Source organism: Gossypium hirsutum, chromosome A04 (assembly GCF_007990345.1).
Source record: "Gossypium hirsutum isolate 1008001.06 chromosome A04, Gossypium_hirsutum_v2.1, whole genome shotgun sequence".
Taxonomy (NCBI): Eukaryota; Viridiplantae; Streptophyta; class Magnoliopsida; order Malvales; family Malvaceae; genus Gossypium; species Gossypium hirsutum.
Window position 1 is genome coordinate 41,929,614 of NC_053427.1, and position 72,089 is coordinate 42,001,702.

Sequence of the window (72,089 nt, forward strand, 5' to 3'; positions counted from 1 at the left end):
AGAATTACTGGTAGTCTCATATGAAATCTATCGTAATGGGTTCTCATTCTTAGTTTGAAATTATACTAGGTTGTAATAAACATGAAAAATCCTGATACTCAACTTACATTTACTAAAATATTAAACTTCTTGGTACAACTCAGATATTTCTAGTTACATTCCCTTCTATCAGTGTCTTTGGTTTCAAATCATTATACATTTTGTTACCACTCAGAAAAATCGAATAAATGCAGTGATGATTTTTCTGTGGAATATCTCTTTTAACCTTAGGATCATTAGGTACTCATACCCAATTTTAGAAATACAGACTTTCATTATTATCAATATTGAAATCGATGGTTTGACCATTTTGAAGCTGCTTTCTTTTTAGTTAACAAAAATTTGGACCATTTCTTTGAATCTCATGAATTCTTTGATGAAATAATAGTTTAACTCACAACTCGAAAACAATAGAATCATCCTGATTCAAACTCAACTTAGTATTCATCATCCTTAATACATCTAAAGTTTTTTGACTCAAGGCACTCACAACAACAGTAACTTTACCCGAGTGATAATCAACCATAGATCATAATCTTTCAATTAGTCTAGACATTTGCGCTATCTCAGATTCAATTTTAGAACTTCTGCTAATATAGCGTTCAACTATTCCAAACTCTACTTGTATTTATTCGATCAAACAAAACTGTCATTTTTTCATAACAACTTCATCAATGATAGAGCTATCAACGAAAGGCCTATACAAATCATCTGTAGTAAAGAATAAATCCCAGAGAACTATGCACTTATGTAATATTTCCTAGAGATTTCCTAGTTCACAATTGTTACGAGTTCATTTGAAATAACTCAGTTATCTTCAATTGTTATTAAAAGGTTTAGAAAACCTACCTCTAGAAATCTGAATTCACATTTACTAATCTTCATAAATAATTATTTCTCTCGTAATATCTTAACATTGTTTTTCGATGCTGATCATGTTCAATTTCATTATTCGCAAACTTGTATATCTTCAATTACATAGCAACAACTTCGATTAGATACAACTAGAAACTTCTGCCTATTAAATATATAAAGTGTTGAGCAATTGATAATTCAAGCGGTGTTATCAAAATATCACATTGTTGAAATCAAGTCTGGAAAGAAATCTTCTATACATCTGACTCATAACTCGGATCTAACAACAACCTGATCGAAAGTCAATACTCGAAAATAAAATAGTTCTCTTAACTAAATAAATAAGTCAACTATATAAGATAACAAATATTGGTTCTTCATGTTGTCTCTGACCTGCTATCTATAATCATTATACGATTCTCATAATCTTGTCTTTTTTTCATAAACATAGTATCGTTTTCTCAGATTACACACTCAGTTGAACACTTTTTTTTAACAAATAACTACTCAAAAATGCCTACAATTCTTATAATTCTCATTATACTATTCTATACAGAACAATAAAGATCAAAATGATTTCGAATATCATACCAGTTACAAACTCATATTCTCATACGGGTGACAATCTACATAATTCTTCTAGAAATATATCAATAAATTCTCTAATCATATAAACGTATTAAATCCTCGATTCTAACATTCTGATATCTAGGATACAAATAAAATACATTTTCCAATCTCTTTTCCTAATCATTTCATGGATTGTTAACGCTATCATGCTATCGTTCACACAGTCAATTTTGTCAATCTCAATATTTATCTATTTCTCTTTTTGACACTTAAGTACCATCTGTTTCTGTCTATAGTCAATCACAGCATCATATAAAATCAATCAATTCATACTAAATATCACATCGAACTCATCGAATGTCAAACAATTTCGCAACCACAAATTCCCAGTGAAATATGTTTCTAGCACAAACATACTGATCTAACATATTTTTTATTCTAGTATCACAATTAATCAACTCTACTAGCATAATCTCTTCAATTGTTAAATCAATTCATAATTAAGAATGCATTACTCAAGAATTAATCACGATATGTATAAAAATAGTAGATGAAGAAAATATACCAATAATATCATTAGGAATAGTGGCCTCTTATCTGACTTAATTGATATAATTTTGAGAAGTTGCACAAGTTTTAGGTCTTACTGATATATTTGTCTCATGCTCAACCAATTAATTAATCAAAAATTGTTGATCATTTACCGTATTAATATTTTGAGGATAGGGGAGTGTCAAAGAAGACACGATCGGGGGTAGAAGTTGTCAAGCCGCAAAATTGACTTGCAAAAATTCTAAGACTACTGATTCATTATACTGAACAACACATTTTCATATCATTTTCTAACATTTACAGAACTAGAAAACATTGAATCGCTTCTCATTCAAAAGCCAGAACATTACTATCATTTCATCAGGTACAACATAATTGACTCAGTCAATAATGTGAACCTATAAGAAAAACATAGTTAGATCAGATTAGAAGCATCACACAAAATTACAAGTTATTGTGGCATGTATTTCTAGACTCAATACATGTTATGTTCAGTCCTAAAATCAACTAACTTGTAGCTTTGATACTAATAAATATAACACCCTATACCCTGTCTGATCGCCCGACTTGAATTATAAGATGATACAACTATAAAACACTAATACTATTCACCAATAAATCAAATATAGACAAAAATATCATTTCATATTAAATTAAAATATTTTCCATGTTATTCAATCATAACTGGACCTAAATCGAGCTTATGGAACATTTTAAACAAACCAGGAACAATTCTAAATTAAATCGAAACTTTTACAAAAATATAGGAAAATAGTGAAAATAGGGGTAACACGATCGTATGGGCAGGCCATGTGACAAGGCAGAGACTGTGTGGTGTAAAGACATGGGTGTGTGGCCAAACTATGTAGTAGAGCTTAGACTATATGAAAAGATACACACGACCGTGTAACAGTCCGGTTTTAGCTAAATTAGAAAAATGGTTTCAAGACCACAAATTTGAGGTTGTAAAATTATTTTAATATTATTTTTGATGTTTATAGCATATGAATTTATGTGTGTGAAAATTTCGTGAGCTAATTTTATCGTTTAATTGCTCAATTTGAGGAAAAGGACTTAATCGCGTAAAATGCAAAAGTTGCATTCTCTATATTAAAAGTGCCAAATTGTTATGGCTTATTAAATGGGAGGTCCTTATGTTGTAAGTAGACCATGATTATTGAGAATTTATATAAATGGCCTTATATTTGATGATTAAATAGTTTAAGGACCAAGGGTAAAATGGTAAATTAGTTAATAAGTTAATATTAATTAAAAACAACACAAAATGGTGGCCATTATTCATCCTTCTTCCACTAAAAATCAAAATAAAAAAAATCTTGGAGAACATTTTAGGGTTCGGCCATTTGTTTTCTTGATTGATGTATGTTTTGAGCTCGATTTTTTATGATTTTTATGTTTTTGTGATCATTGCTTTGAGTACTAGCTAGCCCATACCCTAATTTTTTAAATTGTTGATGAATTTGTGAGTTGCCATTGATGAATGCCTGAGCTTTGGGATGTCTGATGATGAATAATGAAAGCTTGGTGCTTGATATACATGATTTGTAAAGTGATTTTGAGTAAAAATGCATATTAGGGATTAAATTAAGAAAAGTGTAACTTGAGGGGTTAGATTGTAAAATAAATGAAAGTTTTGGCCTGCTAGGGGTCCTTACGAAATTCTACTAGGCTTTGTTGTAACTAAATTTTGTGTAATTTGTGTTTTTGTGAAATAGGGACTAAATTGAATAAATGTAGAACTTTAGGGGCTAAAGTAAAAAAATTCCTAAATATTTGTTTGTGGATGAAATTGAATGAATTGGTGATTAAATGCGTTAATTTTGAATACATATAGATTAAGAAAGAAAGAACTCAGGTTTAGATTGAGGATTGAGTAATCGATCTGATTCGTCAATTCTGAGTACGAGGTAAGTTCATACATGATAAACTTTGTTAGAATTATGTTTTTAATGCTTTGATAATGCATAAATTATATATTTGCGATTACAACTATGTACGACGACAAGTCTACTATGTTTGGCACTTAGTGTGCGTTTCAAGATAGCTTCGGCTATAAATAGCACTTAGTGTGTGAATTGGAATAGCTTCGGCTATATGTGGCACTAAGTATGCGATACTAAGATGGCTTTGGCTTAATTTGATGGCACTAAGTATGCGCGATCGTTATAGCTTCAGCTAATCATTGATGCACTAAGTGTGCGAATTCTTAGAGCACTGAAAGACTTCCGAATGAATTAATGTATTGAACAAAGAGTGAGAATGAAATAAATAATTACGGGAAAGCTCAGGTAAGTACGATACCTATGTGATAGTTGATACTATGTGTATGAGGCTTGATGAATTTATATATACATGATAAATGGTTATGGATTGGTATTGAATGTTGATATGAGAATCACTAAGTGTTTATTAATTTGTGATTTGTACATTATTGTTAAGTATATTTAGTACGAACATACTAAGCTCTGAAGCTTACTATGTGTGTCATTTGTCTATATTTTATAGATCATCGAAGCTAGCTTAGATTCGGGGATCGTCAGGAAACATCATCACACTATCGAATCAACTTGTTGGTACTTTTGAATCTTGTATATATATGGTATATGGCATGTATAGGCTAGTGTAATTTTAAGTATGTTTTGAGTTGTAAATTTAGTCATGAGATGTGGCTTGTAAATGTTGTTGTTTATGAAGATGAATTTGGCTTGATTGATATGTTGTCAAGTAAAAGTATGTGATGTATATAATTTCTTCTATGTTGGCTTATTTTGGTATGTTGGCATTAGTCGTTGATATAGTTTAATGATGTGTTTTGTGATATGAAATATATGTTAATGTGATGAATTTTGGTATAACAATTTGATAGGTTTTAAATGTCGAATTAAGTAGTTGAATTGGTTGATGAAAGATGGCATGACATGAGTATGAATTGGCATGATTTTGATTGCTTAAAGATGTATTGAAATGGTGCTATTTTGGTTGCTTTGTGTGCTTGAGAGTAGGGTGGCAAATTGGCTTTCCAAATGGCCTATTTTTATCCACACGGGTAGAGACACGAGAAAGTTCAAGTATGTACGATACCTATGTGATAGTTGATACTATGTGTATGAAGCTTGATGAATTTATATATACATGATAAATGGTTATGGATTGGAATTGAATGTTGATATGAGAATTACTAAGTGTTTATTAATTTGTGATTTGTATATTATTGTTGAGTATATTTAGTACGAACTTACTAAGCTGTGAAGCTTACTATGTGTGTTATTTGTATACGTTTTATAGATCATCGAAGCTAGCTTGGATTTGGGGATCGTCAGGAAACGTCATCATACTATCGAATGAACTTGTTGGTACTTTTGAAGCTTGTATATATATGGTATATGGCATATATAGGCTAGTATCGTTTTAAGTATGTTTTGAGTTGTGAGTTTATTCATGAGATGTGGCTTGTAAATGTTGTTGTTTGTGAAGATGAATTTGGCTTAATTAATATGTTGTCAAGTAATAAGTATGTGATGTATATAATGCCTTCTATGTTGGCTTATTTTGGTTTGTTGGCATTAGTTGTTGATATAGTTTAATGGTATGTTTTGTGATACGAAATATATGTTAATGTGATGAATTTTGGTATAATAATTTGATAGGTTTTGAATGTGGAATTAAGTAGTTGAATTGGTTGATGATAGATGCCATGACATGAGTATGAATTGGCATGATTTTTATTGCTTAAAGATATATTGAAATGGTGCTATTTTGGTTGCTTTGTGTGCTTGGGAGTAGGGTGGAAAATTGGCTTTACAAATGTCCTATTTTTATCTACACGAGTAGAGACACGGGTGTGTGTCTCAGCTGTGTGCGACACACGGTCATGTTACACGGCCGTGTGTCCCCTGGGGTAGCCTTACGAATTTAAATCAGCCTGAAGCACAATTTAGACACACGGGCGTGTCTGGTGATCATGTGAGACACACAGCCTTGGCATATAGGCGTGTATGGCCATTTCAAAGGGTACACGGGCTAGACACACGGGCATATGGTAGGCTGTGTGACCCAAGTCAGTAACCCCTCCAGTTTTCCCACGGCCAAGGCACATGGGCGTGTCTTCGACCGTGTGGTGCAAGTCAATATGTATACTCTGTTTTCAAACGGCCTAGGACACGGGTTTGTTCGATAGTCGTGTGAGGCACACGGCCTGCTTACATGGGCATGTGACCTATGATTTCATGAAATTATTCTAAGTGTTTGAAAATTTTTATATGTGATCGGTTTAGTCCCGAACCACTTTTAAGCATGTTTTAAGGTCTGGTAGAACCTTATAAGGGACAATATGATTGAGATGAATGAATTTTGATTATGATTACTTAAATATATTTGAATGATGTGTATTATCCAGTAATGCCTCATACCCTATTCCGACGACGGATACAAACTAGGGGTGTTACAGACCGTGTCTCCAGACCATGTAAGTAATTAATGTTGTGTAGAGCTAAAGTTCCAAAATTTAAACAGAGCATACAATCGTGATATAAATCGTGCGGGGCACACGGCAGTGTGGTAGACCGTGCATAGGCTTTGTATACCTCAAACACCTTCAAACTCAAACAATGTCATCCATCTTTTCTTAGAAATCAAGCTATACCTTTTACATCTATTTATACCAATTCAAAAACTCACTAAAACATGTCAGAATATTAAATCTAACCCTAACCAATAAGCCTTCAATGGCACCACATTACAATCATGAAACAACAACCGTCTAAATCATTCAAATAATTCATTCTAGCATAAAAAAATAATAACAATATTCCTATCCAAAACTTGCTATCACATAAACACTTATAGTACCATTCAGACTTGACTTATAATAACATATTACCAAATATGCATTAGGCATTACATACATCATAATTGTATATAAGTTCATTCACAACCCAAGTACCAAAACATGATCAATACTTTCAAAGTAAAGATCCTATATACATGCCACAAGAAACAACACTTTCAAACTTCAAAATCTACCGAGTCAAAAGATGACAGATGTGAGCTCCTGCTGATTCGACCTACACGTTAGAGTATCCAAAAATCTACAAAACATAATAAAAAAAGTAAGTATTTAAAATACTTAGTAAGCTCACACATTTCAATTCAATAACCTACCTTGCTCATTTATTAGCTAAATACAAATTGGTATTAAAAATATTATCCCTATCATGACATAGTTCAACAATTTTGGGTCAATAAATAATGAGCATTCAGGTATTCAATGTTTGTATTTCATCCACATTAGTGTTACAAAATTCAATCTGTATAACCTTTGATTTATCAATGGAACTTTGTAAAAAGAACTCAATACATGGTGTGGGTAACATTAATGCTCGTCCAAGCTAATCGTATACAAAAATATATGTTTCAGGTTACCCGTTTGACCTAAACTATTGACAATAAAAAATAGTCTGGCCATGGCCATAAATACATGTAAGGTTACCAGTCTAGGCTAAACCTTTAAAACGACAACAGATTACCAGTCTAGGCTAAATCTGTGTCACATGTACATCTGAGTCCGTAACAAATGCTGGAGCTCGGTCCAGTCGGGAATCAATCTGGAACCTCGTATATGAGACTTTTACTCGGTCCATTGAAATTGTCTCAGAATTATATTCATAACCACTTAGTCGATTCCAATTTAAACAGTTGATATTGTAAATAATTAACAACATTTAATAATAAATTGTAACCATAGAAATACTATGAACTTACATGACAAAATGGTAACTCTTTAGATACCAGGGATTCTACAGTTTTTTTTCTTTTTCACCTAAGTCAACAGTTTGATCAATTTGAAGGATGAAGCTTGGACAAACTAGGGGGTTTTTCTCCTTTTACAATCAACCTTTAGAGTAAAAGATGAAAGAATGTTTGTTTCATTTCATTTCATTTTTTAACTTATATACTATAAGAAACTTATTACTTAATTACAATTAGTTTAATAAATCACTACTTATTAACATTAACCTTAATTAACTCAATTGCTGGATGATAGTTGGCTATCACCACCGTTTGACCATTTATCAATGGTCTAATTACTCATTTGGTCTTCTAATTAATTAAAATTCCATAACGATTAATTTTTATCACTTTTACAATTTAATCCTTGTACCTTAATTAATCATCCAATCACTAAAATTTTTGGACCAAAATTCAATTCACCTATGATACGACTCCACTTGATTTACAGAAACAACGTCTCAACACCTCATTTTCCAAAGCCAGTTGACTTTGGAATCGAATCACTTGAACCTAACTAATTATCCAATTAAATAAAAATTATCAAATAATAAAAATAATTCACTATATCATAATTCTTGACTAGCAAATATTAAATAATAATATTTACGGACTCACTTATTGAAATTTTGGTCCTGGAAGCACTATTTCCAACAATAATGAAAAATTGGTTGTTACTAATTGGCTCATTGGAATGAAACTGTGATGGTGATTTATAGGTTTCATAAAGGAACACCGTGACGGCGATAAGGTCTTACACCTCAAAAGAGGTTTAATGAGTAAGACCATAGCTCAGCTATGACAACCAATATAGTCCATCAGGGCAATAAACACGAGGTTGTCAACTAGAACAGTAAACACTGAAAGTCTTCCAGGACATTAAACATAGGGATTATAGGTGTAAGACCATAGCTTGACCATGGCAACTAGTATAGTTCGTTAGGACGTTAAACATGGGTTCTGACTGGGCAAGTTTATAGTTCAGCCATTGTGCCAGGTGATTATCGCAAAAAAAATTTAGGTTCTGAAGATGACATGATAAGGTAAGAGAGATTGAAGCATGACCTATTTGGAGAGTAACATGAACGAACGAGTGCGACACATCTAATAACAGAGGTAAAGGGGATAGCCCAAGGGCCTGCAAAAATTTTAAAGATAAGAAAGATGAGTAAAAACATTTGAGAATACAAGTAAAAAAATTGTTAAAGGCGAGAAAGCTCGTTGAGGTTAATTTGAAGATAATGAACACTTAACGGCCTGAATTGTAGAGTTTACCAAAAACCTACAGAAGGAAAGAATGTTTGATCAGGACTATATAACTCTAGATAGACCGAATAGGGCTAACAAGAGAAGAGTTCACCAAGGACTACCTTCAGCGGACAATCCAACTAGAGTAGTGTAGGGTAAGGATCAATAGGAATTACCTATTAAGCCAAAATTTTCAAAAGATTTGTAACAAGGTGATTTAGTAGCATAGGGTGAAATCATAAAATACAAATCCATCAAGATGATAGGGCATCTATTCAGTTGGCATTTAACATGTCCTGGATTGAAAGTTGACTCTATTGTATGACAGACTAGAGTAAGGATCCGAAATCTAGGGGACACAAGTGGAAGATAGCCAGAGTTAGGTAATGAACTTTATATCCAAGTGTGTAAATACTTGCGAGAGTTAAGCTTCTTAAGGAGTAAAGGAAATTGGGATGAGGCGAGATCAGGCCCGTATCATAGAGAACCATTATCGTAAAGATAGAGAATAAGTCTGCCAGTGGTAAGCTACGGGAAAAGGGGAAGGCATCGACCACGCTGGAGAAATATGTGGAATGCCAAGGATGAACAAGTAGTTGAAATCTTTTCTTAAGATTTTGTTTTTTTCAATACTCTGAAATTTCACTAGAATGCCATCTTATAGAAATCTTAGTAAATTCATTTGAACTTACAAAATTATTTCTTATTGCAAGAAAAAGGTTTGACTCGAGGATCGAGTGGGGGGACCAAGCTAGAAAATGCTAGTTTGTGGGAGGGGTGTGGACGTCGTCCATGTATATAGAAGGGCTCCCTTAAAGGCCACGTCTTGGGGATCGAGTCAAATGTTTCGATCTTTATTTTAAGTTTTAGTGTTGTAAATCTTACTAAGAGTTTGAGGCCAAAATTTTAAAAGAAATATATTTTTTCTCTATAATTTGGTGTGTAACTTAATAGCTTGTGTAAATTAATTATAGTAGAATAAATGTCGTCGTTAAGTTTATTGCGTCCTTGTATCACTGTAACATCCCAAATTAGGGCCTAGTCAAAATAGTGGTTTTGAGACCACAAATTTGAAGTAGAAATAATTATTTTATGATTCTCACGAGGTCTATGATATGATTTCATGCTTGTGTGAAGGTTTCATGAAGAAATTCTATTGATAAAGTGTCCAATTTGATATTTAAGACTAGATTGCAAAAGTTGCAAAATGTGAGTTGTAGAAGCTTTAGGCATGAAATTGCCATGGATTATTAATTAGAGGCCCTTAAATAGTAATTTTCCCAATTTTTATAATTATGGACGAAAATGGGCATGAATAGGAAAAAATTGAAAGAAAGGCCCTAAGGGCATTTTTGGCATTTGGTTAATAAAAGAATAAAAAAGGGAAAAATAAGTCAAAATTTTGTTCATCTTCTTCATGTGTGTGCCGAAAATTTGAAGAACCATAGCTAGGGTTTTTCCTTCAACTTTCAAGCTTGATTGTAAGTACTCCCTAGCCTTGTTTTTAATGTTCTTTATGTTTTTGAGATCCTTGAAGCATGATCTACCTATTTCTAGCCTTATTTGAGTTAGGGATCATGTTTAAGAAGTGACCCATATGTTACATGCATGCATTTTGATGTTTAATGGAGGAATATGAAAGTTTGATGTATGATAAACATCTTTTACTAAGTGGTTTTTCATGAAAACACAAAAAAATGACCTTTTTGTAAAAGGTCTAAAATGAGTGGTAAGCTGTATGATTTAATAAGAAATGTGGGTTGCTATGAGTATGTAATAGGTGCGACAGGCTTGAGTAACAAAGAAAATGAACACATTTCATTTTACGAGCCTAGGGACTAATTTGTAAATATGTAAAAGTTTAGGGGTAAAACTATAATTTTGCCAAAATATAGTTTTTGTAACATCTTAAATTAGGGTCTAGTCAAAATAGTAGTTTCGAGACCACAAATCTAAAGTAGAAATAATTATTTTATGATTCTCATGAGGTCTATGATTTGATTGCATGCTTGTATGAAGGTTTCATGAAGAAATTCTGTTGTTAAAGTGTCCAATTTGATATTTAGGACTACATTGAAAAAGTTTCAAAATGTGAGTTCTAGAAGCTTTAGGCATGAAATTTCCATGGATTATTAATTAGAGGCCCTTAAATAGTAATTTGCCCAATTTCTATAATTATGGAGAAATGTAACATCCCGAATTAGGGCCTAGTAAGAATAGTGGTTTTGGGGCCACAAATCCACATTAAAATAATTATTTTATGATCATTATGAGGTTTAGGATATGAAAATAAGCATGTTGTAAAGTTTCATGAAGAATTTCTATGTGTAAGGTGTCCAATTGGAAATTAAGGACCAAATTGAATAAATTGCAAAACTTAGATTCTAGAAGCAATTTGCATGAAATTGATTTGGAATATTAATTAGAGGTCCTTAAAGAGTAATTTTCCCAATTTCTAAGTTTTTGGACAAAAATGGGCATGCATGAAAATATTGGAAAGTTTAGTAAGGAAGGGCATTTTGGTCATTTGGTTAATTAATGAAATAAAAAGGGAAAATCAAGCAAAAATTCACTCATTTTCTTCTCCATGCTGCCAAATTTGAAGGAGTCTCCATAGCTAGGGTTTTACAACATTTAGTAAGTGTTCCCTGTGTAACACTTCCATGCCCGAAACCGTCACCGGAGTCAAGCTTGAGGTGTTACTAAACTTATCTTACCTTTTAAACAACTTTAAACCACTTATTTTAATTTTCGGAATAAACTGTTTTTCTGTGTCATGGTTGCTTAAAAATTCATTTCTCCAGTTTCAAAACTCAAAATTAAGATCCGTAAATTTTTCCTGAAACTAGACTCATATATCTATCAACTAATTTTTTTCTAGAATTTTTAACTTAGCCAATTAGTATAGTTTATTAGTTAAAGTTACCCCTATTTCAGAATTCGACTGCACTGGCCTCTACTTACTACGAACCATTTTCTCTCTGTACAAAAATCATATGACTATACCGTTTGTTTCTTTTAAAACTAGATTCAATAAGGATTCTAACCATATAAAGTACACCACCTAATTATGTTTTTAAAATTTATGGTGAATTTATAAAGTTGGAATAGGGGATCCAGAAATTGCTCTGGCCCTATTTCACCAAAACTCAGATAACCTATAAAATACAAAACCTTTACCTGTTTTGCTTATTCCATATGAAAATAGACACAACGAATTTAATATATTATTCACCATCAACCCATGTCTCTACAATTTCTTATGAGTTTTCAAAATCCCATTATTTCTGATACTTGAATCTGTTTTTAAGTTACTTTCACATTTTTCATAGTTTTCGTGTGATAGTTACTACTTAATCATACAACTATTAAACATGTATATCATCAGACACTCTATTAGCTAATCACTAGTAAGTATTTACACATCATTCATTGATCATATCATATCAAAAGAAACCAAGTTCCTAAACATGCCATACACAAAATGAAATGTCTAACTATACCAATGTGATTTCTTCGATAGTGTGATCGGGTCTCCGACGTTTCCTTCAATCCCTAAGTGGCTTGATAAAAACTATAAAGAAAAGAAAATAAAGAGAGTAAGCACTAGGCTTAGTAAGCTTACAAGCAAATAAATTACAACATTCAACATAATGAATAATTATACAGAATGTCACCTAGCCTCATAAACTTTCTTTACTTCTCATTTTCTACCTTCTTCTTTACTCACTTACCTTCTTTCTTACCTGACCTTTCACTATTCATAAATATAATCTACCTTCCCTTTGGCTGATAATTCACTGTAATTTAACGTGTACAATGACCCGTTGAACCACTCAGAATACTAAGGATACTAGGGTCGTTCTTGTCTATCAATATCCTGCCAATGCCATGTCTTCGACATGGACTTACATGAATTATTCTTGTCTCCAATGCCATATATATATAATATGGGATTACATGGCTCATTCCTGTCTCCAAAGCCATATAACTGATATGGACTTACATGGCTCATTTCTGTCCTGTCCTGTCCTGTCAACCCCAATATCCTAACATTCCTAAGGTTCAAACGGGGCTGCCTAATGCTTTTTCTCTGTCACTTCGCCTTTAATTCGACTTTAAATATTCAAAGAAAATAAGTATATAAATGCTGGAAATTGACAATAATAATGTAAAATAAAAGAATATTGCATTTATTTACTGTAAACTTACCTCGATACAAAATATGACTAAACTTTACAATTTAGTCCTTTACTTTTTCTTTTCCCCGATCTACTCCCGAATTTCGCTCTTCTTGATCTATAATAGAAAATTTAACTTATTTAATATTCACATTTATCAAAACAGTTCTTGACCCAAACTTTGGCAAAATTACATTTTTGCCCCTAAACTTTCACATGTTTGCACTTTTGCCCCAAGGCTCGTAATTTAAAATTCATCCTATTTTCTTATGTTTTATGACATGCTGATCATTTTTATCTTCTATGACAACATCAAATTCACACTCTAACATGTACTTATGACTATTAGGTATTTTTACCGATTAAGCCCTTTTACTCGTTTTCACTTAAAACCGAGTAGCACAAGTTGTCTAACATAATTTAAAACCTCATATTCTATCATAAAACATCAAAATAAACACTTTTCACCTATAAGTATTTTTCCAAATATGAACCCTAACTTAAATTATTGCTAGCATAAGCTTTATCGAGCTACCGGGACTCCGAAAACGTAAAGAACATTAAAAACGGGGCTTGGAATCACTTACTATGGAGCTTGAAAGCTTGAAACAAACCCTAGCTATGAATAACCCTTGAAATTTCGTGCTAATGAAGAAGATGATGAATTTTGTGTTATTTTTCCCCTTTTATTTCATTTAATATCCAAATGACCAAAATGCCCTTCCTTGTTAAACTTTCAAAAATTCCATCCATGTCCTATTTTTTCCATGAACTTAGAAATTGGTCAAATTGTTATTTAAACCCTCCTAATTAATATTCCAAATCAATTTCATACTAAAAACTTCTAGAATGCAAGTTTTGCAAATTATTCGATTTAGTCCCTAATCTCAACTTAAGCACTTTATGCATAGAATTTCATCACGAAATTTTCACACAATCATGCAATCATATCATGACCCTCAAAATAATAATAAAATAAATTTTTCTACCTCAGATTTGTGGTTTCACAACCACTGTTCCGTTTAGGCCCTATTTCGGGATGTTACACCCTAGACCCATTTTTAATGTTCTTCGTATTTTTGAAACCCTTGTAACGTGCTTTATCCATTTCTACCCATATTTCAAGTTAGGGTTCATGTTAGAAATTTGACCCATGCATGAGATGGTTGTTCTTTGATGATTTATGGAGGGTTATGAATGTTAGATGTTAGATAAACATCTTTTGCTAGGTGATTTTTCATGAAAACACCAAAAAGGGACCTAAATGAAAAAGGTATAAAATGTAGGGTAGAAATGTGAAATAGAGGAAAATGTGGGCTAGTATAAGCTTATAATACATTCAGCTAGGCTTGAGTAGCCAAGGAATTACATGCATTTCATTATACGAGGCTTATGACTAAATTGTAAATATTATGAAAGGTTAGGGGCAAAATGGTCATTTTGCCAGAGGGTGAGTTTTAGGCCTAAAATGAATAATGTGACGTATTAATAATCTAATTTTATTGATATAAACCCCGAGGAAACAATTCCAGAGGTCAACTGTGGAAAACGAAAGGTTTGGGAATAACTAAAATTCGAAACCGAAGCTATTACCAAGTAAGTTCGTATAACCTGAAGTAAACTCTTAATATACTTAAACATGTGTGTTCTTGAATGTATGAAAATTTAGATATTCATTGCATGACAATTTATGAATGTGCTTATGTAAAGGAAAAATGATAAATGTCTTGAAATACAAAAGGAAATTCAATGGATAAATTATGGCTTACATGACATGGGATCCTACATGTGTTGCAGAAAAGGATTTAGCCTAGATGGGTAATCTGACAATCTCAAAATAGAAAGGATCTGGCCCAAACAGGTGTTCCTTGAGTGATCGAGCCTCCCAAAGAATATGGGTGCATTAAGCATTTATCCTGGACGGGTAATCCGATTGAGGACTGAATTCAGCCTAGACTGGCAATTCAGATCCGAGCTCATGAGAGCAATTGTTGTAGAAAGGGATTTAGCCTAGACTGGTAATCCGGCCGTAAGATATAAGGTTCACGAGAATGTGTGCTAGAGATGATCACTTGTATAACTTGACGGTAATTGGGCTATCCATCAAGATTTTTGAGAAATTCAACGAGAATAACAGGAGAAATAGAAATGAAAACATTGAATTGATGGGCTCATCTAAGACTAATGAAATGATGTATTGTTATGAGACTAACTTGATGATTGAGTGCATATGATAGGGAAACTATTTCATGCTTGTTGGAATTAGCGCTTAATATGGTTGTATGCTAATTAACCGGTAAGTTTATTTTTCAATTATCCAGGCTTACTAAGCATATAAATGCTTACCCCCTTCTCTTTTCCCTACCTTACAGAGCTCGTGGACTCGTGAAGATTGGAAGACGGTTGGAGAATCAACACACTATCGAATTGTCCTGCTTTGGTATATAGATACTTCCATTTTGTTTAATGGCATGTATAGGATTTTTGGTTAGTTTGTTATATGTGTCATTTGGCTAGCCAATGTAATGGCCTAATGGTATACTTATTCTTTTGTATATGGCCATGAGATATGTCTCATATTTATGTAGGTAGTAAACCTACCAATGATGCATGTCTATGTTTAAATGTTTCATGAGATATGATGATGGGGTTTATCATGATTGGATGATTGAAATGGAAACTAATAATTTAAGAGTGGATATAGCATATAATTGTATATGGTTATAACACGACCTAAGTGTAAAAAGTAAAATGTGCTATGTTAATCCCTAATACAGAAAGGATAACTTAGCATGTACTAAACCGATAGGATGAGGTTAACATGCAATGAGTCATGTCAAGGTTGTTTAAGAGTATAATTAGGCCATGTTAAATATCATTGCAGTCTATAAGTGTGTATGGATGATAGAGGGTGACTAAAGGCTTGGAAAATAGCCTTAAAAAGGTCCGCACGGGTACACACACGGGCATGTGTCTAGGCCGTGTGTGACACACGGTCAGCCACATGGGAGTGTTGCTGGACCGTGTGTCCCCTGTACTTAAAATTTTAGGTCAGTTTGCATGGTAGTAAACACACAGGTAGAGACACAACCATGTGTCTCAACCGTCTAGAGAACACGGCCTAGCAGACGGGCATGTGCCTTAGCCGTGTGCCTCAAAATGAATGATGATGTCATAAATAGAATGTCCAGATTTTTGGACACGAGTGTGTCTAGGCCGTGTGAGGACACGGGCCAGGAACACGGGCTTATGCTTGGCCATGTGAAAACCCCTGTAGGTTCGAATTGAAAAATAAATCCAAATAATTCAACACGGGTGAGGGACACGGGCGTGTCCCTAAGAACACGGGCATGTGCTTCGCCTCCACACGGGTGTGTGAGGCATAACCCCAGTAATTTCTCTAAAATTTTCTAAAATTCTCATTTTAGTCCCGGATTACTTTTACTGTATGTTTTGGACCTTATAGGTCCACAATCGGGACACTATGATGTTGTCTAGTCAGTTTTAAATTAGAATGAAATTTTATAACCTGTATTTTCAGAAAGTGTCCAAGTATATGTCTGGTAACGCCTCGTACTTTGTCCCAATCTCGGGTACGGGTAAGGGGTGTTACAACAAAAATGGGCATGAATAGAAAAAATTTGAAAGAAATACCATTAGGGCATTTTTTCATTTGGTTAATAAAAGAATGAAATGGGAAAAATAAGTCAAAATTGTGTTCATCTTCTTCATGTGTGTGCCGAAGATTTGAAGAGCCATAACTAGGGTTTTTCCTTCAACTTTCAAGCTGGATTGTAAGTACTCCCTAGCCCCGTTTTTAATGTTCTTTATGTTTTTGATATCCTTGAAGCATGATCTACCTATTTCTAGACTTATTTTGGTGACATGCATGAATTTTGATGTTTAATGGAGGAATATGAAAGTTTAATGTACGATAAACATCTTTTACTATGTGGTTTTTCATGAAAACACCTAAAAATGACCTTTTTGTAAAAGGTGTAAAATGAGTGGTAAGATGTATGATTTAATGAGAAATGTGGGATGCTATGAGTGTGTCATAGGTTTAGCTAGGCTTGAGTAATGAAGAAAATGAACACATTTTATTTTATGAGCCTAATGACTAATTTACAAATATGTAAAAGTTTAGGGGCAAAACTATAATTTTGCCAAAATATAGTTTTTAGTCTGATTTGAATAATTTGATGATTAAATGAGCTTAATTTTCTATTATTGATAAAGAAAAACGGAGTCCAAACCTAGACTAGGGAAAGAACAAGATTTTAGACTAAATCGAATTAATTGTCCATATTTTGTACCAAGGCAAGTTCATGTGTAAATAAGGTAATGATATATCATGTTTTAATATTTTATTAATGTATGAGTCTCTATGATTAATTATTATGACATGTGTATGAACGATGTTATAGCCTACGAGCATGACATTGTGAATGAGTTCGACGAATATGTGATATTTAGAAAAATCTCGTCTGAACCTTAAGAATAATTTAGGATACAATGTGACATGTCATAGGAACTGTGTGATTATGAGCTCATGAAGTTATATGTATATGTGATTATGTGAATCCGGGTGCTAGTCTTATACGTTCTACCAATGGTTGGGTAGCCCGGCATGTGTTGCAGGTACCTGTCAGCTTGTGTGAGCAGCCCGAGTAGTTACGTCCTGACTGCCAGCTTGTGTGAGTAGGCCCGTGATTAGCTCGAGAGCGAGCAATATGTGATTGTGATATGAGATAGCATGTAGCTACGTTTGAAGCACTATGTGCAAGTCTTCCGTGTATCCAATAGTATTCCGAGTGTTCAATGGGTAAACCTGTGTGTTATTCGACAAGTAAGCCAATGATGAGGAAATATGACAATGTGTTACGAGTTGGTACAGATATGTATGAAAAACTCATATAAATAAGCTCGGTATGTGATGAACTTTTGGTAAGATTGGAAATGTGTAAGTTATGTCTATAAATTTAAGTTATGCCTATGAACTCATGATGACACATATGTAAACTATGTTATGTCAATGGTATTCATATATATATGATTATGTTGCTATTTATTTGCTTGTGAACTTACTAAGCTTTATTCTTACTCCATTTCCTTTCCATTTCCTTATAGTGTTGCCAAGTTAGCTCGAGAATCGGAGGACATTGGAGCTCGATTCACACTATCAAATTAATATTTTGGGTATAGTGAATTTAAGTATTTTGAGTATGGCATGTGCAAGGACTTGGTCTTTCTGTTACATGTCATATTGGTTTAGTCAAATGTTTGGCTTGTAATGGTTTGATGATTCATTTTGTATATGAGTCATATTAATTATGGGGATGTAATCCTATTCATATATGCATTCATGTGCTAAGCTCACTCTTGATATGGTTAAATTCATTTAGCATGGATTAATTGTGGATGTGACCATAGATGTTTGGTGATGGAGTTATGAGTAAATGGCATGAATGTGTAAAATGGAAGTAAATTTGATGTTTTAGCATGTGAATTTGGTAAGCTTGGCCTAAATGGAGTATGAAGCCTTAAGCTAGTATAAATTGATAAGAAGTTGACATATGATAAACCATAATTTATACATATTTCTATCCCATGCTTATCACATTTTATGGATGATTTTTCCTTAAAATTGATGAATTCGATGCTCCTGATGCCTTAATTTCATGTTTTATACTTAGGTGAGCATATGAGAGTGAAAGGAACAAGAAACGGGCCAAAAACGGAGAAAATGGCCCAGCGTACGAAATCAACACGGCCTGGACGTCCTCACACGGGCAGACCACACGGTCGTGTCAATTTGGCAGAATCAAAGCACAACTAACACGGGTGGACCACACACCCGTGCCTATTGAACAATCTTGACCACTGCCTGAAGTAATCACACACGGGCTTGTCCCTGCCGAGCCCAAGTTTAGTCCAATTCGGAAAAGGCCAATTTTGAGGGTTCTTAGGCATTCCAAAGCCTATAAATACACCCTAGATCGCGCGATCTTGTGTGATAAGTTTTAAATATTTATAATTAATCGCTCTTGAAACTAACTATTATTGTGATGCAGGCAAGTGTACCTATCGAACAATAGTATAGTTTTAGCAAGACTGGATTGTCGAACTGAAAGGAACTAAAAGTACTAGTAATGACTATCTTTTTATTATCTAGCCTAAGAATAAGAGGGTTTTGTTTTCACTAACTAATTAACTAATCTAAGAATTCATAGAGAATGGAATTGTGGGATTACTTTTGGAAAACGATTGAATTAAGACAATACCTAAGGAAAAATCCACCTAGACTGTACCTATTATTCTGTCTTCGAATTAGACGATTTATTCATTTAACTTGTCCCGTAGAGATCCCTAAGTTATGTTATTATCCCTATTCAAGACTAATAACATCTAATCCCTAGATTGAATAATTGATACTTTTCTCAAATTAACACCCTAGGGTTGCATTAACTCGATCTATGGATTCCCTTATTAGGTTTCACCCTAATCCGGCAAAATCTTGTCACCCTATGTTTAGGCGCATAAACAACTCCGCTTAATTATGAAAAATGTACTCTTAGACAAGGTCTATTCCTCCTCTAAATAAAATCTTATCTTGAATCAGTATCCTGGGATATCAAAACAAGAATTAAGAACACATAATTAAGAACAAGTTAAATATTTATCATACAATTCAAAAAATAATAACAAGATTCATCTTAGGTTTCATTCCCCTTAGGTATTTAGGGGATTTAGTTCATAACTAAAAAGGAAAACATCTCAGAAGAATAACAAATACAAAACATAAAGAAAACCCAACACTCCTGAAGGGAAATTGAAGGGAGATCTTCAGTCTTGATGGTGACTCCAGCTTCTAAGATGGATCAATCGGCCTCCTTCGAGTAGTTCCTTCCTTCCTCTCCATGTGTCCCCTTTAGTTTCCTCCTCTAGGGTGTATTTATAGGCTTTAGAATGCCTAGAAACCCTTAAAATTGGCCTTTTCTGAATTGGACTCAACTTGGGCTTGATAGGGACACGCCCGCGTGACACACCCGTGTGAGTTGTGCTTCGAATCTGGCAAATTGACACGGCCGTGTGGTCTACCCGTGTGAGGAGGTCCAGGCCGTGCAGAATTCATACTTTGGCCCATTTTTCTCTACTTTTGGCTCGTTTCTCGTTCCTTTCACTCTCCTATGCTCTCCTAAGTATAAAACATTAAATTAAAGCATTAGGAGCAACGAATTCACCAATTCTAATCGGAAACCATCCATAAAATGCGTTAAACATGGGGTAAAAATATGTATAAATTACGGTTTATCAAATACCCCCACACTTAAGCATTTGCTTGTCTTCAAGCAAAATTCTCAACTCATAATCAAAATAAATTCTTCTCAATTTATAATTTCTATTGATAATATCTCAAAATAATCCATAGGTAATTATACATTGAGAATTCAACTAAAAGAACATAAAAGTTTCAACATTCCTAGTTGAGTATTTAATCATGCAAACATAGGTGTCTCCCCTCATCTTAAGTAATTACCTTTGATTCAGAATATCACAGAGTTTCACATCCTTACTAAAGATTCACTCAAATCACTCGAAGTGTTTAAGGACAATAATTGAAGCACTCAATAGTCAATAATGAAAAATTATTACCATAAGCTTGCATGAAAATCAAATCTCCACCACCATAAATTGAGATGATACATCAATCAAAAGGTATTTAGAGGGTTGTAATGAGGCTCGATTAGGGGGTATGGTCACAGGCTGAAAGAAAAGGTTAGAATCGAGATTGACTTGAAAAATTCGCCTAACTAGAAAAATGGCTAGTCATCAATTGCGTACAACAGAGCTTTTCTTATAATATGGGATTTTAACTTCTTTAGCTCAGAAGATTACTACTATTAAGATGTATACACATTTTTTTTAAGAACAAGTTCAATACAAAGTAGAATAAAACTTAGCTAAGCAACTATTTCAATTCCAATCTCGACAAAAAAATTGGGGATCAAATTAATTTAAGGGATTTCAACAATAATGGGATAAGGGTTAATATTAAGGGTAATACAAGAAATGGCTTGTTAGCTGAACGAGGTTTGCTAAGGGTTAATCGTGGAGGTAGGCTTTTCATGGCATGAGTGGGTTAATCCTAAGTGCCTTAATCTTTTTGACATATCAAATCAAATCGTGTGGTCTTGACATGCATAATCAAGCAAGTTCTAGAATAACAGTTCAGTACTGACGCACTCAAAGCAATAATAAAAGTGAGCATGAAAGAATTAATAGATGCTCAAAAATCTCACAAAAAATATGGCTTTTTGATGTTTAGAACTTGTGAATTCCAACTCAAAGTAATACCTAAACTTTGGGGAAACAACCTAAGATTTTAAATTCTTAAAAATCAACTTATGATGTTTGATTCTCTAATGTCTTCAAGTTTAAACAATCAATGCATAAATGCCTATGTTTTAATTCAAGATATATTAATCAAAATCCTAAATCAATCAAAATTTATCCTAAATATGATATGAGAGCTTTTCAAGAGAACAAGGCAGTCATTCAGGGATTTTTCTGATAATGAAATAAATACCCCCTACAATTAAGATGTACATTGCCCTCAATGTACAAAGATAGAAATCGTAAGATAGGGGGAGAAGTGAAACTTCCTGTATCATGAATTCCTCGAACAGTGGTAGAGGTTCATTAGTCCATAAGTCCTGCGCCAAAAGAATATTATATCTAGTGGTAGCTATGGTCGTGGTCGATCAGGACATGGTAGTCGTGGAGAACCTTCCCTGATGGAGTTTTTAGTTCCTATGTGATGATGAGCTTAGGAGCTCTATATAACTGTGATAAAATAATGAACTTTTTAAGGGATATTAGGAAGAATAATTACTCATAAAGAAATAACTGAAATTGATGATTAAAAAATAAAATTCTAAAGTCTAATAAAAAATAAAAAGTAGTTTTAATAAAAATTAAAAAGATAAAATAATAAATAAATGTTTTTAAACATCTTCATCGCTGCATGGTTCGTGAGGTGGGACTGGAAATGAGATGTGGAGGTGTTGATAAATATGCTATAGAGTAGTATCAATGTTATCAAATTGTTGAAAACACTGCAGCTCGAATTGAGTGAGGCGCTCAAAAATGTTGGCATATGAAGCCGCCGCATGAACTTGGCAAGAGGGTAGTGGTGGCTGATACGGTGGGTCCTCGTGCTGTGGAGGGACATCATTAGGAATGTCCTCGTAGGCCTCCTCCTCGGTAGATTGGGCGAGACAATATTGACGAGGGTAGGTTCCTCGGCGATTTTCGATTATCCTTATGCTAAGCATGCTCGAGATGCCTTGTGGAGACATCTGGTCAATGATGGTCAAGGATGATTCTTGGGCCGCGGTTTCAAGGAGCCCGAAGTGTCAAGCCAACCGAGTCACGTAGGGGCCAATGGAGATGACCCCCTTCCTATGCCGCTCCATCTGGTGCTGAATCGCAAGGGAGATGAAATAGGCAAGGTCGATGATGTGCCCGTGCGACTTACACCATAAAAAGTAGGAGTCATGAGTGTTGACGACGCCAGTGCTCTCTCACCTTCCTGTAATCTTGTGAGCCAAAATGGCGTGTAGATATCTCAGGGATGGTGGGAGAACTGATACCTTGGAGCGACTAGGATTGTAGGAGGCAGCCAGGGGCCAAAGTGTGCAACACTTTGAGGGAGAGAAGTGTATGTGGAAAGTGAGAGCATGTAGTTCATTCTCCTCCTTGAACTCCTCCGTATATAAGCCCAGTGGAGCACCTAACTCCGGGAAGCTTAGCTTCTGCCTAGGGGAAATTGGATCGTGATGGGATCATCGTAGTTCATCATTACGGTCTAAAAATGGAAGGTGGAGCATAGTTCCATCGTGATCTCGAGATACGTCGGCCTGATGATCCCAAAGAAAAGCTCCCAAGGTTCGGTGGTTAAGAGGGCCCAAATTGCATCAGCCAACTGAACTTATTCTACGACAGCCCAGTCGATGCAGCGGCGCGCAATTAAAGGTCAGGCCTGAAGTATCTGGTAAAGTTCTTCTTGGGGCCCACGGGGGAACTGCAGGAGAGGGTGACGAATTTCTGCGGTTGGACCCGTGGAAGATGACGCTCCCTTCCTTTTCTTTGAAGCAGGTACGGCGGTTTTCTTTCCTTATGAAGACAACATGGTACCTGCAATCAAAATCATTAATTCATCTTGAGGAATGATCAAAGTAAACTGAAGACAAATTTTAAATAACAATCATAATTTTAGCAACGACTAAGACTAACAAGTTAACCAAAGCAATCAATTGTACGGCATAAAAATGGCAGCAGATTTCATGGAATGCAACATGTTTGACGGATGAAAAATGTTAACACTAAAGGCATGAGTATGTCTATTATTCTAACCATAAATATTTACTTTTAGCTAATCAAATGGAGTAGAGAAATCATATAATGAGTAAGGATTTGAACATGAAAGGATGATAACTTGTTCTATAAATGAAATTTGAGTGATAGAAAGATGAAAATAATATGAAAAACGCATAGTACTATGATAAGTAACATGAAAAATGAGTGCAATTAAAGGAAAAAAAGTAAACAATGGCTAGAAAAGGGAGAATGAGAGGCAAAAATAGAGTTGGAGGCGGCGCACGGACGTGGCGGAGAAGGCGTGTGGACTTGCAGCGACTAGGGTTTGGGTTTTTGGGTGAAGAAGACAATGAATAGTGCAGCCTGTTTATAGATTTTGGGGCACACGGCCATGGAACACGCCCGTGTTCCCCAATTTTTGCCCGTGTGATTTGCGAATTTTGAATTTGGGCGCGTCTAGAGTTTAGTCCACGCCCGTGTTCCTTGGGCGTGTGGGTGCACACGGCTGTGCGTCTGGCATTGTTCGCTTCTCCCACGTCCGTGTTAATTTAACAGGTTCACCCACGGTTCTTCCATACGGGCGTGTCCCACGCCCGTGTTGTTTTGGCAAGTTCGACCACTGCCATGTCGCACAGTCGTGGCATTTTATCGTAGCCTGTGTTTGCGAGAATTGTTACCCTATTTTCACACGGCCCTAAGCACGCCCTGTGCTTGGCCGTGTCTCTGTGGAAAACCTGTATTCAAGAGCTCCGTTAGTAAGGTAGGTGTTGAAGACTAGATTTTAAAGAAGTTAATACTGTTAGTGCTTGGGTTGCCTCCCGAGAAGCGCTTATTTATAGTCTAAGCTCGACTTACCTCTCCATTGAATGGTCATGGTGGTTCAAGGAGTTTATACTCCTCATTCCTGTTATCATTCTCATCAACATAAGGTTTTAGACGGGTGTTGTTTACCTTAAAAGTGTTGAACTTGGGATAACTTACCTCGACTGTACCGAATGGGAGAATGCCAAGTACCATAAGAGGGATTTCTTCCTTCGGTGTGGTAGTGACAATGTAAGGATCTGCGGCATCTAATAAGATTTTATCTCTAACCTTAAGTTGACGTGGGAAGGTGTTGAGCTTGTTTTGGCGTAGTTCTGGTTTATCATGCGTTCTTGGTTTACGCGTTCGCCATTCATTTAGCTCCTCGATTTGTAGCCTTCATTCTTCATGAATAGGTCCTCTACCATTGCTTGAGAATGGCTCATGTACTTTCTCTAGACTCATTTCGTGCAAAGTAGGTTGTACCATATTGTCAGTTTTAGTAGAATGGGTTAAACGATCACCTTCATCTTCCGATGCGTTGCCAGAATTGCAAGCTTGAAGGGTGATTGTTTCATCTCCCACACGGAGTGTGAGTTCACCTATGCCAACATCAATGATTATTTTAGCAGTTGCTAAAAAGGGCCTTCCTAGAAATATAAATTTATCGATTTTAACTAGCACATCTTCAATAATACCCCTAGGAAATCTTATAGTTTTATTTGCTAATTGAATGCTCATCCTAGTCTGTTTGGGTTTCCCAAGACCTAATTGTTTGAACATTTTGTAGGGCATGATGTTAATACTAGCCCCTAAATCAGCTAATGCATTATTAACATCTAAACTACCAATTAAGCAAGGAATTGTAAAACTCCCTGGATCTTTTAATTTGTTCGGTAGCTTATTTTGCAAAATAGCTGAGCAAACTGCATTTAGCTCCACATGTGACACCTCGTCCAACTTCCGCTTATTTCCTAAAAGCTTATTTTAAAATTTCATTGCGTTTGGCATCTGTGATAGAGCTTCAATAAACGGTAAGTTAATGTGTAATTTTTTTAAGAGTTTAAGGAATTTACCAAAATTTTCATCTAAGCGGTCTTTCCTTGTCGCGTTGGGGTATGACACACGAGGTTTATATTCAACATTCACTGATTTGTTTTTATTATGACCTACCTCACCTTGGCCTTTGCTTACCATAGTTTCTTGCCTCGGTTCTGGCTCAGGCTCAACGAATCCTTCTTCATCTTGAACATTAATTGTGTCGAGTTGTTCCCTTGGGTTGGGTTCAGTATTACTTGGCAAGCTACCTTGTGGTAGTTCAAAGATTAGTTTGGAAAGCTGGCCTATCTAAGTTTTGAGCCCTTGGATTGATACTTGTTGATTTTTAAATGCTGCCTCGGTATTCTGGAAATGATTTTCTGACACCGATATAAACTTTGAGAGCATCTCTTCAAGGTTTGGCTTTTTTCCTATTGGTAGGGTGGTTGTTGGTAGCCTGGAAGTGGTCTCTGATTTCCTTGGCCTCCCCATGAGAAATTTGTAAGTGTTACTATATGGATTGTTTTGAGATCGAGAATTATTACCCATGTAATTTAACTACTCGTTATCCATGTTGTGGCCATAAGCCTGGAATTCCCAATTGCTTGATCCACCTCCACTTGCTTCGCAGTACATTACTGGGTGAACCTATAAAGAACTAAGAAAATCATCAATTTTCTTATTCAAGAGTTCTACCTGATTAGAGAGCATGGTGACCGAATTGACGTTATAAACACTGGTTGTTTTCGTTGGTTTTGTCCTCATGACTTGCCACTGATAGTTATTCAGTGACATCTCCTCTATAAACTCATAAGCATCTTCAGGTGTTTTATTATTGATGGTTCCGCCAGTATCTATGTCAACCATTTACCGAGTCAAAGGATTTAGGCCATTATGGAACATTTGAACCTGAAGCCAAAGTGGTAACCCATGGTGAGGGCACCTTAATGAAAAAGGGAATATTTTAGTAAAAAGTTTTTGGTCATTTGTTCCCAAGTAGTAATTGACCCTCGTGGTAACGAGTTCAACCACTGTTTAGCTTTGTTCCTCAATAAAAAAGGGAATAACCGAAGACGAACGACATCATTAGAAACACCATTAATTTTAAATGTATCGCATAGTTCCAAAAAGTTTGCTAAGTGAGTGTTGGGATCCTTATCCTGCAAGCCATCAAACTGAACAAATTGCTGTATCATTTGAATAGTATTAGGTTTTAGTTCAAAAGTATTTGCAGCTACAGCAGGTCTAACTATGCTCAATTCAGTTCCTGTTAAAGAAGGTTTAGCATAATCATACATAGTGCGTGGAGCAGGATTTTGATTAACCGCAATTACAGGAGGTAGCTGATTGTCTTGATTTCAGCCATCTCTTTGGTCGAGGGTTGAGTATCGTCCTCTTGCTCGTTCTTTATGTATCTTAAGCTTCACCTTATTCCTCTTTGGTTTCTGCGAATTGTGCGATCGATTTCTTCGTCAAAAAGTAGTGGTCTTGACGGGTTTCTAGTAGTTATAAAGTATAAAAACTTGCTAAGAGAAATAAAAAGTAAATTAATAAATAATAATAATATTAAAAATTAAATTGAAAGAAAAATAAATGGCTAAAGTAATAAAAATTGAGCGTTCCTAATATCTTAGCTCCCCAGCAACGGTGCCAAAAACTTGATTGCGCGATCTTGTGCGATAAGTTTTAAATATTTATTATTAATCATTCTTGAAACTAACTATTTTCACGATGCAAGCAAGTGTACCTATCGAACAGTAGTATAGTTTTAGCAAGACTAGATTGTCGAACCCAAAGGAACTAAAAGTACTAGTAATGACTGTCTTTTTATTATCTAGCCTTAGAATAAGGTGGTTTTGTTTTCACTAACTAATTAACTAATCTAAGAATTCACAGAGAATGGAATTAGGGGTTTACTTTTGTAAGACGATTGAATTAAGACAATACCTAAGAAAAAATCCACCTAGACTGTACTTCTTATTGTGGCTTCGAATCGAACGATTTATTCATTTAACTTGTTTCGTAGTGATCCCTAAGTTATGTTATTATCCCTATTCAAGACTAATAACATCTAATCTCTAGATTGAATAATTTAGCCTTTTCTCTAATTAACACCTTAGGGTTGCATTCACTCAATCTATGGATCCCCTTATTATGTTTCACCCTAATCTGGCAAAATCTTGTCACCCTATGTCTAGGCGCGCAAACAACTCTACTTAATTGTGAAAAATGTACTCTTAGACAGGGTCTATTCCTCCTCTAAATAAGAGCTTATCTTGAATCAGTATCTTAGGATATAAAAACAAGAATTAAGAACACATAATTAAGAACAAGTTAAATATTTATCATACAATTTAGAAAATAATAGCAAGATTCGTCTTAGGTTTCATTCCCCTTAGGTATTTAGGGGATTTAGTTCATAACTAAAAAGGCAAACATCTCAGAAGAATAACGAATACAAAACATAAAGAAAACCCAAAACTCCTGAAGGGAAATTGAGGGGAGATCTTCAGTCTTGATGGTGACTCCGGTGTCTGAGATGGATCAATCGGTCTCCTTCGAGTAATTCATTCCTTCCTCTCCGTGTGTCCCTTTTACTTTCCTCCTCTAGGGTGTATTTATAGGCTTGATAATTTCGAGAAACCCTTAAACTTGGCCTTTTCTGAATTGGACTTAGCTTGGGCTCGGTAGGGGCACACCCGTGTGACACGCCTGTGTGAGTCGTGTTTCGAATCTGCCAAATTGACACGACTGTGTAGTCTGCCCGTGTGAGGAGGTCCAGGCCGTGCGATACGACCGTGTGAAAACAGGGAAAAAATTTCTTCCCTAACACGGGATGCGATAAGTAGCCAAAACCGTGCGACATGGCCGTGGGTGAAACTGCCAAAATAACATGGGCGTGCAATACGCCCGTGCTTTCAAACTGTGGTTAAACCTATTAATTTAACACGGGCGTGCGCCTTCTTACACGAGCGTGGGAGAAGCGAACGAAGACGAACACGGTCGTGCAACATGGCCATGTACACCAATGCGCCCAATTTTGAAAAATACGAAATGCAGGGGCTGAGCTTAGAGCACACGGGTGTGCCCCACGACCGTGTGCCCCAATTTCTCTATAAACACCTATTATTTATTTTATTCTATTTTTATCTCTATATTTTGAAATTATTCTTTTATTTTATTTTATTTCCTTTTAATACTATTTCATCATGAGTTTTTACAATTTCTATTTTCGGCTATTTCATTACGAGTAATTATGCTTCAGTATACCTCTTAAGGAATTCTTGATTTGCTTACAGTCAGAAAGAGATCCAAAGCTCACTATTCTCAGGAACTTGAAACTCCACTGGGAAAGGACTTATGGACTAATGAACCTCTACCACCGCCGGAGTATCCTCCTCCACCCTCACGCTGATGATTCTCCAAACTCTAGTTCAAGGAAATTCATTCATCACTCAGGAAGTTTCACTTCTCTCCCTATCTTATTTTTATATTATTTTCTATAATCTATCTTTGTACATTAAGGGCAATGTACATCTTAAGTGTGAGGGTATTCGTTTTTATATCAGAAAAATCCTTGAATTTTGTTTATTTCTCATGCGATTTTCTCATATCATTATTAGAATGAATTCCAATTAGTCTATAATGTTTATTGATATATCTTGAATTAAAACATAGGCATTTATGCATTGATTGTTTAAACATTAAGACAATAGGGAATCAAGCGTGATAAGTTGATTTTTGAAGAATTAAAAAACTTTTAGGTTGTTCCCCCAAGTTTAGGTATTATTTTGAGTTGGAATTCACAAGTTTAAACATCAAAAAGCAATAATTTTTGTGAGATCTTGAGCCTTCAAGAGCATCTATTAATTCTTTCATGCTCACTTTTATTTTGAGTGCGTCAGTATTGAATTGTTATTCTAGAACTCGCTTGATTATGCATGTCAAGACCAAACCATTTGATTTGATATGTCAAAATGATAAAGGCACTTAGGTTTAACCCACTCTCTCCATAAAAGCCTACCTTCACAATTAATCCTTAGTGAACCCCCTTGAGCCTAACAACCCATTCATTGATTTACCCTCGATATTAACCCATAACTCATTATTGTTGAAACCCTCTAAATTAATTTGATCCCTATTTTTGTTGAGATTTGAGTTGGAATAATTACTTAGCTATGTTTTATTCTATTTTGTAATTATTTGTTCTTAAAAAAAATACATGTATACATATTTTTAGTAGTGATCTTCTGAGCTAAAGAAGTTGAATTCCATATTCTGAGAAAAAAGCTCTGTTGTACGCAATTGATGACTAGTCATTTTTCTAGTTAGGCAATTTTTCAATTCAATATCTATTCTAACCCTTTCTTTCAGTTTGTGACCTCACCTCTAACAAAGCCACGTTACAACCCTCTAAAGACCTTTTGATTGATGTTTTATCTCAATTTATAGTGGTGGAGATTTGATTTTCATGCAAGCCTATGGTAATGACTTTTCATTATTGACTATTGAGTGCTTCATTTATTGTCCTTAAACACCTCGAGTGATTTGAGTGAATCTTTAGTGAGGATGTGAAACTCTGTGATATTTTGAATCAGAGGTAATTACTTAGACAAGGGGAGACACCTATGTTTTCATTATAAAGTACTCAACTTGGAATGTTTGAAACTTTGATATTCTTTCAGTTAAATTTTCAATGTATTATTACCTATGGATTATTTTGAGATATTATCGATAGAAATTAAAAGTTGAGAAGAATTTATTTTGATTATGAGTTGAGGATTTTGCTTGAGGACAACAAAATGCTTAAGTGTGGGGGTATTTGATAAATTGTAATTTATACATATTTCTATCCCATGCTTAGCACCTTTATGGATGATTTTTCCTTAAAATTGGTGAATTCGATGCTCCTAATGCCTTAATTTCAAGTTTTATACTTAGGTGAGCATAGGAGAGTGAAAGGAACAAGAAATGGGCCAAAAATAGAGAAAATGGGCCAATGTATGAAATCAACACAGCCTGGACCTCCTCACATGGGCAGACCACACGGCCGTGTCAATTTGGCAGAATTGAAAGCACGACTCACACGGGTGTACCACACGCCCGTGCCTATTGAACAAGCTTGACCATGGCCTGAAGTAATCCCACACGAGTGTACCCCTGCCGAGCCCAAGTTTAGTCCAATTCAGAAAAGGCCAATTTTGAGGGTTCTTAGGCATTCCAAAGCATATAAATACACCCCATAGGAGGAGGAAAAAGGGACACAGAGGGGAGGAAGCAGGGAACTACTCAAGGAAAGCCGATTTATCCATCTCAGAAGCCGGATTCATCATCAAGACTAAAGATCTCCCCTCAATTTCCCTTCAGGAGTTTTGGGTCTTTCTTTTTGTTTTGTATTCATTATTCTTCTAAGATGTTTACCTTTTTAGTTATGAACTAAAACCCTTAAATACCTAAAGGGAATGAAACCTAAGATAGATCTTGTTATTATTATCTGAATTGTATGATAAATATTTGACTTGTTCTTAATTATGTGTTCTTAATTCTTGTTTTGATATTCTAGGATATTGACTCAAGTTAAGCTCTTATTCAGAGGAGGAATAGACCCTGTCTAAGAGTTCATTTGTCATAATTAAGCGGAGTTGGTTGCACACCTAGAGATAGGGTGACAAGATTTTGTCAGATTAGGGTGAAACCTAATAAGGGGATCCATAGATCGAGTTAATGCAACCCTAGGGAGTTAATTAGAAAGAGATTTCAATTATTCAACCTAGGGTTAGACGTTGTTAGTCTCGAGAGAGATAATAATATAACTTACAGATTTCTACGGATCAAGTCAAATGAATAAATCGTCTGACTCAGAGTCAAATAACAAGTAAAGTCTAGGTGCATTTTTCCTTAGGTATTGTCTTAATTCAATCATTTTTCCAAAAGTAATTCCCCAATTCTATTCTCTGTGAATTCTTAGTTTAATTAATTAGTTAGTTAAAACAAACCCCATTATTCTTAGGCTAGATAATAAAAAGATAGTCATTACTAGTACTTTTAGTTCCTTTGGGTTCGATAATTCAGTCTTGTTAAAACTATACTACTGTTCGATAGGTACACTTGCTTTCATCGTGATAATAGTTAGTTTCAATAACGATTCATTATAAATATTTAAAACTTGTCACGAATATCACATATCAACATACATGAGTCATGTTTATGAATATGTAAGTGCTCATTTATGCCATGTAAGATGTCATCGAGATGAGAGTGTGTGCATGTGTTATTGAGGGTGACAAAGGCTTGGAAGATAGCCTCAAAGTTGTCCACATGGGTAGACACACGAGCATGTGTCTAGACCGTATGTGACACACAGTCTACCCCATGGGCATGTGATTCGGCCGTGTGTCCCCTGCACCCTATTAAATGAACAAAGTACTCAGTAGTAAACACAAGGGCATAGACATAGCCGTGTGTCTCAGCCATGTGAAGGACACGACTGTAGGACATGTGCGTGTGTCCAGGCCATGTGAAGCCTGCACTTAATTTTTGGAATTTAATTCACCACACGGCCTAAGCACACGGACGTATAGGACATGTGACTTGGTCTGTCACCCTAATTGTGTTGATGACGTCATAAACAGAGAGTTACAAGAGCTGAGGACACGGGCGTGTGTGACCACACAATCTACCCACACGGGCGTGTGACCCTATTTCATGAAAATTCTTCTAAGTTTTCTAAAGTTCTCGGTTTAGTCCTAAATCACTCTTGATGTATGTTTTGGGCCTCTTAGGCCCATATAAGGGACAACAAGCATATGTATGAATGTATTTAATTTGAACAAAATTTTATTACCTGGTATTGTATGTTTATTTACGTTTAAGTCCTGTAATGCCTTGAACCCTATCCCAACGTTGGATACGTGTAAAGGGTGTTCTATTTAGTGGTATAAGAGCTACGGTTTAGTCGATTCTTGGAATAACATAGCATATGTGCGAGTCTAGCTATACATGCCATAAGTAACTTATGATATGTGACAACTCCTGACCTTTTTAAATTGTGATTTCATATAGTAATGGATCTCAATCGAGCTAAAGCTGATGATGTAGAAAGTAATGCATCGAATCCTGCTCAAGGGGCAGCGCTAGTTGAGAGTAGACCCGTGATTGTGAGTAAGGGAGGAGGAGATGAGGCTAGGGAAGCCTTTCTCTATATGATGGATGCTTGGTATACGGAGTTCGTTCGAACGAACCCGAACGCTCAACCCCCTCTACCCCACCTATTGCTCAACCTATCCCTGTAGCACCCTAAGGTATGGACTTCATGAGATTAAATAGACCTCTAGTTGATAAGATTTGAAAACAATGAGCTTAAGAGTTCCAAGCCAGTAAAGATGATGACCCTGAGAGGGTAGAATTCTGGCTCGAGAATACCATTAAGGTGTTTGAAGAGTTATCATGCACACCTGATGAATGCATGAAATGTGTGGTGTCCCTATTGAGAGACTCGACTTATCAGTGGTGGAACACCCTTGTGTCAGTGGTACCGAGGGAGAGAATTAATTGGGAATTTTTCCAAGAAGAATTCCCTAAGAAGTACATTACTTAAAGGTTTATTGATCAGAAGAGAAAGGAAATCCTCTAGTTAAAATAGGGCCGAATGACAGTAATGAAATATAAGCGTGAGTTTGTGACACTGAGCAAATATGCTCGAGAATGTGTATCGACTGAGGCCATCATGTGCAAAAGATTTGAAGATGGGTTAAACGAAGACATTCGATTGTTGGTGGGTGTCCTTGAATTGAGAGAATTTGGTGTGCTCGTAGAGAGAGCTTGTAAGGCATAGGAATTCGCTAAAGAGAAGAGAAAAGCTGAGTTAGAGTCTCGAGATTCGAAGAAGTGACTAATGGGTAAATCATTTTAGTCCTCAACTAAAAAACCGAGAGAGTTTGGGTTTTCAAATAGAAATAATGGGAAACAGTATTGGGGTCATAAGGCTCAAACTACTTCAATAACGAGTGTGGGTAATGCTCGACCTAATAGACCTGAGTGCCAACATTTTGGCAGACGTCACCCTGGTGAATGCTAGATGAATAGCCGGGCATGTTTCAAGTGTGGTTCACATGATCATTTTATCAAGGATTGTCCTGAGACGGTTGAAAAGGAAAAATTTTAGAGTGCAAAATCGGGCAATGCTATTTCTAGAGGGAGACCACAAAAGAATCTGGGAAATGCACAAAAGAATCTAGGAAATGGAGAGAGTAGTAAGAGTGCACCTAGAGATCTAGCTAGGAGACCCAAGGGTAGAGCACCTACAAGGACTTACGCCATTCGCGCTTGTGAAGAGGCTTCATCCCCTGATGTGATTACGGGTACTTTTTCTCTCTATGATACTTCTGTTGTTGCTTTGATTGATCCGGGATCAACCCATTCGTATGTTTGTGTGAAACTGGTGTCTAACATGAATATGCCCGTTGAGTCTACAGAATTTGCGATATAAGTGTCAAACCCTTTAGGCAAGCATTTGATAGCTGAAAAAGTATGTAAGAATTGCCTTTTAATGATTAGAGGTTATTATTTTCTGGTTAATCTCATGCTTTTGCTGTTTGATGAATTTGATATAATACTTGGTATTGAGTAGTTAATTGTGCATGATGTAGTAGTAAATTGTGGAAGGAAAATCATTGAATTGAAATATGAAAGTGGTGACATTATTTGGGTTGAACCAGATGAATTGGATAGCTTGCCTGTAGTGATTTCGTCTATGACTGCTCAAAAATGTATAAGAAACGGTTATGAAGCCTATCTTGCCTTTCTGTTGAAAACAAAAGAGTGTGAGTTGAAATTTGAATCAGTTCCGATAGTATGTGAGTATCCAGATGTGTTTCTAGAAGAGTTGTTAAGATTGCCTCCTATTAGGGAAGTTGAGTTTGGTATTGAGTTAGTTCCTGGTACTGCACCTATTTCGATCGCTTCGTATAGAATGGCTCCGACGGAGTTAAAGGAGTTGAAAGCTCAGTTACAAGAGTTAATGGATAAAGGTTTTGTGAGACCTAGTTTTTCTCCGTGGGGAGCACCGGTATTATTTGTGAAGAAGAAGGATGTTTCAATGATATTGTGTATAGACTACCAATAGCTCAATAAGGTAACCATAAAGAATAAGTTTCCCTTACCAAGAATCGATGATTTGTTTGATCAATTGAAGGGAGCTACAGTGTTTTCAAAGATATACTTGAGGTCTGGTTACTACCAGTTGAGAGTTAAGGAGTTGATATGTCGAAAACTGCATTTCAGACGAGGTATGGTCACTATGAATTTTTGGTTATGCCTTTTGGTTTAATGAATGTGCCTGTTGTATTTATGGATTTAATGAACCATATTTTTCGACCATACTTGCATAAATTTGTGGTTGTTTTTATTGATGATACTCTGATTTATTCTCGTGATGAGACCGAGCATGCCGAGCACTTGAGAACGATTTTACAAACTTTGAGAGACAAGCAGTTGTATGCTAAGTTCAGTAAAAGTGAATTTTGGCTTCGAGAAGTCGGGTTTTTGTGCCACATTGTTTTAGGTGATGGTATTAGAGTTGACCCCGAGTAAGATTTTGACTATTGTTGAATGGAAACCACCGAGGAATGTAACTGAGGTCAGAAGCTTTCTATGTTTGGCCAGTTATTACAGACGGTTTTTGAAAGGATTCTCCATGATTGTTACCCAGAAGACGAGGTTGTTATAGAAAGATGTCAAGTTCGAATGAACGGAAAAATTTCAGCAGAGTTTTTAGAAACTAAAGGTATTGTTGATCGAGGCACCAATTTTAGTGCAACTTGAATCGAAAAAAGAATTTTTGGTTTATATTGACGCGATTTTGAATGGATTGGGTTGTATACTTATGCAAGAAGGTAAGGTGATAGCTTATGCCTCAAGGCAGCTGAAGCCACATGAGAAAAATTATCTGACACATGATTTGGAGCTAACTACCATTGTGTTTGCGTTGAAGATTTGGAGACACCACTTGTATGGCGAGAAATGTCGAGTATTCACTAACCATAAAAGTCTAAAGTACTTAATGATTCAAAAGGATTTGGACCTACAACAATGAAGGTGGCTAGAGTTGATAAAAGATTACGAGCTAGTGATTGACTACCACCCAAGAAAGGCGAACGTTGTCGCCAATGCTTTGAGTAGGAAGTCATTATTTGCTTTGAGGGTTATGCACACTCAGTTGGCCTTATAAGATGATGGTTCGATTCTAGCCGAGTTGAGAGCTAGACAGATGTTTCTCCAAGAGATTTATAAAGCTCAGAAAGGTCACAACGAGTTGTAAGACAAGAGAACTCAGTGTGAGTCGGGAATTGAATTAGATTTTCAGATTAGTTTTGATAGTTGCTTGATGTTCCTAGATAGGATTTGTGTTCCTAAGAATACCGAGTTCACTCAGAAGATTTTGCTCGAGGCCCATGGTGGTTGTTTGTCTATGCATTCGCGTAGTACGAAAATGTACAATGACTTGAAGGAACTGTATTGGTGGTCGAGCATGAAAAGAGATATTTTCAAGTTCATTTCGAGATGCCTGATTTGTCAACAAGTGAAAGCTGAACACCAAGTGCCTTTAGGCTTACTTCAACCTTTGATGGTTCTCGAGTGGAAATGGAACCATAATTCTGTGGATTTCGTGATGGGTTTGCCTTTGACACTGAGAAAGAAAGATGCTATATGGGTTGTTGTAGATCGATGGACTAAGTCGGCTCACTTTATATCGGTAAGTATCGACTACTCACTTGGTAAGTTAGCCGAGTTGTATATTTCTGAAGTAGTGAGGTTGCACAAAGTACCTTTGTCGATTATATCAGATAGAGATGTAACATCCCTAACCTCTAACCGTCCCCGGAATAGGATAAGAGGCATTACCGGAATCACAACTTAGATCCAAACAACCACAGAACAAAAATCATCTCAATTAAATAAAATATAGATCATACATATTTAACACAAACTTTAAACAATCATACGAGGTCTAAATATTACATTCAAGACTAATACGATAACATCAGGAAGTTTCAGAACTTAGAAATAATTCAACTTTTAAAAGGTCACATGCCCGTGTGAACAAGCCGTGTGCCTCACAAGGCCTAAGACACACCCGTGTGTCTAAGCCGTGGCGAAACAAGGCATAGATACTGACTTGATCACACGGCCACAAGACACGCCCGTTTTCCTTGGCCGTGGTTGAGCTTAACTTGGGCCACACGACTAACCACACGCCCGTGTGCCTTGGCCGTGCTTTAGCCTGACTTACAATTGTAGGGTACCCCAGGGGACACACGGTCGTGCAACATAGCCGTGTGTCCCACACGACTGAGACACCCCCCATGACTCTACCCGTGTGGACAAAAATAGGCCATTTGATTAGCCAAATTGCCACCGCAATTTAGGTCAACCTACAAACAAAGGAAACAAGCCTATTTGCTCAACCATTTTAGCCAATATCTATACCAAATCATACATAAATCATGCTAAAACATTACCAATCATTTCCATTCTCCATTCATCACTCAATTCATACCAAAACTTAAACTAACATCATACCTAACCAAATGATCGATACATCATTCAAACATATGCTATGAACTTACCAAACTTGCCATTTTTACCATCTCTTTTAACCAACCAAAACATACCAAATTGAACATTGGCATCACATATTATATACCATTATCAAACTATAATTTCGAACATAAGCTAGCCAAATCACATGGCTAAATATATACATCACAAAACATAATCCCACAACTACTAGCCTATACATGCCATACTTCAAAATATACAATTTTAAAATACCAAAATGAGGTTCGATAGTGTGGTGACGATCCTTGACGATCCCCGAGCTTGCAGTAGCTTCGATATCTATAAAACAATGCAAACACACACAAAGTAAGCTTTCAAAAGCTTAGTAAGCTCATACCAAAAATCATCAATACATAAGTACTTACAAATTTTTAAATCATCTATCAAATCTATACCAACATAATCCATATGTTCATACCAAATTAATGAGCTTCACTCACTTAGTATCATCTACCACATAGGTACCTTAGATACCTGAATATTCCCGACCTTATTCACTCTCACCTTTCTTTTAAATATTTTAAGACTTTCCATAAATTATTCGTGCTGTGAACATCTGCACACTTAGTGTTGTAATAGTTAGCTGAAGCTAGAACGAATCCGCACACTTAGTGCCATCTCAATTAACCGAAACCATACCAGCGTCACACACTTAGAGCCTTGTATAGCCGAAGCTAATTTAAATTGCACACTTAGTGCCAAATACCATTGGTTTATCATCGTATTTATCCAACCAAATATATATACAATCTATAAATAATCAAATAGCAAAATATACTTATAACATTATGTTTAACGTATGAACTTACCTTGTAATCGAAATTGTCGACTCAGTCTGTTTACTCTACAATCTTCGACTTCCCTCGGTCTAAATTTGAATTCCTCTTTTCTTGATCTATACATATTCAAAATTAACCCTTTTATTCACGAATCATTCAAAACAATCTATATATACATATTTAGGGCATTTTACAAAATAGCCCTCACATTTTCACATTTCGACACTTTAGTCCCTAAATCACCAAATCACAAAATACACATAATTTGCTTATACTCAAGCTTGGCTGAATTTTCCTATCTCTTATACAATTCCATACATTTCATTTATTTCACATTTTAGTCCCTCAAAATAACATTTTTACAATTTAGCCCAAATTACTCAATTTCATCAAAATTTCAAAGACAAAACACGTAAACCCAACATCAAGGTTTTATAATTCACCAACTAACATCACAAAGCTCATAGCTTCATGAATGGTACATTTCAAAATTATCATCAAACTTAGAAATTGAGGCATAGGTTTGATTGTATTCGAAGCAACGATTACAAAAATGTAGAAATTATCAAAAACCAAGCAAAACACATACCCGAATTAAGCTTCCAATGTGCCGAATGTTAAAACACAAAACCTAGCTTTTCTTTCTTCAATTCCGGCATGAACAAGATGAATATGGCTTCATTTTATGCTTTGTTTTATTTAACTAATAATTAATAAACAAATACTCATTTTACCCTTTATTTAAACATGTAAAAATCCCTTGAAATAAGGCCATATATGTCCATTAACTAAGTAAAGGGCATAATAACCACATAAGGACCTCTCAATTATAAAGCCAAGTCAAATAGGCACTTTTAACATATAGCATACTAATCGCGTGATTTCATGATAGGTTTTAAATATTTATAATTACTCATTCTTAAGCTAACTATTATTTCGATGTAGGCAAGTGTACCTATCGAAGAGTAGTATAGTTTTAGCAAGACTGGATTGTCGAACCCAAAAGAACTAAAAGTACTAGTAATGACTGTCTTTTTATTATCTAGCCTAAGGATAAAGAGGTTTTGTCTTAATTAACTAATTATCTAAACTAAGAACGCACAGAGAAAAGAATTGGGGAATTGCTTTTGGGAAAAATCGATTGACTTAAGACAATACCTAAGGAAAAACTCCACCTAGACTTTACTTGTTATTCTGGCTCCGAATTGAACGATTTATTTATTAAACTTATTTTGTAGAGATCCCTAAGTTATGTTATTATCCCTATTCAAGACTAGTAATGTTAATCCCTAGATCGAATAACCGAGACTTTTCTCTAATTAACACTCCAGGGTTGCATTAACTTGATCTATGGATCCCCTTATTAGGTTTCACCCTAATCCGACAAAATCTTGTCACCCTATGTTTAGGCGCGCAATCAACTCCTTTTAATTATGATAAATGTACTCTTAGACAGGGTCTATTCCTCCAATGAATAAGAGCATGTCTTGAATCAGTATCCTGAGATATCAAAACTAGAATTAAGATCACATAATTAAGAACAAGTTAAATATTTATCATACGATTCAAAAAATAATAACAAGATTCGTCTTAAGTTTCATTCCCCTTAGGTATTTAGGGGTTTTAGTTCATAACTAAATAAGAAAACATCTCAGAAGAATAAAGAATACAAAACATAAAGAAAACCCAAAACTCCTGAAAGGAAATTGAGGAGAGATTTTTAGTCTTGATGATGAATCTAGATTCTGAGATGGATCAATCGGCTTCCTTGGAGTAATTCCTTACTCCCTATTCTCTGTGTCCCTTTTCTCCCTTCTCTAGGGTGTATTTATAGGCTTTGGAATGCCTAGAAGCCCTCAAAATTAGCCTTTTCTGAATTGGACTCAACTTGGGCTCGGCAGGGACACACTCGTGGCTCAAACCCGTGTTCGATTACTTCAGGCCGTGCTTGAGCCTGGCAAATTGACACGGCCGTGTGCTCTGCCCATGTGAGGAGGTCCAGGCAATGTTGATTTCATACTTTGGCCCATTTTCTCCTTTTTTTGGCCCGTTTCTCATTCCTTTCGCTCTCCTATGCTCTCCGAAGTATAAAACATGAAATTAAAGCATTAGGAGCATCGAATTCACCAAGTATAATGAGAAATCATCCATAAGATGCATTAAACATAGGGTAAAAATATGTACAATTTATGGTTTATCAAATACCCCCACACTTAAGCATTTGCTTGTCCTCAAGCAAAATTCTCAACTCATAATCAAAATAAATTCTTCTCAACTTATAATTCCTATTGATAATATCTCAAATTAATCTATAAGCAATCATACATTGAGAATTTCAACTAAAAGAACATAAAATTTTAAACATTCCAAGTTGAGCATTTTAATCTTGCAAACAGAGGTGTCTCCCCTCATTTAAGTAATTACCCTTGATTTAGAATATCACAGAGTTTCACATCCTCACTAAAGATTCACTCAAATCACTCGAGGTGTTTAAGGACAATAAATGAAGCACTCAATAATCAATAATGAAAAGTCATTACCATAGGCTTGCATGAAAATCAGATTTCCACCATTATAATTTATGATGATGCATCAATCAAAAGGTCTTTAGAGGGTTGTAGTGAGGCTTGGTTAGGGGGTGTGGTCACAAGCTGAAAGAAAGAGTTAGAATTGAGATTGAATTGAAAAATTGCCTAACTAGAAAAAAAGTTAATCTTCACTTGCGTACAACAGAGCTTCTTCTCAGAATATAAAATTACATATATGTATACATAGTTTTTTTTAAAGAACAAGTTAAATAATCATAGACTAACTTATTACAAACAAGATATAGCTAAGCAATTTCTTCAACTCAAATCTCGTCAAAAATAGGAATCAAATTAATGTAGGGGACTTCAACAATAGTGGGTTAAGGGTTAATATTGAGGTTAATACAAGGAGTGGCTTGTTAGGCTCAAATGGGTTTACTAAGGGTTAATCGTGGAGGTAGGCTTTTCATGGCATAAATGGGTTAGTCCTAAGTGCCTTAATCATTTTGATATATCACATCAAATGGTGTGGTCTAAACATGCATAATCAAGCAAGTTCTAGAATAACAGTTCAATACTGATGCACCCAAAGCAATAATAAAAGTGAGCATGAAAGGATTAATAGATGCTCAAAAGGCTCAAAAATCTCACAAAAATTATGGCTTTTTGATGTTAAGACTTGTGAATTCCAATTCAAAGTAATACCTAAACTTGGGGAAACAACCTATAATTTTAAATTCTTAAAAAACAACTTATCATGCTTGATTCTCTAATGTCTTAAAGTTTAAACAATCAATGCATAAATCCCTGAGTATTAATTCAAGATATATCAATCAAAATCATAGATCAATTAAAATTTATCCTAAATATGATATGAGAGCCTACACTTAAGATGTACATTGCCCTCAATGTACAAAGATAGGTATTATAGAATAAATATAAGATAGGGAGACAAGTGAAACTTCCTGTATGATGAATTCCTCGAACTAGAGTTTTGGAGAGTAATCGGTTTGAGAGTGGAGAAGGATACTCGGGCAGTCGTAGAGGTTCATTAGTCCATAAGTCCTGCGCCAAAAGAAAATTATATCTAGTGGTAGCTATGGTTGTGGTCGATCAGGACATGGCAGTCGTGGAGAAGCTTTCCCGGTAGAGTTTTAGTTCCTATGTGACGATGAGCTTAAGAGCTTTATATAACTGTGATAAAATCAGGAACTTTTTAGGGGATATTAGGAAGAATAATTACTCATAAAGAAAAACCGAAATTGATAATTAAAAATAAAATTCTAAAATCTGCTAAAAATAAAAATAAAAATAAAAGTAGTTTTAATAAAAATTAAAAACATAAAATAATAAATAAATGTTTTTAAGCATCTTCATCACTAGATGGTTCGCGAGGTGGGACTGGCGATGAGATGTGGAGGTGCTGACAAATCTGCTGTAGAGTAGTATCAATGTTGTCAAATCATTGACAACACTGTTGCTCGAATTGAGTGAGGCGCCCAGAGATGTCAGTGTATGAAGCCGCCGCATGAACTGGACGAGAGGGTCGTGGTGGCTGAGTCTGTAGGCCCCCGTGCTGTGAGGGGACATCATTAGGAATGTCCTCGTAGGCCTCCTCTTCGATAGACTGGGAGAGACGACACTGGGGAGGGTAGGTTCCTCGGTGCCTCTCGATCATCCTCATGCTAAGCATGCTCGAGATGCCTTGTGGGGACATCTGGCTGATGAGGGTGAGGTTTGATTCTTGCGCCGCGGTGTTGAGGAGCTCGAAGTGTCGCGTCAGTAGAGTCATATAGGGGCCAATGGAGATGACCCACTTCTGGTGCTGCTCCGTCTGGTGATGAATCACATGGGCGATGAAATAAGCAAGGTCGATGACGTGCCCTTGCGACATACACCATAAGAAGTAGGCGTCGTGGGTGTTGACGACGCCAGTGCTCTCTTGCCTCCCTATAATTGTGTGAGCTAAAATAGCATGAAAGTACCTCAGGGATGGTGGGAGAACTGATGCCTTGGAGCGGCTAGGATTGTAGGAGGCTGCGCCAGGGGCCAAAGTGTGCTAGCACTTCAAGGGAGAGAAATGTATGTGGCGACTGAGAGCATGTAGTTCATTCTCTTCCTTGAACTCCTCCGTATATAAGCCTAGGGCAACACCAAACTCTGGGATGCTTAGCTGGCGGATTAATCTGCCTAGGTGAAATTAAACTGTGCTGGGATCATCGTAGTTTGTCATTACAGTCTGAACATGGAATGTTGAGCATAGTTCCATTGTGAGCTTAACGTATGTTGGCTCGATAATCCTAAAGAATAGCTCCCAAGGGTCGGTGGTTAGGAGGACTCGAATCGAATCAGCCAACTGAACCTGTTCTACAGCATCCCAGTCGATGCAACGACCCGTAATTAAAGGTCGGGCCCAAAGTATAAAGAATAATAATAATAGGTAAAAGAATTCAAAAAAATAAAAGGCATGAATTTGGAACTAACTATTTCAGCCAATACTATTAATATGAAGCAAACTCAACCACAATAACAATGAGAATGAGAATAGAAATGTAATAGGAATGATGTCTTCCTAATCTCAATTTAACACGGAATGTATGATAACTAACTTAGGAAAGCAAATTAAGTGATATATGTAACACCCTTCACCCGTATCCCTCGCTAGAACAGGGTTTGAGGTGCTACCAGATTTAAACTCAACCATTTATATAAAACCAGGCCGTAAAAAAAATTTTGATCAATTTTAAACTTTTCGTACACGCATATATTATCCTATAGTCGGGCTTACAAGGCCCCAAAACATTCATGAGCCATTATTAAATATTTACCAATATCTTAGTCTTGTATCATTTACTTACTCAACAATAAATCACAATTCAAATTCTAAATATACATACTATAAATCACATCACAGGAGATAATAACATACAAGCATATGAATAATCAAACTACCTTAAAAACAAGCCAAATTCTTTGGCTTAATCATAATATTACAAACTCAACTTTACAACCCTATACATGCTATAGACTCAAAACACTAAGATTTACTTACGCTGATAGCGTAGACTCGACAATGTGATGATATCTCTGAGGGCCTCCAACTTGAGCTAACCTGGCAACCCTAGGGAATATGGGAAAGAAAAAGGGAGTAAGCTTTACGCTTAGTAAGTTTATAAGAAAACAATAAGCAACTCATTAACAAGTTTTATCAATGTTTACAACATAATCACAAATTCACTACAATTTGTCTTCCTGAGCAACAGTCACTAAATTATTTATAACTAGAGCTACAAAACTCCAAATCAATTTCCGTTAATTTTCCCTGAAAATAGACTCATATATTTTCCATACATAGAATTTTCAGGATTTTTGGTTTGGCCAATCAATAACAGATTTTCCTTAAAGTTTCCCCTGTTTCACTGTTTGACTAATTTGACCACTCTTCACTACGAATCAAATTTCTCATTGTACAGAATTCAAAATATGTTTTTGTTGATTTCATTTGAAACTAGACTCATTTATGGAGTCTAAGCATATAAATCTTATCTTATAACCATTTTTTTACAAATTATAATGATTTTCTAGAAAACAGAACAGGGGATCCTGAAGTCATTTGACTCTGTCCCACGCCACTTCAAATATCTCATTATCAGAAATTATTTTTCTTACACGGTTTCTTTTATAAGAAATTAGACTCATTAAGATTTAATTACATAATTTATTCAGCTTCTAACTCAACTCCCACAATTTATGGTGATTTTCCAAAATCACATTACTGCTGCTGCCCCAAGCAGATTTATTACAAATTTACTCTTTCACACATTCTTTGCATTCACATTATTTAAACATGTATATCACGAATCATTTTCATCACATATCTATAACTTCACTTAAGCATAATCTCAATACAATACATCATGCTCAATGATTCACACACAACCATTCAAATTAACAATTATAAGATGGTTCCGCACGTAGCCCACCCTTATCGATAATTTACGATGGTTTTACCCTTACTCACATATATGACATAGGCATTTAAATACTTTATTGTCAACTTTAATTCAACTGAATTCAACCATTGTACCATTTCATAACCACAGTTACTTTCGTCATTCATGTCTAAATGGTATTTCACATAATTCATATAACCTTTCACCATAACCGAATACACACATACACATATGACATCTTCACCTATGCTTCTCATTTCACATTCATGATTCAATTCCAATCGATCTAACATGCATAAGTATATATCACATACCTGGCCAACTTAATGTATTGAACGAATTCAATTGTCGATTTAACACAAGGTCTCATAGTCTTAGACTTTTATCAAATCACTGGCATTTAGCCTGCTAGGTTTTAAACCCGAATTCATCACCGGCACGAAGCCTGCTAGACTTTAAGTCTGAACTCATTCACCGGCATTTTGCCTGCTAGGCTTGAAGCCCGATATCATTTCACCGGCATTATAACCTGCTAGGCCTGACGCCCGATATTATCTCACCGGCATTATAGCCTGCTAGGCCTGAAGCCCGATATTATCTTACGGCATTATAGCCTGCTAGGCCTGAAGCCCGATAATATTATTCACCAGCTTAAAGCTTGCTAGGCCGAGGCCCAAATATCACATTTCGATAAACAATTCACCTGTTCTTTCATACTTTCATAACTTCTACTTCAATTATGTATAACTGAAATACATATCTATGAACAAAGATTTTCATCCTTTCAACCACATAGGGTTTAATTTCCACATTGGAACACATATCTTAGTACATCATTTAATAGTATCAAAGTCAACTAGATATGCTAGTCACATACGGCTCATAACTTTAATTTAATATTCATTCAACACAAAGAACATATGTATATATATACACAATCAAACATCTTCTTAATTATGATTATTCAACTCTTAAGCATATAACATGATCAAACACAAACACTTAAGAACTCTCCTTGGATTTAATCGAATAATTATGGATTGACTAATCGACTAGTTTCACTTTCCCTTTTATCAAAAATTGGCTCATTATGCTCTTGATCTTGGATTAAACAATTTTAACTTATTGTTAATCAACTAATCAAGCATTGTGTTATGAGTATATTCGGCTTTCAAACATATTAAACATAGTAATAATCATGCACATTATAATCAAAGTGCAATTAATCCCATACACAAAAATATACGACACTTCATTTCCATCTACTTATATACATGTATCACATAAGACCATTTCATACTTTCTATCACCTAAATAAACAACAAATTTTCCAATTAATTTCTTAAGTCCACATTCGGCATCTATATCCACAATAACACATTAGCCGATTACTATAAATCATCTAATTCAACTTTCAATAATCTCACTTTGCAAACAATACTCATTTCATTCACCAAAATGTCATTCGGTAATTATTCAAACAGAATTATCATTTAAACATTTTTCACCTAAATCACACATACATATCATGCTAGCACATAACACCAATACCCGAATAACATTTTAAACACTTATTCAATTCATTAACTATTTGATCATTCGGCAATTATATCTCTCATTCAAGCCTTATTTTAAACTACCATGTACAATTCTTGCATTATACTCTAATAGCCGATTACCATCTATCTATCTAACCACAACTATCCTTATTCATCAAGCTCAACTCATCTCTCATCACATTTAATACCAAAAACATCAAACACCTTCAAAGACACTCACACAACCCATACATTTCACAATTTCACATTTTAACCACTAAATTTCCACATTTCACAATTTAATCCAAAACTGACATTTTTACCAAAATTCACTTAACAAAACTTATTAATCTAACATCAAAGATTTATTTTCTATCATTAAACATCAAGATACTCAAATATTCAATAATGGATTCATCCAAATACTTTAATAATTTTAAAATTAGAGGTACAGGCTAGCTAGATTACGAAGTAACGATCTCAAAAACGTAAAAATCATTAAAAACCGAGTCGAAATGGACTTACCAATTTAACATGCAATGGACGAATACTTTGAAGCTTCAATGGCTTCTTTTTATTTTAACTTTCGGCAATAGATGATGAGAATAAAGCCAAATTTTTATTTTGTTTTATTTATTAAAACACTTATTAGCTATTTTACAATATTAACCTTCAAAAACATTTAAAACTACTCCAACTACCCTTCCACTATCATCCATTAACACAAAAATGGTCTAATATTCTTATAAAGACTTTCACTTTAATAAACCACAGCTATTAGACACCTTAATTAATTGCACACAAGTTTTAAACTTTACGTGATTTAGTCCTTTTTGCTTAATTTACTATCGAAATGATAAAAATTTTCAACGAAACTTTAATACCATCTTATTGCCACTCCGTAAATATTTATAAAAATATTTATGACTTGGTTTATAGAAATGAGGTTTTGATACCTCTTTTCTAAGCCCACTTGACCTTAAGGTCATACCACTTGAACTTAATAAATCGCTTATAAAACGAAAATCACAATATCAAAAACATTTTTAAAATCACAATTAACTCATAAATATTAAATATAATATTTACAAACCTACTCGTCAGATTTAGTGGCCCCGAAACCACTGTTTCGATTAACCCTAAAAATGGGCTATTACAATATAAATTGGCATGGTAATAACATGAGAATAAACATAGTAATGTCATGGGTATGAGGTGTTCCTAATAACTTGATTTAACACAAAATGTATGATAATTAACCTAAGAATGCAAATTAAATGATAGAAAAATGAAAAATAGCTCAAAAGATATGAAGTTTATGTTGATAATAAGCATTAGAAATAAGTAAAATAGATGTGAAAAGGAGTAAACAAACGCTAAGGGTAAGAGATTGAGCGTCAAAAATGAAGTGGGAAGCAGCGCACGACCGTGGCAGGGAGGCCGTGTGGAGTTGCAGCGGCTAGGCTTAGGGTTTTTGAATGGGGAAGAAAGTGAACAGTGCAGGGTATTTATAGATTTTGGGCCACACGGCCAGGGCACACGCCCGTGTTCCCCAATTTCAGCCCGTGTGATTTGCGAATTTCAAATTTGGGCGCATTAGACATTTAGTACATGCCCGTGTTCCTCGGTTGTGTGGGTTCACATGGCTGTGTCACACGGCCGTGTCCAGCTTTGTTCGCTTCTCCCACGACTGCGTGTGCAAGCCCCACGCCTGTGTTAATTTAACAGGTTCGACCACGGGTTTTCGACATCGGCGTGTCGAACGCCCATGTTTTTTTAACAGTTTCGCCCACGGTTCTTCCACACGGGCCAGTCGCACGCCCGTGTTGTTTTGGCAGGCTCAACCACTGACATATCGTATGGTCGTGGCATTTAGTCATAGTCTGTGTTGGGGAAATCTTTTGCCCTACTTTCACACGGTCTTAAGCACGCCTGTGTGCTTGGCCGTGTCTCTGTGGAAACACCTGTATTCAAGATTTCTATTAATAAGTTAGGAGTTAAATACCAAAATTTAAAGAAATTAATATTGTTAGTGCTTGGGTTGCCTCCCGAGAAGCGCTTATTTATAGTCTAAGCTCGACTTACCTCTCCAGTGAATGGTCATGGTGGTTTGAGCAGTTTATACTCCTCATTCCTGTTATCAATCTCATCAAAATAAGGTTTTAATCGGGTGTTGTTTACCTTAAAAGTGTCGAACTTAGGATGACTCACCTCCACGGTACCGAATGGAAAAATATTGAGTACCGTAAGAGGGATTTCCTCATTTGGTGTGGTAATGACAATGTGGGGATTTACGGTATCAAATAATACCTTATCACCAACCTTAAGTTGATTTAGAGTGGTATTGAGCTCGTTTTAGCGTAGTTTCATTTTGTCGGGTGTTCTTGTTTGTACGTCCGCCATTCATCGAGTTCCTCGATTTGTAATCTTCGATCTTCGATCTTCATGAACAGGTCCTCTACTGGTGCTTGAGAATGACTCGTGTGCTTCCTTCAGACTCATTTTCTGCAAAGTAGGTTTCACCATATTGTTAGTTTTAGTAGAATGGTTTAAATGATCACCTTCAGTTCCTGATGTCTTGCTAGAATTGCGAGTTTGAAGGGTGATTGTTTCGTCTCCCCCCCGGAGTGTGAGTTCACTTGTGCCAACATCAATGATGGTTTTAGCAGTTGCTAAAAAGGGCCTTCCTAGAATTAAGCGAGTGTTGCTATCCTCTTCTATGTCTAGAACAATAAAGTCAACGGGAAATATAAATTTATCAATTTTAACTAGCACATCTTCAATAGTACCTCTAGGGAATCTTATAGTTTTATCTGCTAATTGAATGCTCATCCTAGTCTATTTGGGTTTCCCGAGAACTAGTTGCTTAAACATTTTGTAAAGCATGGCGTTGATACTAGCCCCTAGATTAGCTAATGCATGATTAACATCTAAACTACCAATTAAGCAAGGAATAGTAAAGCTCCCTGGGTCTTTTAGTTTGTTGGGTAGTTTATTTTGGAGAATGGCTAAGCAAACTGCTTTTAGCTCCACATGCGACGCCTCGTCCAACTTCTGCTTATTTGCTAAAAGCTCTTTTAAGAATTTCATTATGTTTGGCATCTGCGATAGAGCTTCAATAAACTGTAAGTTAATATGTAATTTTTTAAGAGTTTAAGGAATCTACCAAATTTTTCATCTGAGCGGTTTTTCCTTGTCACATTGGGATATGGCACATGAGGTTTATATTCGACAGTCACTGGTTTGTTTGTATTTTGATCTACCTCACCTTGACCTTTGCTTACCACAATTTCTTGCTGCGGTTCTGGTTCAGGCTCCACAAATCCTTCTTCATTTTGAATATTAATCGTGTTGAGCTGTTCCCTTGGGTTGGGTTTAGCATTACTTGGCAAACTACCTTGTGGTCGTTCGGAGATTAGTTTGGAAAGCTGGCCTATCTAAGTTTCGAGTCATTGGATCGATGCTTGTTGTTTCTTAAGTGCTGTCTTTATGTTCTGGAAACGAGTTTCTGACACATATAAACTTTCAGAGCATCTCTTTAAGGTTTGGCTTCTTTTCTTGTTCGTAGGGTGGTTGTTGGTAGCCCAGAGGATGTTGTGGTCTTTGATTTCCTTGACCGCCCCATGAAAAATTGGGGTGGTTCCTTCAACCAGCATTATAAGTGTTACTATATGGATTGTTTTGAGGTTGAGGATTATTACCCATGTTGTTTAATTGTTTGTTATCCATGTTGTGGCCAGAAGGTTGGTATTCCGAATGGTTTGTTCCACCTCACTTGCTTCGCACTGCATTACTGGGTGAACCTGTGAAGAATTAAGAAAACCATTAATCTTTTTATTTAAGAGTTCTACCTTATTAGAGAGCATGGTGACCGAATCGACGTTGTAAACGCCGACTATTTTCGTTGGCTTTGTCCTCATGACTTGTCGCTGATAGTTATTCAGTGACATCTCCTCTATAAACTCATAGGCATCTTTCGGTGTTTTATTGTTGATAGTTCTGCCCTCTGATATGTCAACCATTTCTCAAGTCGAAGGATTCAGACTGTTGTGAAATGTTTGTACTTGGTGCCAAAGCGGTAACCCATGGTAGGGGCATCTTCTCAAAAGGTCCTTGTATCTCTCCCATGCATCGTAGAGTGTTTCTAAATCCATCTGCACAAACGAAGAGATATCATTACGTAATTTAGCCGTTTTAGCCGGCGAAAAATATTTTAGTAAAAATTTTTCGGTCATTTGTTCCCAAGTAGTAATTGACCTTCATGGTAACGAGTTCAACCACTGTTTAGCTTTGTTCCTCAATGAAAAGGGAAACAACCGAAGATGTATGGCATCATCAGAAACGCCATTAATTTTAAATGTATTGCATAGTTCTAGGAAGTTGGCTAAATGAGCGTTGGGATCCTCATCCTGCAAACCATCAAACAGAACAAATTGTTGTATCATTTGAATAGTGTTAGGTTTTAATTCAAAAGTATTTGCAGCTACAACAGGTCTTACTATGCTTGATTCAGTTCCTGTTAAAGAAGGTTTAGCATAATCATACATAGTGCGTGGAGCAGGATTTTGATTAATCGCAATTGCAGGAGGCAGCTGATTCCCTTGGTTTTCAGCCATCTCTTCGGTTGGGGGTTGAGTATCGTCTTCTTGCTCCTTCTCCATGTATCTTAAGCTTCGCCTTATTTCTCTTTGATTTCTACGAACTATGCGATTGATTTCTTCGTCAAAAAGTAACGGTCCCGACGAGTTTCTTCTAGTCATAAACTATGAAAACCTGCCAAGAGAAAGAAAGAGTAGGTTAATAAATAATAATAAGAATAAAATTAAATTAAATTGCAAGAAAATAAATGGCTAAAGTAATAAAAATTGAGTTTTCCTAATATCTTAGTTCCCCAGCAACGGCGCCAAAAACTTGATCACATGATTTCGTGATAGATTTTAAATATTTATAATTATTCGTTCTTAAACTAACTATTATTGCGATGTAGGCAAGTGTACCTATCGAACAGTAGTATAGTTTTAGCAAGACCGGATTGTCGAACCCAAAGGAACTAAAAGTACTAGTAATGACTGTCTTTTTATTATCTAGCCTAAGAATAAAGAGGTTTTGTTTTAATTAACTTATTATCTAAACTAAGAACGCACAGAGAAAAGAATTGGGGAATTGCTTTTGGGAAAAATCGATTAACTTAAGACAATACCTAAGGAAAAAATCCACCTAGACTTTACTTGTTATTCTGGCTCTAAATCGGACGATTTATTCATTCAACTTGTTCCGTAGAGATCCCTAAGTTATGTTATTATCCTTATTCAAGACTAATAATGTCTATTCCCTAGATTAAATAACCGAGACTTTTCTCTAATTAACACTCTAGGGTTTCATTAACTCAATCTATGGATCCCCTTATTAGGTTTCACCCTAATCTGGTAAAATTTTGTCACCCTATGTCTAGGCGCGTAATCAACTCAGCTTAATTATGACAAATGTACTCTTAGACAGGGTCTATTCCTCCTCTAAATAAGAGCATGTCTTGAATCAGTATCCTGAGATATCAAAACAAGAATTAGGAACACATAATTAAGAACAAGTTAAATATTTATCATACGATTCAGAAAATAATAACAAGATTCATCTTAGGTTTCATTCCCCTTAGGTATTTAGGGGTTTTAGTTCATAACTAAATAAGAAAACATCTTAAAAGAATAAAGAATACAAAACATAAAGAAAACCCAAAACTCCTAAAGGGAAATTGAGGAGAGATCTTAGTCTTGATGATGAATCCGGCTTCTGAGATGGATTAATCGGCTTCCTTGGAGTAATTCCTTCTCCCTATTCTCTGTGTCCCTTTTCTCCCTTCTCTAGGTTGTATTTTATAGGCTTTGGAATGCCTAGAAGCCCTCGAAATTAGGCTTTTCCAAATTGGACTCAACTTGGGCTCGCAGGGACACATCCGTGGCACACGCCCTTGTTCGATTACTTCAAGCCGTGCTCGAGCCTGCCAAATTGACACGAGCGTGTGGTCTGTCCGTGTGAGGAGGTCCAGGCCGTGTTAATTTCATACTGGCCCATTTTCTTTTTTTTTCTGCCCGTTTCTCGTTCTTTTCGCTCTCCTAAGTATAAAACATGAAATTAAAGCATTAGGAGCATCGAATTCACCAATTCTAATGAGAAATCATCCATAAGATGCATTAAACATGTGGTAAAAATATGTATAATTTATGGTTTATCGCACACAGCTTTTACATTTTACGCAATTAGGTCCTTTTTCAAAATTAAACACACAAACGATTAAATTTTCAAATGAAGCTTTCACACATGCTAATTCACACATCATGAACACGAAGAATAATATTTAAATATTTTTCTGATCAGATATATGGTCCCAAAACCACTATTCCGACTAGGGTCTAAACCGGACTGTTACAATTCTCCCCCTTAGGGATTTTCGTCCCTGAAAATCTTACCATTGAATAGATTTGGATATTGTTGTCTCACAACATCTTCAGGCTCTCACATGGCCTTTTCGATACCGTGTCAATGCCACATCACTTTAACTAATAGAATTTTCTTATTTCGCAGTTTTTTACCTCTCAAGCTAAAATACGGATCGACTTTTCTTTGTGAGTCATATTAGACTGAATCTCTATTTCAAACAGAGGAATCACATGAAAAGGATCGAATTTGTATCATCGAAGCATTGACACGTGAAACACATTATGAATCTTTTCTAACTCTGGTGGCAACAACAATCTATAAGCTACCAGCCCAATACGCTCGATAATCTCATACAGCCCAATGAACCTTGGACTCAGTTTGCCTTTTCTACAGAACCGAAGCACTTTCTTCCACGGAGATACCTTTAAAAACACTTTGTCCCTGATCTCAAATTCAATGTCCTTTCTTTTCAAATCCGTATAAGATTTTTGATGATCAGAAGCTGCTTTCAAACTATCTTGAATCACTTTGACTTTCTGCTTAGTTTCTTTTATCAAATCAACTCCGTGAATCTTATTTTCACTAAGCTCAGTCCAATACAAAGGTGTACGACATTTGTGACCATATAAAGCTTCGTAGGGTGCCATTTTAATGCTCGACTGAAAACTATTAGTCTAGGCGAATTCAATCAAGGGCAGATATTGTTCCCATATACCTTCAAACTCAAGAATGCAACATCTCAACATATCCTCAAGTATCTGAATAATCCAATCGGATTGATCATCCATTTGTGGATGAAAAGCAGTACTAAAATGCAATTTAGTACCCAGAGCATCTTGCAACTTCTTCCACAATCGTGATGTGAATATCAGATCTCTGTCTGATATAATAGATGATGGCACACCGTGCAATCTCACGATATCAGAAATGTATAATTCAACTAACTTATCAAGTGAGTAATCAGATCAAATCGGAATGAAATGAGCTGATTCTGTTAAATGATCAACTACAACTTAAATTGCATCTTTCTTTCTCGAAGACAGGGGCAAACACGAAACAAAGTCCATGGTCACTCGATCCCATTTCTATTCCGGAACCATAATCGGTTGTAACAACCCAGATGTCACTTGATGTTCAGCTTTAACTTCCTGACAAATCAAACATTTAGAAACAAAGTCAAAGATATCTCTTTTCATTCCGGACCACCAATAACACTTTTTCAAATCATTATACATTTTTGTACTACCCGGATGCATAGATAACCGACTATTATGAGCTTCTTTCAAAATCATCTAAATTATCTCTGAATTTCTTGTAACAAAAATGTGATATTGGAATCTCAAACAATCATCTTTGTCAACTCTGAATTCTAAATTAGGCTCAACATCACACTGAGCTCGTTTAGCTAAAATCTCATTATCAATCTTCTGAGCTTCGATAATCTGCTGTAAGAACAAAGGTCTTACTTTTAATTCAGCTAAAACTAAACCATCATCTAATAAAACCAAATGAGTATTCATCGCACGCAAAACAATCAACAATTTTCTAGTCAAGGCATCAGCAACAACATTTGCTTTTCCCGGATGATAATCAATCACAAGTTCATAATCTTTTAGCAATTCTAACCATCTTCTCTGTCGCAGATTCAGATCTTTCTGAGTCATCAAATACTTCAAACTCTTATGATTAGAGTATACGTGACACTTCTCACTGAATAAGTAATGGTGCCAAACCTTTAGAGAAAACACAATCGCAACTAATTCAAGATCATGCGTTGGATAGTTCTTTTCGTGTGGCTTCAACTATCTCGAAGCATAAGCAATAACTTTGCCTTCCTCCATCAAAACACATCCCAAACCAATCAATGAAGCATCACTGTAGATAACAAATTCTTTACCCAATTCAGGTTGTACCAATACCGAAGCTTCAATCAACAAGGTTTTCAACTGATCGAAACTTTTCTGACACTTTTCTGACCACTAAAATTTCACATCTTTTTGAAGTAGTTTTGTCAACGGAGTCGCAATCATCGCAAAGCCTTTTATGAATCTTCTATAATAACCAGCAAGTCCCAGAAAATTGTGGACTTCAGAGACATTCCTTGGAGATTTCCAATCCAAAATAGCTGAATTTTGCTCGGATCAACTCGGATACCAGAAGATGATAAAATATGACTCAGAAAACCAACTTCTAGCAACCAGAACTCACATTACGAAATCTCAGATGCTCGGCATGTTCGGATTCATCACGTGAATAAATCAATATATCATCAATGAATACAACAACAAATTGATCTAGATACGGTCTGAAAATTCTATTTATCAAATCCATAAAGATAGCAGGTGTGTTAGTCAATCCAAAAAGCATAACTAAGAATTCATAATGGCCGTACCTCGTTCGAAAAATAGTTTTCAAAATGTCTAAGTCTTTCACTCACAACTGATAAGAGCCTGATCTCAAATCCATTTTTGAAAACACAGCAACTCCTTTCAACTGATCAAACAAATCATCAATTCGGGGCAGAGGGTACCTATTCTTGATAGTCACTTTGTTTAACTGACGATAATCTATACACATTCTCGTCGTACCGTCTTTCTTTTTCACAAATAGAACCGAAGCACCCCATGGTGAGAAACTTGGTCTAGCAAATCCTCTATCGGTTAATTCTTGCACCTGAGACTTTATTTCTTTCAGTTCGGTCAGAGCCATTCTATACGGAGCTGTTGAAATCGGAGTAGTAGTAGGTACAAATTCAATGGCAAACTCTACTACTCTAATCGGAGGTAAACCCGAAAGTTTTTTAAGAAATACATCAGGGAACTCACACACAACAAGCACTGATTCAACTTTCTTTTTTGACACTCTCGAATCAATCACATATGCAAAATAAGCTTCAGAACCCTTACTCAAGATACTTAAAGCTTTCGTCGACGATATAACAGCAGGCAATCCACTCAAATCACTAGATTCAATTCTGACTATTTCAACATTCTTGCATCTCAAATCAATAGTTTTCCATTTGCAGTTCACAACAGCATCATGCAACGTTAACCAATCCATACCCAGAATTATATCAAATTCATCAAAGGGTAATAGCATCAGATTAGCTAGAAAATAAGTGTCTCGAAACATTAATGGGCAATTCTTGCATACTTATCTTTTGTTTCTCTTTGACTATCGCTTACATTTCCCATATTTCTGAAAGTTTACCACGAGAAGCATTGCCATTTGGTCTTAGATTCTGAACATTATCTTTTTCAGCTAACTCTGGGCAATATTTTATAAAATGATTTCATGAACCATAACTATAACAAGCTCGATTATTATTCTTTCCCCAGCATTCTCCAAATGTCATCTTCTACATTGATCACAGTCAGGCTTTTCATTCTTTACACTATCAACACTGGCAACAAACGTAGCTGGAACTCTGAAATTCGACTGCAATCTAGTACGATTTCTGTTCGAATGTCCCACACTAGTCTTTGAACGACTACTATCTTCTCTAAACTTCATTGATCCAGATTGAAATGATTTTCCCGATGATCTCTTTCGTATCTCTCTAGCTTCAAAATTAGCTTTTCTTTTCTCGTTCCAGAGATCTTCAGCTTTACATGCTCTTTCAACAACCACTACAAATTCTTTGATTTCCAAAATTCTGACTAACAGACGAATATCTTCGTTTAAGCCATCCTCGAATCGTTTGTACATTACTGCTTTTGTAGATAGACATTCGCAAGCATACTGACTTAACCTTACAATTTCCCGCTCATATTCTGTGATAAACATACGGCCTTGTTTAAGTTCAAAAAATTCTTTGCGTTTTTAATTGATGAATCTCTGACTGATATATTTCTTCCGGAATTCAACTTGGAAAAAATCCCAAGTAACCTGTTCACTCGGAACCACAGATGTCAAAGTCATCTACCAATGGTACGCCGGATCTCTAAGAAGGGAAACAACACATTTAATACATTCCTCAGGACTCAAAGACAATTCGTCAAACATTCTATCTTGTTCTCTAACCAGAATTCGACTTTTTTAGCATCATCATTCATTGTAGCTCGGAACTCTTTAGCCCATATTTTCTATTCTTATCAACTGGTGGTCTACTTAACTGAACCAAATTCACTGGTGGCATAACAGGAACTTGAGGAGGATTAACTGGGGGTGGAGGTTGTTATACAGCCAGATTAGTTCTAATATATTGGGTGAACCAATCATTCATCATTTGATAGAAGGCTTGTTTAGCCTCACCATCACGGATACTCGTAGCCGGTCGAGAATCAGATTGCACTGTCCATTGCGCAGGAGTAGGCACATTGCTTTCAACATCATCTGCTTTGGCTCTTTTGGGATCCATTTGCTATATAAAAGCACATCTCATTGTCAGGATTAATCACACTGTCGCAGTTCATAAATATGGCATGTATAGCTAGACTCACAAACACTATGGTAGTCCTAGAATCGACTAAATCATAGCTCTGATACCAATAAATGTAACACCCCTAACCCGTAACTGTCACCGGAATAGGTTAAAAGGCATTACCAGGCTCACAACTCAGATCCAAACAACCACAGAACAAAAATCATCTCAATTCAATAAAATATATATCATACATATTTAACACAAACTTTAAACAATCATACGAAGTCTAAATATTACATTCAAGACTAATTCAATAACATCAGGAAGTTTCAGAACTAAGAAAATTTTTCAACTTTTAAAAGGTCACACGCCCGTGTGAACAGGCTGTGTGCCTCATACAACCTTAAACACACCCATGTGTCTAAGCCGTGGCGAAACAAGGCATACATACTGACTTGATAACACGGCCACAAGACACGCCCATGTGCCTTGGCCGTGGTTGAGCCTGACTTGGGCCACACGGCTAACCACACGCCCGTGTGCCTTGGCCGTGCTTTAGACTGACTTACAATTGTAGGGTACCCTAGGGGACACACAGCCGTGCAACATAGCCGTGTGTCGCACAAGGTTGAGACACACACCCATATCTCTGCCCGTGTGGACAAAAATAGGCCATTTGATTAGACAAATTGCCACCCCAATTTAGGTCAACCTATAAGCAAAGAAACAAGCCTATTTGCTCAACCATTTCAGCCAATATCTATACCAAATCATACATAATTCATGCTAAAACATTACCAATCATTTCCATTCTCCATTCATCACTCAATTCATACCAAAACTTAAACTAACATCATACCTAACCAAATGATCGATACATCATTCAAACATATGCTATGAACTTACCAAACTTGCCATTTTTTACCATCTCTTTTAACCAACCAAAACATACCAAATTGAACATTGGCATCACATATTATATACCATTATCAAACTACAATTTCAAACATAAGCTAGCCAAATCACATGGCTAAATATATACATCACAAAACATAATCCCACAACTACTAGCCTATACATTCCATACTTCAAAATATACAATTTTAAAATACCAAAATGAGGTTTGATAGTCTAGTGACGATCCTTGACGATCCCCGAGCTTGCAGTATCTTCAATATCTATAAAACAATGCAAACACACACAAAGTAAGCTCTCAAAATTTTAGTAAGCTCGTACAAAAAATCATCAATACATAAGTACTTACAAATTCTAAAATCATCTATCATGTAACGCCCGAATTTTTGAGAATTCTATGATTGTTTGGTAAAATTTAAAATTTTGTGTTCTGTTTGCTTGATGAAGGTTTATTTATGATAGGGGGCCTCTAAAAGGCCCAAGCTTAAGCTAAAACCCAGTAACTTTGTGTGATTTTAATCCATAAGAGGAAAAGGTGGTTCTAGTTAGCAGGGGTCTTAAATATTATTTAGGTAAAATAAGACATAAGGAAGCAAGTGGCAAAGTGGCATGTGGCGCCACTGGGAAGGCTATAAAAGTGGCGTGTAGAAGGGTAGGAAGAGCCCAGGTTTGAGCCGCAAGACAAGCAAATAAGGTGTTTATTTTTTGTGCACAAAAAGGGGAGGTGATGGAATTCAAGGGGGAACTCTGTTAGGGAGAGTTTAAGATGATAAGGGGATTGAGTAAGGATAAAGATAGGGGAGGAAATCTAGGAGCTGATCAAGGAGCAAGAGGTGGTCGGCCAAGGGACTTTAGCATGGGAAATTCGGCTAGGGTAGAGCTTGTATAAATTCGGCACAAGGGGGTAAGTGACCCGTTTTCTGATCACTCTTCCTCTCCTTTTATTTTTCTTTTTCTCTCCATTTGTTATTCTTTGCTTCTTTTGTTCCCCATAGCTGAATCCTTCAGCCACCTTACTCTATACCACCTTCCTTCCATTATTTTTAAAACTATAGCCGATTACCTTAAATCCCGAAATCCCGAAAACTTGATTCCTCTTATACCGATTTCCCTAGCCAATTCTCTTAATTTTTCTCATCATCTTTGGCCGATTCTCTTATCCTTTAAACCCCAAGTTTCTGTCGAAAATACCACAGTAAAACCCCCATATTTTATCTTTCTCTACACTATTGCAAAAAAAGCCAAAAATCCCACACTATCCTAGGGACATAATCGAATATTGAGATCACTGAAGGCTCGACTTTTGTTATCGTTTGAGGGCTTAGAGCTGCATCAGAATCAAGTAGGAACTAAGGGGGGGACATTGACTGCAAGAATCGGTGGTAAGTCTTTCCAACTTAGTCTATCTTTCGTATTTTAAGAAAAGCCGGAATCCCTAAAAGTTAGGGACGTTGTCGATTTGGACTTGTAGCCCTAAGGGGGTTGTGATAACAGTATTATTTTGGTAATAGTGTGATTAAGAGGCTGTTGATCAAGGGCTTGGACAAGTGGAGCTAACGGATCTGGATCGAGACGCTACTTTCGGCAAAGGTAGGGACGCTAAGGCCTAAGGTGTTATTGGCCGAATTTGGTAAGGAGTTAATATGTAGTTTGTTTCGGTAGTTAGATTAATGTGGTAGTAGTATAATTGTAGGCAGTTCGTGCGTGGATCTCGTCAGTGAATCGTCATAAAATAGGTGTGTAACTGACACCCTCTCATAGACTAGATTGGCAAAAGCTGAAAAGCCGAAATGTTGAAAAGTCGGTATTTTGGGAATTTGTGAGTGTGCGAATGCTCGCAAGATAGTTGGGTTTCTATATTTGGTAATCTAAAGTAACAAACTGTAGTACGCGCAATTTCGTGCATTTTGATAATTTGGGCTTAATGGGCCAAAAATCGGGTTCATGGGCCAACGGGCCCAATTCGGTAAGTATGCACGGTAAGTGTTCTAATGGTACGTAAATGGTTAGGATATGCATGAAAACCCTAAAAGTAGCTAAATTACTATAATACCCTTATGTATGGAAAATTACCATGATACCCCTGGGTGTAAATGACCGATATGCCCCTAAGGTTAATTTTGTCTGAAAAGCATGTTGATTTAAATCTGTACGTTGTATGCCATGAATGAATCTTTGTTGCATGGGGAAATGGGTTATATTTTGGAGGAAGCGTCCTGGTACACAATGGTAACCTAAAGGAATACACGATGTTAGAGTGTGGCAATGGCGGTGTGCATGTCTAGGATAGGATCCGAAAGAGCTTGGTACTTAAGCAGTCCGATGGACTCACCTCCTCTTTTCTAGTTTCCTACCTGGTGCACAGCTTCCATTCATTTTAACCCTTAATGAATTAATCCTTTGAACATCAAGTACGATTTTCTGGACTAAGAATGGAAAAATGTTTTAACGCTTTGATGTGGCACGTCGGATCCGGTCATAACGTCCAGGCCAGGTTTGGGGTGTTACATATCAAGTCTATACCAACATAATCCATATGTTCATACCAAATTAATGAGCTTCACGTACTTAGTATCATCTACCACATAGGTACTGTACATACCTGAATATTCCCGTACTCATTCACTTTCATTCTCACATTTCTTTTAAATATTTTAAGACTTTCCATAAATTATTCATGCTTTGAACATCCACACACTTAGTGCTGTAACAGTTAGCTGAAGCTAGAACGATTCTGCACACTTAGTGCAATCTCAATTAACCGAAACCATTTCAGTGTCGCACACTTAGTGCCTCGTATAGCCGAAGCTAATTTAAATCGCACACTTAGTGCAAAATACCATTGGTTTATCATATTATTCATCCAACCAAATATATATACAATCTATAAATAATCAAACAGCAAAATATACTTATAACATTATGTTTAACGTACGAACTTACCTCGTACTCGAAATTGTCGACTCAGACTGTTTACTCTACAATCTTCGACTTCCCTCGGTCTAGATCTGAATTCCTCTTTTCTTGATCTATACGTATTCAAAATTAACCCTTTTATTCACGAATCATTCAAAATAATCCATAAACACATATTTAGGGCATTTTACAAAATAGCCCTCACATTTTCATATTTCGACACTTTAGTCCCTAAATCACCAAATCACAAAATACACATAATTTGCTTATACTCAAGCTTAGCCGAATTCTCCTATCTCACATACACATCCATAAATTTCATTTATTTCACATTTTAGTCCCTCAAAATAACATTTTTCACAATTTAGCCCAAATTACTCAATTTTATCAAAATTTCAAAGACAAAACATGTAAACCCAACATTAAGCTTTCATAATTCACCAACTAACATCACAAAGCTCGTAGCTTCATCAATGGCACATTTCAAAGTTATCATCAAAATCAGAAATTGAGGCATGGTGATACGTGATATTCGCGACAGGTTTTAAAAATTTATAATTAATCGTTCTTGAAACTAACTATTATCACGATGAAGGCAAGTGTACCTATCGAACAGTAGTATAGCTTTAGCAAGACCGGATTGTCGAACCAAAAGGAACCAAGAGTTCTAGTAATTACTTTCATTATCTAGCCTAAAAATTGAGGGATTTGTTTATCTAAACTAATTAACTAAACTAAGGGTGTATAGAGAGAAAATTGGGGAAAAGCTTTTGGAAAAACTCAATTGATTAAGACAATACCCAAGGAAAAATCCACCTAGACTTCACTTGTTAATTGACTCTGAATCATACGATTTATTCATTTGACTTGATTCGTAGAAATCCCTAAGTTATATTATTATCTCTCTCAAAACTAATAACGTCTAACCCTAAGTTGATTAATTGAAATCTCTTTCTAATTAACACCTTAGTATTGCATTAACTCGATCAATGGACTCCCTTATTAGGTTTCACCCTAATTCGACAAAATCTTATCACCCTATCTCTAGGCGTGAAATCAACACCACTTAATTATCACTAATTTACTCTTAGACAGGGACTTTTGCTCCTCTGAATAAGCACATTAACTTGAATCAATATCTTGGAATATTAAAACAAGAATTAAGAATACATAATTAAGAACAAGTCAAATATTTATCATACAATTCAGATAATAATAACAAGATCTGTCTTAGGTTTCATTCCCCTTAGGTAATTAAGGGGTTTAGTTCATAATTATGAAAGAAAACATCTCAAAAGAATAAAGATAACAAAACATAAAGAAAACCCAAAACTCTTGAAGGAAATTGAAGGGAGATCTTCAGTCTTGACGATGAATCCAGGTTCTGAAATGGATCAATCGGCTTTCCTTGAGTAATTCCTAGCCTTCTACTCTGTGTGTCCGTTGTAATTACCTCCTCAGGTGTTTAAATAGGCTTTAGAATGCCTAAAACCCCTCAAAAGTGGTCTTTTCTGGATAGGACTAAACTTGGGCTCGATAGGGACATGTCCGTGTGACATGCTAGTATGCGATTTCTTCAAGACCGCGCTCAAGGCTATTAAATTGGCACGGCCATGTGGTCTACCCATGTAAGTCCTGTGTCAATTTTGTCAAATTAACACGGGCGTGTAGTCTACCCGTGTGAGGAGGCCCAAGCCATGTTAGAGCCTGTTAAACCTACACGAGCGTGTGATCTACCCATGTAAGGAACTCTAAGCTGTGCTGATTTCCCACGTTGGCCCGTTTTCTCCGTTTTTGCCCCATTTCTTGTTCCTTTTACTCTCCTATGCTCACCTAAGTATAAAACATGAAATTAAAGAATTAGGAGCATCAAATTCACCAATCCTAAGGAGAAATCATCCATAAATGTGCTAAGCATGAGATTAAAATATGTATAAATTACGGTTTATCAAATACCCCCACACTTAAGCGTTTGCTTGTCCTCAAGAAAAATCCTCAACTCACAATCAAAATAAATTCTTCTTAACGTAAAACCCATATCAATAATATCTAAAAATAAACCATAAGTAATCATACATTGAGAATTCAAGTAGAAGAACATAAAAGTTTCAAACATTCCAAGTTGAGCATTTATCACGAAAACATATGTGTCTCCCCTCATCTAAGTGATTACCTTTGATTCAAAATATCACAAAGGTTAACATCCTCACTAAAGATTCACTCAAATCACTCGAGGTGATTAAGGACAATAAATGAAGCACTCATTAGTCAATATGAAAAGTTATCACCATAGGTTTGCATGAAAATCAAATCTCTACCACTATATATTGAGATGATACATCAATCAAAAGGTCTTTAGAGGGTTGTAATGTGGCTTTGGTTAGGGGGTGTGGTCACAAACTGAAAGAACAGGTTAGAATCGAGATTGAATTGAAAAATCACCTAACTAGAAAAATAACTAATTATCAATTGAATACAAGTGAGCTTCTTCTCAGAATATGGAATTAAACACTTAAGCTCCAAAAAAATGAATTACACTAATATATATGTATGTATTGTAATTTTTTTTTAAGAACAAGTCAAATAACATAGGCTATCTATCAAAAATAAAACATAGCTAAGCAATTTACTCAAATCAAATCTCAACAAAAATAGGTATGAAATTAATTTAAGGGATTTCAACAATAATGGGTTATGGGATAATATTAAGGGTAAATCAATGAATGGGTTATTGGCCTCAAGGGGGTTCACTAAGGGTTAATTGTAAAGGTAGGCTTTTATGGAGTGAGTGGGTTAAACCTAAGTGCCTTTATCATCTTGACATATCAAATCAAATGGTGTGGTCTTGACATGCATAATCAAACAGGTTCTAGAATAACGAATCAAGATTGATGCACTCAAAGCAATAATAAAAGTGAGCATGAAAGAAATAATAGATGCTCTTTAAGGTTCAAGATCTCACAAAAATTATGGCTTTTTGATGTTAAACCTGTGAATTTCAACTTAAGATAACACCTGAACTTGTGGAAACAACCTAAAAATTTTTAAAACTTAAAAATCAACTTATCATGCTTGATTCTATAATTCCTTAAAGTTTAAACCATCAATGCATGAATGCCTATGTTTTAATTCAAGACATATCAATAAAGATCATAAACTGATCAAAATTCATTCTAATACTGATATGAGAAGATCACATGAGAATAAGACAAAATTCAGGGATTTTTTTGATAAAGATATAAACAACCCCCACACTTAAGATGTACATTGCCCTCAATGTACAAAGATAGATCTATGACAATATAGATATAAGATCATAAGGTAGAGAGAGAAGTGAAACTTCCTGAATGATGAATGGACTCCTTGAATTGGCTAGAGCGAGAATTGAGGATAAGGCTGAAGGAAAAGCATGATTCTGAAGGATAAATGAGAGAACACCACTGTGAAGAAGAATTAAGTGAATAATTCAATGATAACCATAAAGATAGGTAGAGTTTAAAAATATAAAAACATCAGTCTTCAAAAAGTAAAGAAATAAAAATAGAATGGGTTTAAAAGAGCCACGGCCGTGTCACACGCCCGTGTGGCTCGCGTCCAGCCCGTGTTTATCGCTAAGTGAGAAATCATCACACGGCCTGAGGACACGCCCGTGTGTCTAGGCCGTGTGGTCTCATGGTCGTATCGCACGATCGTGCACGATGTGGTTCACTTATTCAATGCCCGTGTATATATGCGCACGCCCGTGTTCTTTTGATAGTCTTGATCCCGGGTAGGGACACGGGCGTGTCAGATTTTCGGGGACGAAAATCCCTAAGTGGGGAGAATTGTAACATCCCAAATTAAGGCTAGTCAGAACAGTTGTTTCGAGACCAAAAATCTGAAGTAGAAATAATTATTTTATGATTCTCATGAGGTCTATGATATGACTGTATGCTTGTGTAAAGGTTTCATGAAGAAATTATATTGATAAAAGTGTCCAATTTGATATTTAGGACTAAATTACAAAAGTTGAAAAATGTGAGATCTAGAAGCTTTAGGCATGAAATTTCCATGGATTATTAAACTGAGGCTCTTAAAAAGTAATTTGCCCAATTTCTATAATTATGGACAAAATGGGCATGAACAGGAAAATTTTGAAAGAAAGGCCTTAAGGGCATTTTTGTCATTTGGTTAATAAAAGAATAAAAAGGGAAAAATAAGTCAAAATTGTGTTTATCTTCTTTATATGTGTGCCGAAAATTTGAAAGGCCATAGCTAGGGTTTTTCCTTCAATTTTCAAGCTCGATTGTAAGTACTCCCTAGCCCCATTTTTAATGTTCTCTATGTTTTTGAGATCCTTGAAGCATGATCTACCTATTTCTAGCCTTATTTTGAGTTAGGGATCATGTTTAAAAAGTGACCCATATGTGGCATGCATGTATTTCGATGTTTAATAGAGGAATATGAAAGTTTGATGTATGATAAACATCTTTTACTAAGTGGTTTTTCATGAAAATACCTAAAAAGGACCTTTTTGGAAAAGGTCTAAAATGAGTGGTAAGTTGTATGATTTAATGAGAAATGTGGGCTGCTATGAGTATATCATAGGTTCGGCTAGGCTTGAGTAACAAAGAAAACGAACACATTTCATTTGACGAGCCTAGGGACTAATTTACAAATATGTAAAAGTTTAAGGGCAAAACTATAATTTTTCCAAAATATAGTTGTTGGACTGATTTGAATAATGTGATAATTAAATGAGCTAAATTTTCTATTATAGATCAAGAAAAACGGAGTCCGGACCTAGACCGGGAAAAGAACAAGATTTTGGACTAAATCGAATTAATTGTCCATACTTTGTACCGATGTAAGTTCATGTGTAAATAATGCAATGATATATCTTGTTTTAATATTTTATTAATGTTTGAGTCTCTATGATTAATTATTATGACAAGTTTATGAACGATGTTATAGTTTATGAGCATGACATTATGAACAAGTTTGACGAATATCTAATATCGAGAAAAATCCCGTTTGAACCTTAAGAATAATTTAGGACACAATGTGACATATCACTAGGAACTGTGTGATTATGAGCTCATGAAATTATGTTTATATTGATTATGTGAATCCGGGTGCTAGTCTTATACGTTCTACCAGTGGCTGGGTAGCCCGGCATGTGTTGCGGGTACCTGTCAGCTTGTGTGAGCAGCCTGAGTAGTTACGTCTTGACTGTCAACTTGTGTGAGCAGGCCCGTGATTCGCTCAAGAGCGAGCAATGTGTGATTGTGATATGAGGTAGCATGTAGCTACGTTTGAAGCACTATGTGCAAGTATTCCGTGTATCCGATAGTATTCTGAGTGTTTAACGGGCAAACAAACGAGTTATTCGACAAGTCAATGATGAGGAAATATGACAATGTGTTACGAGTTGGTACAGGTATGTACGAGAAACTCATATAAATGAGCTAGGTATGTGATGAACTTTAGGTAAGATTGGAAATGTGTAAGTTATGTCTATAAATTTAAGTTATGCCTATGAACTCATGATGACACATGTAAACTATGTTATGTCAATGGTATTAATATATATATCATTTTGTTGCTATATATTTGCATCTGAACTTACTAAAATTTATGCTTACTCCATTTCTTTCCATTTCCTTATAGTGTTGCCAGGCTAACTATAACACCCCTTAGCCGTACCTGAGACCAGGACAAGTTACGGGGCATTACCATACGCTAACATGACATTTCTAGAAAATCACGGGCTATAAAATTTTGTCCCAAATTAAAACCAATCAAACACATTCATAGTGTCCCTATTATGAGTCTATAAGACCCAAAACATTCATTAAGAATGGTCCGGGACTAAACTGAGAGCTTAAGAAAATCTTAGGAAAATTCCTAGTTTTAAGCCTCACACGCCAGTGTGGAGGCGATGCATAACACCGTGTGCTTGGGACATGCCTGTGTCCCTTACTTGTGTGGAATTAATTGAATTTATTTTCCTTTTCGAACCTACAGGGGTTTTCACACGGTCGAGACATGCCCGTGTTGTCGCCCATGTCCAAAAACCTGAGCATTCTGTTTATGACGTCATCATGCATTCAGGGCACACGGCCAAGACACACGCCCGTGTGCTAGGCCATGTCCTCCACACGGTCGTGTCTCTGCCTGTGTGTTTACTACCATGCACACTGACCTAAAAATTTTAGGTGCAGGAGACACACGACCGTACCACATGCCCATGGAACTGATCGTGTGTCACACATGGCCTAGACACACGCCCGTGTGTCTACCCGTGTGGACCTTTTCGGAGTCTACAATCCAAGCCAATGGTCACCCTCAAGATACACACACATCTGTGAACTTCTATGGTATTTAACAGGGCCTAAATATGCCCAATGACTACCTTCAATGGTCTATTGCATGTTAACTCATCTCATTGGTTTTATACATGCTAGATTATCCTCTTTGTATTAAGGATTACCATATCATTAAACACATTTAGACTTGGCTCATTTTATAACTCATTACCAATAATGACGTAGCCATCTCCGAGTGATTTGGCCACATTCCATATGTCCATTCATGATATACCATATTTAACCATCTCATGAACATTTAAACACCAACATGCACAATTAGTAGGTTACAACCTACATCAAAATGAGCCATGTAACACCCCGTACCCGAGACCGTTGCCGGAGTCGACCACGAGGTTTTTACGGACTTATTTCATTTATTTTCACAGTCCATTTTAAAAATTTCCAGACAAGCTAGCTAACTGCGTCACTGTTACCTTAAAAATCATATCTTGAGTTCCAAAACTCGAAAACCAGTTTCGTAAATTTTACCTGAAACTAGACTCATATATCCATCTACAAATTTTTTTCTAGAATTTTTGGTTGAGCCAATTAGTACAGTTTATTAGTTAAAATCTCCCCTATTTCAGGGTTCGACTGCTCTGACCTTTATGCATTACGACTTATATATCTTCCTGTACAGGGCTTTATTACTTATTCCGTTTGTTTATAACGAAACTAGACTCAAAAAGGAATCTATACATATATGGCATGACTTCTAAATATCTCTGGTAATTTTATAGTGAATTTCCAAAGTCAGATCAGGGGATCCACAAATCGCTCTGGCCCTGTTCCACGAAAACTTAAATATCTTCTAAACTACGACTCATATGATCGTTTCGTTTCTTCCATATGAAAGTATATTCATCAAGGTTCGATTACATAATTTATTCACTATTTAATTTCATTCCTACTTTTTTTAGTGATTTTTCAAATCGAAACCACTGCTGCTGTCAGCATCTGTTTTTAAGGTAAACTTTACCTATTTCATGGTTTTCCATGAATCAACTAGAATTTGTCATACAAAGCACCAAAATGATCATGATTAACCATTCCAATGGCTAATTGTTACCAAACATTTCCACACCTGTCAATGAACAACATACAAAACGATTATAATGCTATGCTCAAAGTATATATAAGCCATTTTCGCATGGCTATCCAAATTTATACAAAACCAAAGGGTACATGACCAACAACAAAAAGGGTAGTCCTATACATGCCATTTTCAGAAGTTCAACCAAAAGTGTACCAAAAGGGCTTTGATAGTGTGGACGACTTCGACTTCGACAATCCCGAGTCCGATAGCTGACGAATCAAAATCTATAAAACGGGGAATCAAAGAAACGGAATAAGCATTTAATGCTTAGTAAGTTTTGAGCAATGAAATTAGGCACAATTGAAGTATAGCATTCATATGACTAAACGGATAATCTCATATACACACATTCTCAAAATCATACCTACTTCACATTACCAACCCTTATACTCATACATAAGAGATCAACTTAACCAAAAGCCGGAAGCTCATTAATCGACTGAGCGAATACTATTTAAAAGGAATCAACTAATCCAATGCATATACGAAACATACCTCATCATTGGGATTTTACGAGCATATTAATTGAAATTATTACAGCAAGATCGCTCATTCCCAAACCAAGCACCTTCGGGATTTAACCGGATATAGCTACTCGCTCAAATGCCTTCGAGACTTAGCCCGGATATAATAGTTCGCACAAATGCCTTCGGGACTTAGCCCGGATATAGTAACTCGCACAAATGCCTTCGGGACTTAGCCCAGAATTAGTAACTCACACAAATGCCTTCGGGACTTAGCCCGGATATAGTCACTAGCACAAATGCCTTCGGGACTTAGCCCCGTTATCATCCGAATATTCATGCACATATCAGTAAATCATGACACATCTTTATTTCATTTTCATAACTAGAATTCAAATACAAGTCAATTATTAAGCATTCCCATTTTCGGCTCAATAGCCACATACAAACAGCATGATTTGGTTTGCTTTGTGACATGATCTCTATGCACATACGGCTACCCATCATACGTATAGACTAATTAACTCAACATATAATTCAAGTAGAATCATTATATCACCGTATATTTGTTATGATTATACGTCATGACTTAATCAAATCGTAAACTAAGTTTCATTACTCAAAAACTTACCTCGGATGTTGTCGAACGATTTCGACGGCTATTCGATCACTTTTACCTTCCCTTTATCAGATTTAGTTCCCCTTTACTCTTGAGCTTAATTTAACAAATAAATTGATTTAATCATTTGAACATCAAAAAGAGAAACTCAAGGTACTTAACCCATATATACATTAGACATTAGAGTCACATATTTATGAAATCATGAATCAACTCAACATATTAGCCCACACTCTCTTTTAGCCGATTATCTAAGCCAATATAAAAGCATCAATATGCTTGCCTCTAACCGAATACATGCAACACCAATCTACCTCATGTGGCCGAATATGCATGTCTATGTTGAGGCCGATTATATGCTTAATACTTCCTACAAATATGGTTACTTGTATTGACTACATACCATTTTCTTTCAAGTTCAAAACTCGGCTAATACACATATATACACTAGTAATCAAATACTAACATTTGCACTTTACCTTACTACCAATTCTTATCTACTTCCTACCATGGCTGAATGCATCAAGACACCATACCATTTCAATTTTGGTCATGGGTTAAACAAAGAACTTAATGTCTAACTCAAAAATGCTAAAAGAAAATCCAAGAGTCATCAATCACCATCACATGTATCATTACAAAGCTTCACACTTAGCATGCAAATGACATCAACACAAGTCCACCTTAGCCGAAACTTAACTCATCTTCATGCCTCATCACCACAACATCAAACACCAACCAAGAAGGCAACACCCATGGCCGAATATCATCTCCATCTCATAGAAAAGATTTAAACCATGGGCTAGGTAGAACTCAAGCTGGGACACTGAGCTGGTAAACTAATCCGCCTAGGAGAAGTTGCACCTTGTCGGGATCATCGTAGTTTGTCATCATGGTCTGAAGATGAAATGTGAAGCATAACTCCATCGTAAGCTCGAGATACATCGGCTTGATGATCCCAAAGAAAAGCTCCCAAGGGTCGGTGGTTAGGAGGGCCCGAATCGCAGCAGCCTAGTCGATGCAGTGGCCTGCAATTAAAGGTCGGGCCCGGTTTATTTGGAAAAGTTCTTCTTGGGGCCTGATAGGGAATTGCAGGAAAGGGTGGCAATTTTTCGCGGTGGGACCCGAGAAAGGTGACGCTCCCTTTGTTTTCTTTGAAGCAGGGACAACGGTTTTCTTTTCTCGTGAAGATGACATTGTATACCTGCAAGCAAAACCATTATTTTGTCGTGAGGAATGTTCAAGGTAATACAAAAGCAAATCCAAAAAGGCAGAAGTCATAAATTAGTACTAATAATCTCAGTCACAACTACTAGCAAACTTAATCAAAAATAATTTTTTGGTGTATCATTAGCATGACAATAGTATGAGTTTCCTAAAAAAAATGGCAAATAATTCTATGTCAGTGCATTTTATTGATGGAGAATATCAACCAAAAAGTCATGAGTATTTTCACTTTAAACTAAAAAAATGTAGCAGATAAATCATGCAACGAGGAAGAACTTCAACATGAAAAGATAATAACTACTCGAGATATGAAATGTGAGTGATAAAGAGATGAAACGAACATGAAAAAGCATAGTACTATGATAACTTAACATGAAAAATGAGTTCAATTAAAGGAAGAAGAGTAAACAAACGCTAGAAAGGGGAGAATGAGCATAAAAATAGAGTTGGAGGCGGCACACGGGCGTTGTAAGGGGGCGTGTGGACTTGCAGCGTCTAGGGTTAGGGTTTTTGGGTGAAGAAGACAATGAATAGTGAAGCCTATTTATAGATTTTGAGGCACACGATCAGGGAACACGCCCGTGTTCCTTGAGCGTGTGGGTGCACACGGCCGTGTCGCACGACCGTGCTTGGCTTCGTTCACTTCTCCCACGCCTGTGTATGTGGCCCACGACTGTGTTAATTTAACAGGTTTGACCAGGGTGCTAGACACGGGTGTGTCGCACGCCCGTGTTAATTTGACAGGTTCAGCCACGGGTTCCAGGCACGGGCGTGTCGCACGCTCGTGCTGTTTTGGCAGGTTTGCCCACGGCCGTGGCGATATGTCGTAGCCCATGTTGGGGACATCTTTGCCCTGTTTCCACACAGTCATAAGCACGCCCGTGTGCTTGGCCGTGTCTAGGTGGTAAACCTGTATTCAAGAGCTCCGTTAGTAAGTTAGTTGTTAAACACTAAAATTTAAAGAAATTAATGCAGTTAGTGCTCGGGTTGCCTCCTGAGAAGTGCTTATTTATAGTCTAAGCTCGACTTACCTTTCCATTGAATGGTCATGGTGGTTCGAGGAGTTTATACTCCTCATTTCTGCTATCATTGTCATCAAAATAAGGTTTTAGACGAGTTTTGTTTACCATAAAAGTGCCGAACTTGGGATGACTTACCTTGACTGTAATGAATGGGAAAATGCTAAGTGCTGTAAGAGGGATTTCTTCGTTCGGTGTGGTAGTGAAAATGTGAGGATCTGCGGCATCTAATAAGACTTTATCTCCAACCTTAAGTTGATGTGGGAAGGTGTTGAGCTCGTTCTGGCGTAGTTTTGGTTATCATGTGTTCTCGGTTTATGCATCCGCCATTCATCTAACTCCTCAATTTGTAGCCTTCAATCTTCATGAATAGGTCCTCTGCTACTACTTGAGAATGACTCATGTGCTTCCTTCAGACTCATTTCCTGCAAAGTAGGTTGTACCATATTGTCAATTTTAGGAGAATGGTTTAGACAATCACCTTCAATTTCCGATGTGGCGCCAAAATTGCGAGCTTGAATGGTGATTGTTTCGTCTCCCACACAGAGTTTGAGTTCACCTGTGCCAACATCAATAATAGTTTTAGCAGTTTCCAAAAAAGGCCTTCTTAAAATCAAAGGAGTGTTGCTATCCTCCTCTATGTCTAAAATAATGAAGTCAACGGGAAATATAAATTTATCGATTTTAACTAGCACATCTTTAATAATACCCCTAGGGAATCTTATAGTTTTATCTGATAATTGAATGCCCATCCTAGTCTGTTTGGGTTTCCCAAGACCTAATTGTTTGA

The 72,089-nt window shown here is 36.1% G+C and overlaps 1 non-coding gene across 1 annotated transcript; it reads left to right on the forward strand.

Moving 5' to 3' along the window:
- Window positions 1–49,972: 49,972 nt before the first annotated feature.
- Window positions 49,973–50,079, forward strand: LOC121228689 (small nucleolar RNA R71). Its single transcript, XR_005926264.1, has one exon. It is a non-coding gene; the product is annotated as a small nucleolar RNA R71 (small nucleolar RNA).
- Window positions 50,080–72,089: the final 22,010 nt, after the last annotated feature.